This window comes from Carassius auratus, unplaced genomic scaffold (genome assembly GCF_003368295.1).
Source record: "Carassius auratus strain Wakin unplaced genomic scaffold, ASM336829v1 scaf_tig00043601, whole genome shotgun sequence".
NCBI lineage: Eukaryota > Metazoa > Chordata > Actinopteri > Cypriniformes > Cyprinidae > Carassius > Carassius auratus.
In genome coordinates this window covers 1-72,089 of record NW_020526784.1, presented here as the reverse complement: position 1 = coordinate 72,089, position 72,089 = coordinate 1, and the positions used below count along the sequence as shown (strand labels likewise).

Here is a 72,089-nt window from a genome sequence, read left to right as displayed (position 1 = left end):
TGCTTTGGAAAAAAGTCTGTAAAGTGACTAAATGTAAATGTAAAAATAAATGTAAATGCTTTATGAGCTAACCAAGATAATAACAACATTGCATTATAAAGTATATACATTTTATTGCATTTAAACGGAGAATGTATATTTAAAAGAGGATATACATTTCAGATTTAATTTTTCTTTTCTCCTTTTTTTTATTTTACGCTATAAATGCAGGTTCCAGAGCAGCAGAAGTCATCACACAATTCAGTGATTATCAGTTTTCTGATGAGGGTGAGAGTGTGACACTCTCTTGTAGCTACACTGGTTCTGTTCGAGGTCTTCACTGGTATCGTGAATATGCAGGTTCACCACCAAAGTTCCTCATTATGGATTATAATGGGGCAGTTATTAAAGCTGATCCTCCAGTTGCTGGAGTCTCAATCCATCACAGAAAAGACAACAGTAGTGTGGATCTGAAGATCTCCTCTGCTGCTGTCACTGACTCCGCTCTGTACTACTGTGCTCTGGAGCCCACAGTGAAAGGAAATCCACTGCATGCTGTACAAAAAGCTGTTTAAATAAAACTGAAAATGAGAGGTGGGGATGACCGTTTATGTTTTTAATCACACATATATTTCTTATGAAGTTCTTATATTAGTAGATATATATATAGTAGATCTTTAAGAAACTGTCATACTGTGAAAATGTTCTGAGGTTGATTATCACTTTTATGAGGACATGAAACGTTTTATGCATAACATAAGGGAGCTCAACAATTAAATGATTGTAATCAGAAGTAAATCTCAATAAATGTGACTCAAAATCATTTTAGATGGTACATTTTAAAGCACACAGTAAACTGGACAAAAACATGCTGTTCTGAGCTCCATCAGAAGGGGGCAACATTATCTCACAAGCTGTTTTATTCACACTAAATAAGCACCTGACCTCTATAAGAAACAGCTGAAAGCACAGAACATGTTTCATATTTCATTAACCCACACATACATTATTCACACACAACAGAAGTTCACTCAGTCTCAGTGCTTTCATTCAACCATCAGCTGCTCTCATATTTTTATTCATTTTATAAAACCACATTCAGCATAGTTGAGTTAATAATGATTATATAATGAATCAATTTAATAAGTACTAGAAATTAAAAATCTTATCTTTATAGTGGACATCAGTTAAGATGGAGGAGAGGCAGATGATACTCATAATGATCATCACAGTTTCAGGTAAATATACTTTTAATCACAATTACTTATATTTTGTGAATCAAATAATTTTATCTTATATCATTTTGAATGAAAAAAAAAAAAAATACATCAGGGTTTTAAAGTATGATTCACTGTATTTCAGGCATTTGTGCTGATAGAATTGGACCAAGAGAAGGAGACACTAATATAATCAGAGAAGAAGGAGAGTCTGTGACACTGAGCTGCACATATGAAACAACCAGCGATAATATTTGGCTCTACTGGTACAGACAATATCCAAACAGAGAACCAGAATATATACTGTATAAAGGCGCTCGATCATGGAGCAGTTATAAGGATATACCAGATGGGTTTCAGTCAACTACATCCCAGACATCCACTGAACTTACTATTGTAAAAGCAGCTCTGTCAGATTCTGCTCTTTATTACTGTGCACTTCGAGTAGCCCAGTGATACAAAATACCAGAGAAGCTTTACAAAAACTCACATGAAATAAATGCTTTGAAGAGTCTTTAATCAATCAGTATCAAAACACATCATGTTTTTATAAACCACAAACAGTGAATGTGGTAACAGCTGTGAATTTGGGAAGTTAAAAAGGTTGCATAAGGGCATGTGAATATAATATAGCATGCATCACATGGTTTCACATTATCACTTCTCAGTTAAATCCTTGCAAAACAACAACAAAACTTATTTACATTCATGATTATGAATTGTGTTCTTCAGTTGTCAGTTTTATGAATGTCATTACTAATCCGAACGATAAAAAGGAAGCAAATCATAAAAGTTTAATAAAACCATTACATCACAAACACATTCAGGATCAGAGATCAGAGATCTATGATCAGAGAGAGATGATCTGATTCATAAATTCAGGACCGCAGCTTTAAGAGAAGGTACTCTCTGGAGACACCCTCAGCTAGAAAATGAATGAATGTTTAGTTCAGTAACACTCTATCATGCTGATGAACCTGAAAACCATCATCCTGAAAATGATGCTTTGTTGTATGCCTTTGCTCTGGTCTCTTTCATTCTCATATTTCTCTTCATCTGGTTCATTTGTAAGTCTAGAGAGAATAAAAATGTTGATAATTTCATCTGCAGCTGTCAGTTTGGAAATTTCCCCACACCAGTTGAAACTTATATGTTACGGACAGAAGGGGACATTACAAGTCTTTTATATGGTTACTCCTCCTCAGCAAGAAATTTATGGGGACAGGGAGATCAACAGAACCCAAGAACATATCGTTAAGATTATTTTTTGATAATTATATCTTTGTGGCTGAAGAAATTTTTAATCACTACCTTGGTTTCCAATACAACCTCAATGAGCATTCAAGTGGCTCAAGTTACTGTACAGTTTGTTTTGTGGATATTAACATTAATATGATCTTTCTTTTTAAGGTAAAGCAAAATTATTCAGATTTTATGGATATTTTATATGAGTCTAGGAAGCAGGCAAACATTTTGTTAGCCAGTTTAGTGCAAAAACAAATAAGGGTAATTTAGAATAAATATTATATGATTTAATGTGTATGTAGACCAATGTCGGTGTTTAAAGTTGTACCAGTAGAGGACGACATGTTAAAATGTACATAACACATTGACTGCTGTAGTAATTGTTAGGTGCCTTGTGTTATCCTCTGAATGGTTACAGCTGTATTTATTTGATGGTTAAGAAGTTATTTTGTTTTTATTGCAGAATTCTAAAAGATCAAATTTTATTTCACATTTTATTTTGTTTAATTAGTAGTCAGTAGACTAAATTCAAGTTGATGAATTTCAAATGAATAGTCATAGTATGGTGCTGAAGTTTGCTATAAAAGATTCAAAAGGATCACTGTGTTTTAATGGGAGGTCAGCTTCTGGAGGTGCTTTCTGGAGACATCATCTGCTAGACAGTGTTTTCTGTCTAAAATAACATGCGGCAGAGGAACTAATCCACTGCAAAATGGTGCTCAGCTTTTTACTTTTCTTCTGCACTCTTGCATGTAATAATTTTATGTTTGCATTCTTATATTATTATATTTTTTCATAGTTTCCATTCTATTTAATTGTATTTTCATTTGTTTATTTCTTGGTATCCTGTGCTGTTTTATTTCATGACAATGGAGTTAATAGGTGTCAGTTTTAGGAATGTCATCACACCAGTCTAAACAGGTGTTTTCGACGGAGGGGGGAAATATAACTCTGTCCTGTATCTACTCCTCAGCGATTAGTCTGCAGTGTATCTCCAATTTCATGGTTCAGCTCCTGAATTTCTTTTGATAATACTACATAGGACAGAGACAGTTTCACAGAAGTCTCACATTGTAGAACTAGATCCTCGATTGTCTGGAAAACGGAATGAAAAGAGTGTGGACCTAGCAATCTCTTCTGCTAAAGTGACAGACTCTGCTCTGTACTGAGCCCACTGTGACAGCAAAACAAACTACACTGTACTAAACCTGACTTGTGTTAATCATCCAGTGGGTAAATTATTAATCATCCAGCATATTTTTACAGATATGTGTGTGTTAGCTTAAAAATAATAAATACATAAATTAATAAATAAAGAAATAGTATCTTGCTAAAGAAAAACATTTATCATGCATTGATTTACCATTTAAAGTAGTTTCTGTCAAATTCTATGTGATAATACATTTTGTTTATCTTTTATAAATAATTCACAGACAAAAAATAAATAAATAAATAAATAAAAGTAAAAGTTACTCAAACATATTTTCAGTTCAAGAAAGCACATTATTTTAAAAAAGACACATGCTGTTCTGAGCTCCAACAGAAGGGGGCAACATAATCTCACAAGTTATGCTTCACAAGCATTTCACTGATGATCACCAGTGATGATTTAAAAGTACTATCAACATGTAATTTCAAACACTGAACGTAGCGAATGTCGACTAATTAAATTAATTACATTTTTAAAGTAATACCCTGCTGGAAGTCTATATTTTCACTTGCTCTGTGTAATTTTGGTCAAGCAAATTCATTAGACTTTCAGGTAAATATACAATATTTTATTCACAACTACAGTAACTTGCAATCTACTTTAATTCTGTATTAATCATGATATATTTAATATTATGCATTTATGCATGATTCAAAACACATCACATTATTGTAAACCACAAACAGGGAGTGATGTAACAGCTGTCAATTTAGTGGATAAAAAAGTCATATAGCATGTGAATATAATTTAGCATGTAATGCATATTCTCTTCATATTAGCTTGTTATTATCTCTTCTCAGATTAGGTTGTGTTTATAAGTATCATGAAAAATGATAGAAATTCACTTTTGAGCAAAATAGTCAGAATATTGGCACAAATGCGTTTTCAAAACAAATAATTAAAAAGAAATGAGCACATAATTAAACAGCTACTGTATGCATGCTCATTTCATATTTTCTTTGGTGCTACAGATTTAATGTCAGGACAGAAGGAGGAGTTTAGCACAGACTCTATACAGCTGAGTAGATCTGAACATCACACAACACTGTGTGGAGCAGCTGCTCTGTTTTTAGCTTGTTCTTATACTAGATCAGTGAGTGAACATGTTGATCTATATTGTTATACTGCTGTCATCAACCAAAGGTATTATATTGTAAAAGTAAAAGCAATTTATTCAAATGGAAATGTTTGAAAATACATTTAAGACTACTTTCATCTGCAGGTTGCGGAGCCTCAGAAGTCATTACTCCAAAAAGAAACAGAGAATTTGCTCTTGAGGGTGACATTAATGTGACACTCTCCTGTAACTACAGCGGTTCTGCTTTTGGTGTTCACTGGTATCGTCAATATACAGGTTCAACACCACAGTTCCTCATACTGGAATATTCAGGGGTAACAACTCCAGCTAATCCACCCGTTCCAGGAATAACCATCAATCACAGAAAAACTGAACGCCATGTGGATCTGATCATCTCCTCTGCTGCTGTCACTGACTCCGCTCTGTACTACTGTGCTCTGGAGTCCACAGTGAAAGGAAATCCACTGCATGCTGTACAAAAAGCTGTTTAAATAAGACTGAAAGTGAGATGCTTATGTTTATGTTTTTTAAAAAATCACACAGATATGTCTTATAAAGTTCTTATATTTGTAGATCCTTAAGAAACTGTCAAACTGTGAAAATGTTCTGTGGTTGAAAGTGGAAGATTGTCACTTTTATGAGGACATAAATCATTTATAAATAACATGTTTAAGCACAACCATCAAATGACTGTGCATATAAACAAATGTCAATAAAAATAACTCAAACATATTTACCATTTTAAAGCACAGAGTAAAGCAAGGTAAAACATGCTGTTCTGATCTCCAACAGAGGGGGGCAACATTATCTCACAAGCTGTTTTATTCACACCAAACAAGCACCTGATGTCTATAAGAAACAGCTGAAAGCACAGAACATGTTTCATATTTCATTAACCCACACACACATTATTCACACACAACAGAAGTTCACTCAGTCTCAGTGCTTTCATTCAACCATCAGCTTCTCTCATATTTTCATTCATTTTATAAAACCACATTCAGCAGAATTTAGAAACAATATATCGGTATGTTAATAATTATTATAAAACTAATCAGTTTAATAAGTATTAGAAATTAAAAATCTGATCTTTAAAGTGGACTTCAGTTAAGATGGAGGAGAGGAAGATGATACTCATAATGATCATCACAGTTTCAGGTAAATATACTTTTAATCACAATTACTTATATTTTATGAATCAAATAATTCAGTCAAATATAATGTACATTTATATTAAACAAAAAATTAAATAATGATATTTAAAAATATGATTCACTGAATTTCAGGCATTTATACTGATAGAATTGGACCAAGAGAAGCAGACACTAATATAATCAGAGATGAAGGAGAGTCTGTGACACTGAGCTGCACATATGAAACAACCAGCAATAATATTTGGCTCTACTGGTACAGACAATATCCAAACAGAGAACCAGAATATATACTGTTTAAAGGCGCTCGATCATTTAGCAGGGAGAATATACCAGATGGGTTTCAGTCGACTACATCCCAGACATCCACTGAACTTACTATTGTAAAAGCAGCTCTGTCAGATTCTGCTCTTTATTACTGTGCACTTGAAGTAGCCCAGTGATACAAAATACCAGAGAAGCTTTACAAAAACTCACATGAAATTAATGCTTTGAAGAGTCTTTAATCAATCAGTATCAAACCACATCATGTTTTTATAAACCACAAACAGCGAATGTGGTAACAGCTGTGGATTTAGAAGGTTAAAAAGGTTGCATAAGGACATGTGAGTACAATTCATCTTGGGTGCCACTCCACCTGTATCCACAGGATACCTATTTAAACAGGGTGTTGCTACTAGGGATCTGTTGAGACAGTTCCTTCAACAAGCTTATGCAGGAGCAAGCAGTAGCCCCTGTGTGACAGGCCAAGACTTAGTATGATGCTAGGCTCTCTGTAGTATCCCTTTAATTGAAAAATTGATTCCAGGCCTTGAGCTCTGGGCCCGGGAGTCTGGCCCTAACAGGTAAGCTTAGGTATGTAGCCTAGGCCTTTGGCCGCAAGGGAAAATGTCACAGACAGCTGTCTAAAGTCTCAGGGACAACTCCCATGGAAATGGTAAGGTTGGTACTTAGTGCTCGACATGGTTCTGGCCTGCACACCCAATTACAAATGAATAAATAATTGGCGGGTACGCTGAAACAGACTGGAAATAGAATTTGCAGGACAGTACATCTCCAGGAACATAGTTGAAGACCTCTGGGTTTGAGTTGATTTAGGCAGTAGTCACAGACTACTGAGAAGCCTTATTTTTTTTTTTACGTTCCAACAAGAAAGAAAACAATTTTTTGAGAGTGAAACAGTTTTGTGTGCCATTTTGAGTGAAATTATGCTTTATATTGAAAGAATGAGTGGGATATATAAATACATAAAGATTATAAATGCTCAATTAGTCCTTCAGCACACATATTCTACTCTTCAATAGGCTCCACCACTATACTCATCTGTCTATTTTAATATCTCATTAACATGGATGTTACACCCTTCATGACCACGTCCTTCTGAGGGGGGTGTAACACTAGAACAGTATGTTCTCTTATGAATTACAGAAGCTGGGCAGCTTTTAAATTGTGTGTTACACATGACACTAACCACACCCACAATATTAGTACACAATATACTGGATGTCACCACAGATTCATTTACACCATAAAACGATATTCAGGTACAGTTTTCTAATTATATCAGTAATAGAAATACAAAAAACATCTGGTGATTGGTGCTGAGGATAAATCAGACCATCGGTTTCAATCAAGTACATCCCAGTCATCCACTGTCCTCGTTATTGAGAAAGCAGTTCTGTCAGATTCAGCTCGCTATTACTGTGCTCTAAGAGTAGCAGCCCAGTGTTACAAAATTCCAGAGACGCTTTACAAAAACAAGCTTTGAACAGTCTTTAATCAAATCATCAAACCACAATTTATTATTTTTCTTGTAAACTGCAGCTCTGGAAATTAGAGTATGGCAACACCTGTGATTTTTGGAGATAATGAAAGGTTATACAGGGGGCATGTGAAACTATCACTTCGCATCTGTTTTTCTAAATAAGTAATTTAAAATGACTCATTCAGTATACAAATGTTTTTTATTTTTGAGCAAACAAACTAGAAAATAAATAAAAAATATAATTATTGTAAAGTAGTCATCCTTCCATGATCCTTTAAAGACCAAATAAACCTGCAGCTTTCATGTATATAATGGCAAGAGGGGGAGTTAAACAGGCACTGGCGTACAGATAAAGATAAGTAACAATCAAACTCTGTGTGAAGAAGCTTCTCTTTGTTTAGCCTGTTTCTGGCAATTTGTTGAGTGAACATGTTCATCTATATCTGATGTCATCACCACAAGGTATATTTTTTAAAAATACTGAAACATGTTCAACTGATTTGTGTATATTTTATAACATACTACCAATGCACTATACTTTATAATATTATATAATATATTATATAAAAGATTAATATATCAATTTTATGTTCATACAAGATGTGTGTATGTTTGTTTGTTACAGTTGATGATACAGTTGAACTCCAGCTAGTGAACTATTCCAGGAATAACCACCAATCACAGAAAAGAGCAAGTAATGCTGAAGATCACCTCTTCTGCTGTATCTGACTCTGTTCTGTACTACTGTGTTATGAGGTCCGCAGTGTCAGGAAACATAGTAACATAGAACAAAAAAACTTTCAACACAATTTCACTGCTATAGCCTGGCAAAAATAACACCATCTAGAAGTACTGTTGATGACCAGCTGAATGTCTGGGATATCCAATAATATTGCTGGGACTTGAAACATGAATTAGCATACTAAATGTCTTAATGAAAACGTAACATTACAGAAAGGTTTCGTTGATAAAAAATGTCATTAGCATGAAGAACAACCTGGACATGTGCGATTAGTGTGTGATGTCACTAACCACACCCACTTCTACATTAATTCAAACTGTAGAGTCAGTGAACCGTATCTTCTTCATTCACATTAAATACATGAATTCCCTAAAGTCCATCGTTACAGTGTCTCTAATTACAGCAAACATTATTTGTATTAAAACAAAATAAATTACTTGAAATATTAACATGGACAGATGTTGACTGCTGATTCTCATGACAGGTTATATTTTAAGTGCCATTTATAGGTTTGAATCTTGTTTTTTTTTTTTTTTATAATACTTCTTTATCAAAAGTGACAGTAAAGACATTTATAATATAACTATAGACTTCTATGTCAAATAACTGCTGTTTCTTGAGCGCCAAATCAGCGTATTACTGTAGAATAATTTCTGAAGCATCATGAAGCCTGGGGCTTTCATTGTAATTTTGATCATTCTATTATACTGTAATTCTAAAGCAAAATAAACTTTTGTAGGTGTATTTGCTGACGGCATTGTGCCAAAAGAAGTGGGTACAAATAAAACCAGGAGAGATATACAGTGTCCTCCTTAAGTATTGGAACAATAAAGACAAAATTGCTTTCTCTGCTGTGGAATCAAGACATTTGCAAATATGATTAAAAGATGAATATGGGACAAAACTACAGAATGTCACATTTTATTATTAGGACTTTCGACACTACATGTTTTACCAAATAAAAAGGACAGCACTTTTAGAGTTCATCCCATTATTTGATGTGAGCAAGTAATGGAACAGTTGAATTTAAGGCAGATATAAAAGATTAAAAGCTAATATTTAGTTGCAGATCCCTTGCATGCTATTAGAGCAGTGAGTCTGCAATCCATAGACATCACCAGACTCTTGCTCTTATGTTGTGAAATGCTTTTCTGCAGCCTTTAATGCATCCAGTTACAACTGTTGCTTGTTTTGGGGAGTTTCTGTCTTTAGTTTCCTCTTCAGCTGGTGAAATGGCAGGCTGGAGGATTTAGATCTGGAGATTGATTTGGGCAAACTAAAACTTTACATTTCCTTGCCCTGATAAAGTCCTTGACTGAACTGGCAGGGTGTTTTGGGTCATTGTCCTGATCCAATATGAAGTGCTTTCTAATGAATTTGGTGGTATTTTCTTGAATATGGGTAGCAACGCTGATTTTGTGCCCTTCCAAATTCATTCTGCTACTGCCATCATACATTAAGTCATCATTAAAATGAAGAAGTCCTGTTCTAAAGACAGCCATGTATGCCCATGCCATGACACCAGCTCCACAAAGCTTTACAGATGAGGTTGTATGCTTACTGTAGGATCATTTGCAGTTCCCTTTTTTTTCTCCACAGTTTTGCTTTCCAATTACTTAGATAAAGGTTAATCTTTGTCTCATCAGTCCATTAACTCAGTTCCAAAACTCTACTGGCTCACATTTGTGAAGAATCTTGCCTTTCTATTTTTGGTGCTGAACAGAGGTTTGCATCTTGCTGTGTAGCTTCTATAATTCTGTGTCAAATTCTGCTTTGGACTGTAGATTGACAGAGCATCACCCCAGCTTTCTGGAGGTTGATGGTGATTTTACAGATATGTATTTTAGGGTTCATTTTCACAGTTTTTTATAATTTGTCTGTCATCAACTACTGTTGTTTTTCTCAGCCAATCAGGTTTTTATTGGTTGCTATTGTGAAAAACAAGTTTATGATTTCAAAAGTAGTCTGACTGATTCATAGCTGGTGAATTTTGCTCTTTCAAGAGACAAAATGTTATTGTAACTAATAGATTAAATAATATATCTTACAGTATTGTTTTAGCTTGAGGTATAGAGCATTGATCAATCAAACTAAACCAAACATGAAAAAAATCATTCCACGTGTGTTTCTGGTTTTGTGATGAATAATTCTGATATTTATAAATATTTTTCTTTAAGAGGCGGGGCATAACATAGGCCTGTAGGACACAGAGTCATTCAGTGAACGGCAGCACAGATGACTGAGGCGAGCAGCAGCCTGTTCATCATGTTCACATGTGTGCTTATACTGCTGTCTTTAACTCAAGGTAAAATCGTTATACTCATTACATTACAACATTCTCATTTTAAATATGCTCAACAATCCTTATATATATATATATATATATATATATATATATATATATATATATATATATATATATATTTTTTTTTTTTTTTTTTTTTTTTTTTTTTTTTTGTTGTTGTTGTTGTTGGTTTGTTTTGTTGTAGTAAACAGAGCTAAAGATGTCATCACCCCATACCGTGATGCAGCATTTGCCACTGAGACTGAGAGTGTGAAACTCTCTTGTAACTACACTGGTTCTGTTGAGAGTCTTCACTGGTATCTGCAACATGCAGGTTCACCACCACAGTTCCTCATTCTGGAGTACTATGGAACAACTACTCGTGTGAATCCTGGAATATCCATCAGTCACAGAAAAGAAGAGAACAATGTGGATCTGATCATCTCCTCTGCTGCTGTATCAGACTCTGCTCTCTACTACTGTGCCCTGCAGCCCACAGTCACAGGAAACACTCTAAACACCATACAAGAACCTGAAACACTATTAAATTGTAAACAGTGTTGACTCCAGGGGCGCTGCCAGGAATTTTGGGCCCCATGACAAAAAATCAAACAGGGCCCCCTCTGCACAGCTGTTGTCACCACATCTCTAGGACCTAACTGTCCTACCAAAAGCTTTATATAACTCTAATCAAAGACTTGCATCTGTCTTGCTGCTTGTAGTTCAATAGTAGTACTAGCACAATATTATGTCTCTCCACCAGGCATATGAAGGCATATATTCAGAATATTTAATTGTGCTCTGAAACTGCAATTTCTTTCTGAATTACTCTGAGCTTTGTATACAAAATACAGATCCATTCATCATTGTTAAAAATTAAATTATTTTACAAGATTAATTGCTAGTGTTGGAAAATAACACTATTCTGATGCAAACTATTATGAATTTCATAATCTTCTTGAAACGTATGTAATATAGTGTACAATTGGGAAAATTCTCAAAGGTTTTCATAAATTCCTATCCACCGAGCAGTATAGTTGGAGCAATTTTGCACATTTAACTTTTTGAATGCACTAGTTCTGAGATACATGTATATGTTCATTATCTGCCACTAGGGGGTGAAGTTACAGCAAAAACAATACATGCAGTGAATTATTTAAATTCAGAATTCTAATGGTATTTTCTTAAAACAGAGGGCAAAATAATCAAAGATATCAAACAGAGAGAGTGAGTAACTCTGAGCTTTATATAATAGCTCAAGTACAAAAGAGCAAAATAAAATCCTATTAACTGACAGTTTGTAGTGGAAAGATAGAAAGTGGTCTAAATATCTGAAACCACACCCACATTTATAGACTATTAGCTGCACAAATGACTCCCCATTACATTGAAGCATTTACTTTCAACTTCAAATCATTAAGCATATATTAACACGCCTAATTTATTATAAATACATTTCTTAACATGGAGAGATGTGTTCTACTGCTTCTTATAACAGTACCAGGTAAAGTGCATTTCATTAGACTTGAACAGACTGAGGATTCAAATTTTTAATTGTGTACATATTAATTTAATTGATATTATTAATTGAATCTGATATTCTATATTTCATAGCATAATAAATGTTATAATTCATAGCACTGTTACTTTATCAACAGAGAGAACAGGAGTTAAATTAAACTTTTAATAAAGAATAATTCATTCTCTTGCAGGTATATTTGCTGATAACATTCAACCAAAGGACAAGGACAATATAATCAGTAAAGAAGGAGAGTCTGTGACACTGAGCTGCACATATGATGCAAGCAGTAACAATATTATGCTTTACTGGTACAGACAGTATCCCAAAACAGAACCTCAGTATTTACTGTGGAAAGGTGCTCGATCATGGAGCAACAGTGAGGATATACCAGACCGCCGGTTTCAGTCAATTACTTCTGAATCATCCACTGAACTCACTATTGCCAGAGTAACTCTGTCAGATTCAGCTCTCTATTATTGTGCTCTAAGAGTTGGAGCCCAGTGATACAAAATGCCTGAGAGGCTTTACAAAAACTCACACCCAAACTAATTGCTTTGAACTGTATTTGATCAACTGAAAATCAAACCACAAAGTCTTTGAATAACAGAATATGGTAACACCTGCCAAAACTTAACTGAGATAAATGAAATTAAGGATATAAGTTTACTTCATGAATTATTACCACCCTTCATGCTGTGATCATCAGTGTTCATGCTGATGGTTTATAAATTAAAAACAGCTCATTCATTTGACTTTACCAGACAATTAATATTTTACCTCAACGGTCCAAACGGTGTTGTTTGAAGAAGGAGAAAATTGTATATGTACATATACATGAATCTCATTACATCCATATATTTACCTTTCAATTGAAACTCATTAAGCATTTATTTATTGGCTTATTTTATTAGCAAATTTTTCACCAAGGAAAGATGTGTTATACTTGTTATTCTAATAACAATTTCAGGTAAAGTGCATTTCAAATATCAGCAATAGACTCAAATATATGGTGGAATCAAAGTGTTGATCATGTACATATTCAATTCATTGATTATAAATTATAATTATGACATCATATATTGTTTTTCATGTTGTTAATTCATTGCACAGTATATGTAACAACAGAAAGGAGAGGGGTTTCATTAAACTTTTCTAGCTGGAAAACATGCAACATCTTACTTAAGTACACTGTCCTGCAGATAAACTAAAACTTCATTCTTGAAAATGATGATTTTTATTTTGTTTTAATTTGTTCTCTAACAAAAGTATATTCTATCACAAACTGTCAGGATTTTATAATTTTTGTTTGCTGTTCTATTATTTCATATGAATATTTATTTCTTTAAATATTGATTTAATTTTGAATATTGCGATCTGCAGGTGTCAGTTTTTGGAATGTCATCACACCAGTCTAAACTGAGGTGTTTGGGACAGAGGAAACAGGAATAATACTGTACAAATACACATCATATCCCTGGTAAGTACAATGAACATTTGAGAAATTACACTACTTTGTAAAATAACAAGTGCAAGCAGATCCATTAGGCATCCGTCCATCATAATATTTGTTCATTTCTGTGTTTTACAAGAAGGTTATGTCAAAAGGCGGAGCTTAACACAGGCTTGTGAAACAGATTAGTTCAGTGATAGTCAGGATCACAGATCACTGATGCAAGCAGCAACTACCATCATGTTCACTTGTGCACTTATACTGCTCACTTGAACTCAATGTAAAATCGTACATGCATCATTACATAACAATATCTAATTTTAAGCATGCTTAAATAAGTTTTGAATGATTGAGGCCACACTTGCTGCTAAAACTGTATTAGTGTAGGAAGAGTCTTATTCAAAATGAAGTATAGTGCTTTTTTTATTAAACTTATAAACTGACTGACCAAATGGTTGTTGCACAGATTTGCATTTAAAGTTCAAGTGGATCTGTTTTCCCATAAGCTTTACCTCATGTATTACCTGAAACAGTACTTCTCAGCTGTGTGTTCATGTTCACTCCAGTCCTGTAGCTCAGTCTATGTTTTTTTATGCTGATTTAAGTATAATTTTAAATGATTTAAATGATAGTTTGCTTGAGACATTATCTGTTTGACAAGGAAATAATTAAAATTCTGGTTGAAGAACAGCTTGTGCTGAACTAGAACATATTTCTGGTTAAAATCAACATGTTGCTCTGCTTAACTGGTTTGTTCTGCTCTCTTACATGCATTGCATTTATTTGTCTTTTCTATTACTTTGTCTAGTTGAGATGAATAAGTGTGGAGTCTAAATAAACCACACCCACAATGGTTTCACAATAGGCCACTACTATCATACATTTACCTTTAAACTTCAGTTCATATAGCAAGCTACGCAGTAAACCTTCCCAACATGGAGAGATGGTTTCTACTGATTCTCATAACAGCACCAGGTATAAAACATTTAATCTGAGCAGATTCAAATATTTTTATATTAAAATGTTTGGCCATTTTTATTGGTACTCTACTACAAAAACAAAGTCACATTTGTTGAAGAAATTCTTTGCTAGTGTAATTTTTATTTATACATGTGATGCTTTTTTGGATGTGTAGAGAAGCCAGCTGACCTGTTCAATCTGTCCAATTCTCCTGCAGGTATTTTATCTGACAGTATTCAACCGAAGGAAACTACTATTTACAGAACTGAAGAAGAGGGTGTAACGCTGGGCTGTTCATATGATACCAGCAGCAGTTATGTCTATCTCTACTGGTACAGAAAGTATCCTAACAGAGAACCAGAATATTTACTGTATAAAGGTGCCCGATCATATAGCAATGAGAATATACCAGATAGGTTTCAGTCGATTACATCCCAAACATCCACTGAAATCACTATTAAGAGTGTAACTCTGTCAGATTCAGCTCTCTATTATTGTGCTCTACGAGTAGCAGCCCAGTGATACAAAATGCCTAAGAAGCTTTACAAAAACTCACATGTAGTTTTTGCTTTAAAAAAATAAAGATCAAATAAGAATTAAACCATAGTTATATCTTGTACAAACCACAATGCTCCTTTCATTACACCTGCTGGAAGAAAAGAACTGTGCTAAGGAGGAAACTGTAAAAGAAGATTACATTTGCGATAATTGTTTTTGTCATGCCATAATAAACCTTTCCACAAGAGAGCATCTGAAAATAAAGTTTTCCATGCTAAAATCACTATGAAAACTATGTTTTTTTTTTTTTTTTTTTGAAGGAATAGTTTAAACAAGAATGAAAATTTGCTGAAAATTTACTTGACTAATGCTATCCAGATGATTTTGGATTAGCATTAGTTATGCTAACCAGATGAGTTTGTTTCTTCACTGGAACAGATTTGGTGAAACTGTGCATTACATCGTTTGCTCACCAGTGGATCTGCATTGAATTGCTGCCATCAGAATGAGAGTCCAAACAGCTGATAAAACCATCACAATAATACACAAGTCATTTTGTCCTGTTTGTCAATTAATGTCATATGAGGCTAAAAGCTGTGTGTTTGTAATAAACCATTTAAATGCTGTGTAATTAATCTAAATTAATCTTTAATGACATGAGGGTGACTACATTTTCAGCAAATTTAAAATTTTAGGTGGACTATTACATTAATCCTTTCATAAGCAGTTATACGCTTATGGATACTGCATGGATTTTTGCTCTTGCATGTGGCACTCTTGTGAATGACATCCTCCAGTCCAAAATGAGATGTTCCGTCCAGAAATTATTAAAATATTAAAGACTCCCTTGAGGGATGTCATAAGCTTTAACTCATGTATTAGTCTACCTGAAACAAACATTAATTTAAACAGCTTAACAACTGTAACAGTATTTCTCATCTGTGTATTATTCATGTTCACTCCAGTCAATACTGTAGCTCAGTTTATGGTTTTTAATGCTGTTTTAAGTGTAACTTTAAGGGTTGGAGATTGTTTGAGACATCATCTGTTTGAAAAGGAAAGAATGCACATTTTTGTTGAAGAACAGATTGTGCTGAATTAAAACTTAATTTTGGTGATAATCAACATGTTGCTCTGCTTAACTGGCTTGTTTTGTTCTGTTATATTTAAGTATTCCATTTACTTGTCTTTTCTATTGCTTTGTCTACTTGACATTATTAAGTGTGGAGCTTTTACATAATTGTTGTTTTTTTTGTCCACGTAGAAGAACTTTCTGATTTTTTACTTCCATAATGCTAATGGTGCTTTTCCTTACACATATAAAGATGGCAGGGTAACCAAAGATAAATGCACAAAGAGACAGCAACTCTGAGCTCTATATAACAGATCACGAGCAAACGATCTAGAGGAAATTAAACTAACTGACAGTTTCTCAGTTTCTAATGTAAAACAACAGGAAATATCAGAAACCACACCCACATTTACAGACATTATAGCTGCACAAATGACTCTCCATTCATACATTTACCTTTCAACTTATAACCATTCATGCATATTTACAGACCTAGTTTATTGGTAAATTTCTCACAATGGAGAGATGTGTTCTACTAATTCTTATAACAGTATCAGGTAAAGTGCAATTTAAATATTAGCACTACACTAAAATAGATATAAACATATTTAATTCTTAGATGTTGAACTAAAATGCTTGAAATCACATGTGATAAAGGAGTTTTATAAAATATAATTAATTATTTTGCAGGTGTGTTTGCTGACAGCATTGAACCAAAAGACAAGGATAATATAAACAGTAAAGAAGGAGAGTCTGTGACACTGAGCTGCACATATGATACAAGCGGCACTTATGCTATGCTTTTCTGGTACAGACAGTATCCAAACAGAGAACCTCAATATTTACTGCGTAAAGGTGCTCGATCATGGAGCTACAGTGAGGATATACCAGACCGCCGGTTTCAGTCAATTACTTCTGTATCATCCACTGAATTTACTATGGACAGTGTAACTCTGTCAGATTCAGCTCTCTATTATTGTGCTCTAAGAGTTGGAGCCCAGTGATACAAAATACCCGAGAGGCTTTACAAAAACTCACAAACAAAATAAATGCTTTGAATCATATCTGATAAAGTGAAAAGCAAACCACAGTTATACTTTACATGAGCCACAAAACCTGTGAATAAAAGGTTATGGTAACACCTGCTTTAACTTAACAGATAAATAAAAATTAAGCATGAAAAGTTTCATTCAACAATTATTACTCTGAAAAAGTGACTGCTTTGTTCATGCTAATGATTCAATAACTCATTTATTTACCGTATTTTCCGGAGTATAAGTTGCACTTTTTTTCATAGTTTGGCTGGTCCTGCGACTTTTAGTCAGGTGCGACTTATTTATCAAAATGAATTTGACATGAACCAAGAGAAATGAACTAAGACAAATGAACCAAGAGAAAACATTACCGTCTCCAGCCACCAGAGGGCACTCTAATGCTGCTCAGTGCTCCTGTAGTCTACCACTGAAAACAGAGCGCCCTCTCGCAGCTGTAGACGGTAATGTTTTCTCTTGGTTTTTGGTTCTAAATAAATGCGACTTATAGTCCAGTGCGACTTATATATGTTTTTTTCCTCATCATGACGTATTTTTGGACTGATGTGATTTATACTCAGGTGTGACTTATAGTCCGAAAAATACGGTAGTTGATTCTGTCTGTCAGTGTGAGTCAGATTATTTGAATATGAAGACTATCTTTAGGGGGAGGTGCATTAGCAGGAGACCTGCTGTGCTACAGTAGAGAGTGAATCAATGTTACATCAATAAAGGTCTGTCCTGCAGATGTCCTGTCCTGTTTTTCAGTCTGTTCACTAACATGTAAAAATATTTTATGCCAAAGTGTCAGATTTAATTTTCTTGCTTGCTGTTCTGCTGTGGCATGTGAAATTTTCATTTAAATGATTTCAACTTGAATTCTGTCTTCCTATTTGCAGGTGTCAGTTTTGGGAAGGTCACCACACCAGTCCAAACTGAAGTGTTTTGGACAGAAGGACACAATAAAACTCCTTTAACTGCTCCTCAGCAGTTATTGCCCATATCCCGGTTCAGCTCCTGAATACTTTTTAGTCATTTTTCATGCTAAAAACAAATAACAAAAGTCTGAAATTGCAGATCAAGATCCTTGATTCTCTGGAAAACTTAAAAAAAAGAAAGAAAAAAAAACTGTGCAAAAGCACATCATACCTCTGTTAGGTAATTGAAAATGAGAGAAAAATTACATTACTTTGAAAGATAACAAGTGCAAGCAGATTTAGGCATCAATCCATCATATATGTAAACACATATCTGTGTTTTTAAGAGGGTTATGTCAAAAGGTGGAGCTAAACACAGGTTGTGAAACAGATTAGTTCAGTGATAGTCAGCATCACAGATCACTGATGCAAGCAGGAACTACCATCATGTTCACTTGTGTGCTTTTACTCCTGACTTTTACTCAAGGTAAAATCTTACAAGTATCATTATATCAACATATCTCATTTTAAACATGCTTAAATAAGCTGTTGTTGTAGGTAACAGAGCTAAAGATGTCAAAACAGACAAACTTAGAGTGGTTGCAATCATCCACTAATATCTTATAAATATTATAAACCCATATTATAAATGCCTCATATATAATCAATATGGATATCAATCAAAATAAAATTTGTCACTAGACTGCAAATATAATACAAACTGCATTTTCAAATATTAAATATAATAGTCTCTTGTTTGTTTAGCTTTAAACTATCTTTATAGTAACATAATGAACACAATGAACATAAAAACAACTAATGTAGGAAGAGACTTATTCATCAAGAAATATAGTTATTGTTAAGATACTGATACACTGACTGAAGGCACAATCTTATCATCTTATCATCAATCTTATCATCTCTTTTAATAAGACAAAACAGAGAAGGTGGTCTAAATAAACCACACCCACACTGAAGCTATAAAATAGACTACTGCATACAGTACAAACACCATATATTTACATTTTAACTTCAGTTTACAAAGACAGTTAGTAAACCTTCCCAACATGGAGAGATGCTTTCTACTGATTCTTATAATCTGGGCAAACTCAGTGTATATTAAACTCAGTGTATATTAAAATGTTTTAAGCCATGCTTATATTTTTTACTCTATTATTACTATCTTGTTTAAAACCACAAACACAATAGTGTAACACCTGTTGGAAAAAAAAAAGAGTTGTGCTAAAGAGGAAACTGTAAAAGAAGTTTACAATTTCAAAAACTGATGTTGTCATTTCATGGAAAACCCTCCAACAAAAGAGCCTCTGAAAATAAAGTTTTCCATGTTAAATTTACTATTTGCCATAGTGTGAATAAGCGTATCTTACAATTAAAATGAGTTTCATACTTTTAAAAGAATAGTTTACTCAAAAATGATAAACTGCTGAAAATGTGCTCACCCTTACGCTATCCATTATGAGTTTGTTTCTTCATTGGAACAGATTTGGTGAAATTTAGCATTACATTGTTTTCTCACCTGTGGATCTCCAGTGAATGGGTGCCATCAGAATGAGAGTCCAAACAGCTGATAAAAAATCACGATAATCCACAAGTAATCCATGCAACTCCAGTTTATCAATGTCATATAAGGCCAAAAGCTGTGCATTTCTAATAGCCAGATTTATCATTAAAATGTTCAAATTAAAATGTTCAAACTTCAAACTGTTGCTTCAATCTAAAATATGACTGCAGTAAAAAAAATAAATCTTGTCTGAATCAGGAGAGAAATATGGACACTTGTTAGCACTGTTTACAAGCAAAAACAGTCCAAAACATTGAATATAATGTATTATGGACTCATATTTTGTCCGGAAGTGTTATTTCACCTGAAAATGAAAATTATGTCATTAATGACTCACCCTCATGTCATTCCAAACCCGTAAGACCTCCGTCCATCATCTGAACACAGTTTAAGATTTTAGATTTATTCCGAGAGGTTTCTGTTCCTCCATTTAAAACGTATGTACGGTATACTGTCCATGTCCAGAAGGGTAATAAAAACATTAATCAAAGTAGTCCATGTGACATCAGAGGGTCCGTTAGAATTTGTTAAAGCATTGAAAATACATTTTGGTCCAAAAATAACAAAAACTATGACTTTATTCAGCGTTGTCTTCTCTTCCGGGTCTGTGAGCGTGTTCACTGCCGTGTAGTGATGTCCGGTTCACAAACGAATCATTAGATTTAACTTGAACCAGTTCACCAAATCGAACTGAATCCTTTGAAATGGTTTGCGTCTCCAATACGCATTATTCCACAAATAACTTAAGCTGTTAACTTTTTAATGTGACTGACACTCCCTCTGAGTTCAAACAAACCAATATCCCGGAGTAATGCATGCACTCAAACAGTACACTAACTGAACTGCTGTGAAGAGAGAACTCAAGATGAACCAGATAACAAACGAACGATTGACGACTCATTGAAATTGACATGATGTGTAGCCAGGTACGGTGTCCCATACTCTGAATACATTCACTCCATTCATACATTCATTCACACCCCCCTAATTCCTGCTGGTACTGAGAATACAACCTGCGTGTGAACCATTAGGCCACAACTGCTCTTTTGGTACTAAAGTAAAACATCTGACCTGTGTATTCTTATTTAAAATACTGTAGGCTTCAAATGGGGATTCATCAATTATGGATTGCAGCTTTATGGGGAGTTAATCTGAGACCTCTTCCTTAACTTGACAAAGAATGAAAGATTAGTAGACAGTTGGTGCTAAATACTTCATTGTGCAAAATGATTACTCCCTATTTCCATGCTTTGCTTTGTTGTCTTGAGTGTATTCCAGATTGAATATACTGACTAATAATAATTGTTATTATTATTATTATTATTTAATATACCAACGAAAGTGTTATGTTTCAGTACATTGTAACATGAAAACTGCATGAATTTTGACTCTTGCTGTTGTCAGTTTATATTACATTTACATTACATTATTCATTTAGCTCACGCTTTTATCCAAATTGCTATATATGTTAGAGGTCGCGCACCTCTGGAACAACTATAGGGGTTAAGGGTCTTGCTCAGGGACACATTGGTATCTTACAGTGTATTCGAACCTGGGTCACACCAAAGGCATGTGTCTTATCCACTACGCCATCAACATCCCCAGTTTTCCAAATGTCATCAATCCAGTCAAAAATTAAATGTTCAATCCTGAAGGAGCAAATATAACTCTGTCTTGTACATTCTCTTCAGCATATACTCTACAGTGGTAAATGCCAATATCCTTCTAAATATCCTTTAGTCATTGTATAATCTACCGGGAAAGTTTCCCAAAGGTCAGAAATTGTGGCTCGAGATCCTCGACTCTTGTGCCCACAGTGACCAGAAAATAAACAACACTGTACAAAGAGTAAGACAGATCACACACTGCATCACTGTCAAGCACTTAATTTAACATTCAGTTTATAGTTTTAAGAGGAGGAGTTTGCTTGAGACATCATCTGTTGACAAGGAAAGAACAGAAAGTTTAGTTGAAGAACATCTCGTGCTGAACTAAAACTTCATTCTGGTTATGATCAACATGTTGCTCTGCTTAACTGGTTTGATTTGTTCTCTTATATGTAAGTATTCCATTTATTTGTCTTTTTTTATAATTTTGCTGAGATTAATAAATGTAGAATTTGTGTTAGTTCATTTTTAAGTATGTTACATTTCTATAAATTGACTATTTGACTTTTGATTTTGAAGGTGGCAGTTCTGCGAATGTTATCACACCAGTTCAGACTGAGGTTTTTAAGAAAGAGAGAGAAAATGTTACTCTGTCCTGTAGCTACTCCTCAGCATCTACACTGCATTGGTATCGCCAATATCCCGGATCAGCTCCTGAATTTCTTTTGATAATACTACACGCTACAGGAAAAGTTTTACAAAAGTCAGAAATTGTGGATAGAGATCCTCGCTTCTCTGGGAAAGTGAATGAAGAGAAAACCCATGTGATTCTGGAGATCTCCTCTGCTAAACTGACAGATGCTGCTCTGTATTACTGTGCTCTGACGCCCACAGTGACAGGAAACACAACACCACCGTATGAAAACCCTCCTAACAGTGATACTATAGGTGAATGTACTGTACCATACATGTCATGTCTTCTGAATATATGAAATTATATATATACACACTGTATATATAAGCCAAAAACAAAAACTTGAAAAAATATTAAAGATTTGCATTGACACCATGATACATGTCATCTATTTAGAAAATGTAATTGTGCTCTGATTAGGAATTACTCTCAGTTTTGCATTCATAATACTGATGTACAATACTGATCATAAAATGTATTGTTTATATTGCATTCATGATTGTTTGCATGAAATGTTTGGACAAGTTCACTTTAAAATTGCTGGTGATGGAAAATCACTTTATGCATGTTTTTCATTTATAGTCTTCACAAAAGTAATTTAAGTCAGTAGTGTTAACCTGGGAAAATATTTCTGCAATTTCTGCAACAAAACTTATCTTAAAATGTATCATAATTCATTGTTTAATTGGACCTTTTTTGCAAAATGATGGTCTCTTAATGCATCAGTTTTATGATAAATGTACTGTATTTGTTTGTCATCTGCCACTAGGGGGTGATGTTACAACAAAAAAATCGTAAAAATTATTTTTCGTAAGGGTGTGTCAGTTTGGGGAATGTCATCACACCAGTCCAAACTGAGGTGTTTGCGACAGAGGGGCACAATATACTCTAACTCTTTCCTGTAGCTACTACTCTGCAGTGGTATCACCAATATCCCGGTTCACCTCCTGAATACCTTTTAGTCATATTCCATGATACAGGGAAAGTTTCACAAAAGTCTGAAATTGTAGATTTAGATTTTCTGTAAAACTGAACAAAAAGAAAACCCATGTGGATCTGGACAGACTCTTCTCTGTACTAATGTGCCCTAGAGCCCACTGTGACAGAAAACTAAATAAAACTGCAAAAAACATTTCAGAAATGATATTACTTTGTCAAATAGAAAGTGCAAGCAGATTTAGGCATCAATCCATCATATATGCTAATGTCTGTGTTTTTAAGAGGGTCATGTCAAAAGGTGGAGCTAAACACAGGTTGTGAAACAGATTAGTTCAGTGATAGTCAGCATCACAGATCACTGATGCAAGCAGGAACTACCATCATGTTCACTTGTGTGCTTTTACTCCTGACTTTTACTCAAGGTAAAATCTTACAAGTATCATTATATCAACATATCTCATTTTAAACATGCTTAAAATAAGCTGTTGTTGTAGGTAACAGAGCCAAAGATGTCATCACCCCATACAGTGATGCAGCATTTGCCACTGAGACTGAGAGTGTGAAACTCTCTTGTAACTACACTGGTTCTGTTGAGAGTCTTCACTGGTATCTGCAACATGCAGGTTCACCACCACAGTTCCTCATTCTGGATTACTATGGAACAACTACTCTTGTGAATCCTGGAATATCCATCAGTCACAGAAAAGAAGAGAATAGTGTGGATCTGATCATCTCCTCTGCTGCTGTATCAGACTCTGCTCTCTACTACTGTGCCCTGCAGCCCACAGTCACAGGAAACACTCTAAACACCATACAATAACCTGACTGGCTCTATAAATGAGATGTCAATAACAGCAAGTAGTATCCACACAGATGAATATTACATTCAAATTCATATTTAACTATGCATTTACCAGCTGGTTAGTATTTCTACTAGTTAATATTTCTTATGTACATATTTACTTAGTAAATTCTCATTTTGTTATGAAATCATTGATATAATATAACAATATAACTATTATATAACTATCTATACCATATCGATATCAATAAATAAATTCAAGTTTTATCTTCCTTTTATTTTTCAGATTCACAAAAGTATTATCCCTGTTAGACTTATGGATGTCAATGGGAGAATACATGTTTGTCACATCACCACTGGGGGGTGCTGTGTGCATTAAAATATTTTAGAAAGGACGAATTTAATGCCGCAAGCACAAACCTTACTATCAAATATTGAATATTTAAACTCTACCAAAACGGCTTTATTTAGTTTATCTTTAATGATCCTCATAGTAACATAATAAACATGATCACAGTCACATTTGCTGATGAAACTGAATCAGTAGAGGGAGATCATTATTGAACAAGAGGTAATATTTTTAAGTTTCATTCACTGAAGGCACAATCATCTCAGCTTTTAATAAGTGAAAACAAAGAAGGTGGTCTAAATAAGCCACACCCACAGTGTAACTTCACAACAAGATACTACAATCATTACAATTCAGTTTATAAAGCCTCGAGCATGAAGTTAGTAAATCTTGGAGAGATGGAGAGATGCTTTCTTCTGATTCTAATATCCACTACAGGTAAAACATGTAATCTGAGTAGATTTAGATATAATGTACATTAAAATGTTTTGGCCATGCACACATTTTTTTATTTTACTCTATTACTATAATGACATCACTTTTTTATTTTTGTAATTTTAATGTAAACATTTTATGACGTTTTGGACAAACCAGCTGACCTGGTATTAAATCTCTCCAATTCTCTTGCAGGTATTTTATCTGATAGCATTCAACCGAAAGACAAGGAAACTAATATTTACGCAACTGAAGAAGAGCGTGTAACACTGAGCTGCACTTATGACACAGGCAGCAATTATGTCTATCTCTACTGGTACAGACAGTATCCTAATGGGAAACCAGAATATATACTGTTTAAAGGTGCCCGGACTTGGAGCAGTCATGGAAATATACCAGACACTCGGTTTCAGTCGATTACATCCCACACATCCACTGAACTCAGTATTAAGAGTGTAACTCTGTCAGATTCAGCTCTCTATTATTGTGCTCTAAGAGTAGGAGCCCAGTGATACAAAATGCCTGAGAAGCTTTACAAAAACTCATATGTACTTAAAAAAATATCAAATAAAAATTAAACCACAATCATATTTTGTTTAAAACCACAGCACTTCACAAACACAATACTGTAACACCTGCTGGAGAAAAAAAAAAGTGCTTAGGTGGAAAGTATACAGGAAGATAATAATCCTTTGGTTTGTCATGCCATAATAAACCTTCCTTTTTAATGATGTCAGGAGAAGGTCTACACTGACTAAAAGTAACAGACCAAAATATAGAACAACAAATATTTCAACGTCTCTTTAATACATTCTGACTGCAACAAACTTCAGGTTATTAGTGGTACTATGCATGTTCATATCTATCATATCTAGGCCTCAAATGCTATTTTATCTATTCTAGACTGCAACTTTTAAGGAGAGGAGTTAACTTGAGATGTCCTCCTTTAGGTGCCAAAGAATGAATGATTTGTTGAACAACAGTTTGTGCTGAATACAGCATTGTGCGAAATGATGCTCTACTTGCCAGTTTTGCTTTGTTGCTGTGTGTATATTTTCAAATCTTGATCCCTTTTAACTACGATGAATTAAATAAAGTATAAATGTTTCATTAGGTAATTATTGGTATGAAAATGTAACTGTCAAAGTGCCCCTTTATTTGACCGATTTTTCCGGTCAGTTAGATGGTTTTTGTTTTGTTAGTTTTTTTTTTTTTTGACCAGACACGTTGATGTTTTGTTGTCTTGCATATAAGTATCTTATTTCAGCTCTGTTTTGTCTACTTATTTATATGTCTTCTTTGTCAAAATGTAGTCAAATGTTCATAATCTCATCTGCAGATTTCAGTTTTTCATCACAACGATCCAAACTGAGGTGTTTGGGACAGAGAGGGGCAATATAACTACTCATTACGTCATGATTAGTCTGCAGTGGTATCGCCAATATCTGGGTTCAGCTCCTGAATACCTTTTAGTCATATTTCATGCTATGGGAAAGTTTCACAAAACTCCATAACTGTAGAATTAAATCCTTGATTCTGACTCGATTCAGACTCTGCCCTAAACTCTGCCCTGATGCCCACTGTGACATGAAAACAGTACACACCATACAAAAACCTGACTGACTCTTACAATAAGATGTTGCCAAAAACAACAGGATCCATACAAATGAATATGTCAGTTAGATAAACTGAATTAGCTGTTACTCAAGTTATTTTGGTTTTATTATTCATTATTTTATCTTTTACTTAATAAGGTATGACACAGAAGGAGGTCAAAATAAGCCACACCCACACTGCAGTTTCACAACAAGATACTACGATCATACATTTACCTTTACTTCTTTCCACAAAGCAAGTTAGTAAACCTTCCCAACATGGAGAGATGCTTTCTTCTTATTCTAATATCCACTCCAGGTATAAGACATGTAATCTGAGCAGACTCAAATGTAATGTACAAATGTTTTGGCAATGCAATTTTCGCTATTTTTGTTACTTTATTGCAATAAAATCATCACATTTGTTGGAGAAACTGTTTTTATGAATGTAATTTTCCTTATAAATGTGATGAAGTTTCGGACAAGCCAGCTGACCTGGTATTAAATCTCTCCAATTCTCTTGCAGGTATTTTATCTGACAGCATTCAACCGAAAGACATGGAAACTAATATTTACACATCTGAAGAAGAGCGTGTAACACTGAGCTGCACTTATGATACAAGCAGCAATTATGTCTATCTCTACTGGTACAGACAGTATCCTAATGGGAAACCAGAATATATATTGTTTAAAGGTGCCCGGACTTGGAGCAGTGACGAAAATATACCAGACACTCGGTTTCAGTCCATTACATCCCAAACATCCACTGAACTCATTATTAAGAGTGTAACTCTGTCAGATTCAGCTCTTTATTACTGTGCTCTAAGAGTAACAGCCCAGTGTTACAAAGTGCCTGAGAGGCTTTACAAAAACTCACTCAGAAAACTTGCTTTGAACAGTGAGTTATCAAATGAATATCAGACCACATTTGTGTCTTCACAAACCACAAAGTCAAATTGAAGGATATGGTAAAACCTGCAGCAAATAAATAAACAGCTGCATGTAGCCTACAGTAAACAACATCTGATGTAAATGGGGTAATTTTAGTGATTAATAATTAGTCAGCCCTCTGTATTATCAGTAGTATTATCTCTTTAGCATGGATTATTAGTATGAGATTATTATTACGTAATTTATATTTTAGTCACAATATTGCCAGTTGTTTTTGCTCTTTTGTTCTGCCAACTCAAATAGTTCCAAATGAAGCCACAAAAGAATCACGGCTTCTGCAGCGACACACAGTTAAGGGTGCGTGTTTTTGAACAGTTCAACTCTGAATGATTCGGTCATAAAAACAGACTCACTTATAAAAACATTATTTTGGTTAATTCCTGAATTAATCTGAGCTTTTGCATGGATTAATTTAAAGGATGTATGATTCAATAAAGACATGTTTCATTCCTGAATGAATCAGCATTTTAAATTAATCAGTTAATGACTCACTCAAAGAAAGTCCAGTCACCTGTCGCCACCTGTTGGTTCTGTTTTTGGATATTAGTACTGCATCAATACTGCATTGTAATGAGGTACTTCATGATGGGATGAGCCAATCAGACACTGTAATGCCCTTTGCATTTATAAGGAGCAGTGCAAAAAGTTCGGGGTACAATAACTGTGCAAACTAAAAATGACTAGATCACTTTTCATCTGTCACACATTTCTGACAGGTACATTTTAACCCTGTTTTGTCAGCTAATTTGTCTAGTCGAAATGTAGTCAAATGTTCATAATCTCATCTGCAGGTGTCAGTTTTGGGAATATCATCACACCAGTCCAAACTGCGGTGTTTGGGACAGAGGGGCACATTATAACTCTGTCCTGTAGCTACTCCTCAGCGATTAATCTGCAGTGGTATCTCCAATATCCTGGTTCTGCTCCTGAATACCTTTTAGTCATATTCCATGCTACAGGGAAAGTTTCACAAAAGTCTAAAATTGTAGATCTAGATTCTGGATTCTCTGGAAAACTTCAAGAAAACCTGTGTGGATCTGGAGATCTCTTCTGCTAAAGTGACAGAGTCTGCTCTGTAATACTGTGCCCTGGGCCCACTGTGACAGAAACTAAATTAAAGCTGCAAAAAACATTTGAGAAATGACATGATTTTGGCAAATAACAAGTGCAAGCTGATATACAGTAGGTATCAATCCATTATAATAAATGTTAATTTATGTGCTTTATAAGAGGGTTACTGTATTTTTACAGGTGGAGCTTAACACCGGCCTGAGAAACAGATTAGTTCAGTGATAGTCATTTATAGTCATTTATTTTTCAGATTCACAAATGTATTGTCCCTGTTATACTAATGGATGTCAATGGGAGAATAAATGTTCGTTACATCACCACTGGGGGTGCTGTGTACATTCAAATATTTGTATTTTTAAGATTTGCATACACTGAAGATACAATCATCTCAGCTTTTAATAAGAAAAAACTAAGAAGGTTGTATAAATAAGCCACACCCACACTGTAACTTCACAACAAGATACTACAATCATAGAATTACCTTAAAACTTCAGTTTATAAAGCCTAGGGCATGAAGTTAGAAAATCTTGGAGAGATGGAGAGATGCTTTCTTATGATTCTAATATCCACTACAGGTATAACACGTGTAATCTGAGTAGACTTAGATATAATGTACATTAAGATGATTTTGGCCATACAAACATATTTTATGTTACTCTAGTACTATAACGTCATCACATTTATTAAGGAAACTATTTTTATTATTGTAGTTTTAATTTAGAAATTAAATTACATTTTGTACAAACCAGCTGACCTGTTATTAAATCTCTCCAATTTTCTTGCAGGTATTTTATCTGACAGCATTCAACCGAAAGACAAGGAAACTAATATTTACAGAACAGAAGAAGAGCTTGTAACACTGAGCTGCACTTATGATACAGGCAGCAATTATGTCTATCTCTACTGGTACAGACAGTATCCTAACAGAGAACCAGATTTTATACTGTGGAAAGGTGCTCGATCGCAGAGCATATATAGTTATACACCAGACCGTCGGTTTCAGTCGATTACATCCCAAACATCCACTGAACTCAGTATTACGAGTGTAACTCTGTCAGATTCAGCTCTCTATTATTGTGCTCTAAGAGTAGCAGCCCAGTGATACAAAATGTCTGAGAAGCTTTACAAAAACCCATGTAGTTTTTGCCTTAAAAAAATAAATTAACATTTAACCACAATCATATCTTGTGTAAAGCCACAACACTTCTTTCACAATATGATATTTGTAACACCTGCCGGAAGAAAAGGAAATGTGTGCTTAGGGAGAAAATGGAAGATGATAATTCATTGTTTTTGTCATGACATAATACATCTTCCTACAAAAGAAGCTATAAAGATCTAGTTTTCCATAATTTTTTTTTAAAACTACACTGACTAAAATTAAGAGACCAAAATACAGAACATCAAATGTTTCCATGACTGTAATCTCAGGTTATTAGTACTTCAGTAAAACTCCTGACCTGTGTGTTCATATCTGTCATATCTAGGCTTCAAACGCTAATTCATCTTATAGTCTGCAGATTTGAAGGGGAGGAGTAAATCTGAGACTTCCTCCTGTACCTGACAAGGAATGAATGCTAGTTGAACAACAGTTTGTGCTGAATACTGCATTGTGCAAAAAGACACTCTGCTATTGCTAATATTAAGTCACTAATATTGCTAAGTTCCTCAATATCTTTTAGTCATTCTATATTCTTCTGGGAAATTGTCGATCATGATCCTCGATTCTCTGGCAAACTGAATGACAAGAAAACCCATGTGTCTGATCATATCCTCTGCTGCAGTATCAGACACTGACTCATAATATACAAATATTATGGGGAAAAGATGATGAGTTAATGGACTTACAAGACTGTAGGATAGATAACAATGTTTTCTTGTAATCCTATTTTATATTATGCAGTTTATGTAACATTTATTCAAGATAAACTTCATTTGAAGGACTATCGCACGTAATGTTGGTTGGTAAATATTATAATTTAATAATGACATATTTTATATAATAAATAACATAATTTCTTCATTTAGACTTTAATTATTAGACTACAGTGTTTCCCATACATTGAGTGCAGGTGTTTTTACATCACTGTATTTCTGAAGGAAACCGACTGTCTTCCGAAAAATGAATGAATGTCATTTTCATTTAATCTTGCACGTAATGTCAGATAAAGCAGTACTGGAGAAACCTCAATCTCTACCACTCAAACAGCGACTCCTGCTGGCACAGAATGAGTTTGCATAAATATATATGCCCCCTGTGAAACACTGGACTATGGTATAAATATATACTATATAACAGTTTCACTACAATTCAAGTTATAATGCTAGAATTAAATAACAATAAAAAATAATACATATGCACTTATCACATCCTGAATTTTTTGTTGTTAATCTACACTCTACCAGAAAGATTTCACAAAGGTCAGAAATTGTGGATCGAGATTGTCAATTATCTGGGAAAGGGAATGAAGAGAAAACCCCTGTGATTCTGGAGATCTCCTCTGCTAAACTGAAAGATGCTGCTCTTTACTACTGTATATATATATATATATATATATATATATATATATATATATATATATATATATATTCAATCAGTAAATAAATAATGAATATAATTTTATCTGAATCATAGAAGAAAACTGAATAATATTTCTGAATAATATAAACTACTGAATGTTTTACGTTTGACAAGATGTATAGCTTTGATGTACAAAAATAAAGATGAATAAAATTATGCCCAGCTTATGTACATTACTTTTATGATATTAGTTCACCACCTGCTTGGAAGTCTTAGAAACTGTTAACCTTTGAAAAATGTGCTATATTTGGGACCTACAGAACAAGTCTCAGCACAGTGCAGATGTTGTTTGACAAGCAGTCAAGAGCAATTATACTTCCTGTTTTTGTATCCACCCCCTAATATTTAAAGATCAAGCTCAAACAAAGCACATTAAGATGTATCTGATGTGATCATGGAAAGACTCCAAATGCTCAGCCAACAAACCAGAAAACATCTACTGCTGTATTTACTTACAGCATCAGGTACAATCCTCAAGTCTAGTATGATTATTCAGGTATTTAAATATATACATCTTAATAGTGAAACTGTGTCTTATTAAAAAAAAAAAAAAATTACCTTGCGCTGCTAACGCAATGCTCTACCATGAGCCACAGGAACAATACAGATGTTGTGTGACAAGCAGTCAAGAGAAATTATACTTCCTGTTTTTGTATCCACCCCCTAATATTTAAAGATCAACCTCTCATAGAATCTGCAAATTAAGACGTATCTGATGTGATCATGGAAAGACTCCAAATGCTCAGCCAACAAATCAGAAAACATCTACTGCTGTATTTACTTACGGCATCAGGTACAATCCACAAGTCTAGTATGATTATTCAGGTATTTAAATATATACATCTTAATAGTGAAACTGTATCTTATGAAAAAAAAAATCCTTTCAGGTGTTATCTGTCAAGATTGGATTCGACCAAGTGACCAGAGGACCAGTGTTTCCAGTACAGAAGGAGATCCTGTAACACTGGTGTGTTCATATGACACAAGCAGCAGCTATGTTCTCCTTTATTGGTACAGACAGTTTTCTAAAACACAGCCAGAATATATACTGCTTAAAGGTGGACGATCAGAGACATATGAGAACATACCAGACCCTGATCGATTTGGATCAACTACTTCCCAGAAATCCACTTCACTGACCATTAAGAGTGTAACTCTGTCAGATTCAGCTCTTTATTACTGTGCTCTAAGAGTAACAGCCCAGTGTTACAAAGTGCCTGAGAGGCTTTACAAAAACTCACTCAGAAAACTTGCTTTGAACAGTGAGTTATCAAATGAATATCAGACCACCTTTGTGTCTTCATAAACCACAAAGTCAAATTGAAGGATAAGGTAACACCTGCAGCAAATAAATAAACAGCTGCATGTAGCCTACAGTTAACAACATCTGATGTAAATGATAATATTAGTGAATAAATAAGCCCTATATATGATCAGCAAAGCTCTTTAGCATCTATTATTAGCAAGACATTAATATTTAGTAACTTACATTTTAGTCATAATATTGCCAGTTGTTTTTGCTCTTTTGTTCTGCCATAGCAAATAGTTCCAAATGAAGCCACAAAAGAATCAGTGCACCTCCCAGCAACAAACAGTTAGGGGAGTTTGTGTTTTTGAACAATTCAATTGAGTGAATGATTCAGTCATAAAAACAGACTCGCTTATAAAACATCCATTTTGTTAATTCCTGAATAAATCTGAGCTTTTGAATGGATTAATCTAAAGAATGAATGATTTAGACAAGTTTCATTCCTAAATTAATCAGCATTTTAAACTAATCAGTTGAATTAAAAATGTAATGACTCACTCAAAGAAAGTCTGTGGTATCGTCAATATCATGTTTCAGCTCCCGAAACCCCTATAATCTTATTCCATGCTATAGGGAAAGTTTCACAAAAGTCTGAAATTTTTAGTACTAGATCCTCGATTCTCTGTGAAACTGAATGAAAAGAAAACCCATGTGGATCTGCTAGTGACAGACTCTGCACTGAACAACTGTTCCCTGGAGCCCAATGTGACAGGAAAACACTACACACCAAACAAAAACCTGACTGACTCTTAAAAGTTTGATTATGCCGAAAAAACAAAACAAAAAAACAGGATCCATAAATATTAATATGTCCGTTAGATCAACTGAATTAATGGATGAAGAAACTTCCTGAACTTTTACTCAAGTAATTTTGGTTTAATAATTCATTTTAAGATATTTGTACATTGAAAGCACAATAATTTTAGCTTTTAATAAGGAATGACACAGAAGGAGGTCTAAATAAACCACACCCACACTGCAGTTTCATAACAAGATACTATGATCATATATTTACCTTTACTTCATTTCATAAAACAAGTTAGTAAACCTTCCCAACATGGAGATATGCTTTCTTGTTATTCGAATATCCACTCCAGGTATAAGACATGTAATCTGAGCAGACTCAAATGAATGTTTTGACAATGCAACCTTTTTTTTTATTTAATGATACTCTATTACAGTAGCATCTTCACATTAGTTGAAGAAACCGTTTTTATTATTATAATTTTTGGACAAGCCAGCTGACCTGATATTAAATCTCTCCAATTCTCTTTCAGGTATCTTATCTGACAGCATTCAACCGAAAGACAAGGAAACTAATATTTACAGAACAGAAGAAGAGCTTGTAACACTGAGCTGCACTTATGATACAGGCAGCAATAATGTCGATCTCTACTGGTACAGACAGTATCTTAACAGAGAACCAGAATTTATACTGTAGAAGGGTGCTCGATCACGGAGCAGTTATGAATATATACCAGACACTCAGTTTCAGATGACTACATCACAAACATCCAGTGAACTCAGTATTACGAGTGTAACTTTGTCAGATTCAGGTCTCTATTATTGTGCACTAGTAGCAGCCCAGTGATACAAAATGCCTGAGAAGCTTTACAAAAACTCACATGCAGTTTTTGCCTGAAAAAAAAAAAAAAAATCAAATAAAAAAACAATCATATCTTGTGTAAAGCCACAACACTTCTTTCACAATATGATATTTGTAACACCTGCTGGAAGAAAATGAAATGTGTGCTTAGGGGGAAAACATACAGGAAGATGATAATTCATTGTTTTTGTCATTCCATAATAAATATTCCTACAAAACAACCTCTAAAAATCTAGTTTTCCATGAAGAAAAAAAAAACTTTTTCAAGTCAGCACATAGGTCAACAGCGACCAAATGTAAAAGACCAAAATACAGAACATCAAATGTTTCCATGACTGTAATTTCATGTTATTAGTGGTACATCAGTAAAACTCCTGACCTGCGTGCTCATATCTAGGCTTCAAATGTTATTTTATCTATTATTGTCTGCAGATTTGAATGGGAGGAGTAAATCTGAGACCTCCTCCTGTAGCTGACTAGGAAAGAATGATAGTTGAACAACAGTTTGTGCTGAATAAATCATTGTGCAAAAAGACGCTCTGGTTACAAGTTTTGCTTTGTTGTCTTGTGTACAGTAGGTGGACAACCAGAATGGGTAATACCACCACGTGTAGCACCGCGTGTACCACTGTGGCGTTAACTGCAAGTCAGTCGCGTGTTAAAATAATTAGCAAAACTACCGCCAAGTGGCACAAAGAGATGGACTGCGAACTGAATATAATTGTAAAATTTTGGTTTGTAAACGGAGATGAAAGGAGGAAGTAAAACAACAATACAATTATAGTATAACATTGTAACATCCTTAAAAACTATTAGAAAATTTACAGTGAGTTAATTTCAAAACGTGGGTTAGTCTTAGGCTACAGTCTACACATAAAAAAATAAAAGACCTTTACACAAAGGCTCTTTCTGCATGCTATTGTTATTAATCAGCCACTACATATATATATATATTTTTATATATGTACACAGATTAAAAGGTAAATATTTTCATTTTGGTTCTTTTTATGTAAAAAAAGTATGATTTTTTTCTGTCAGTACTGAAACATGCGTGAACTACAAGGCCTATTTTACTTATTGAATAATAGTTAAGCTTCAAATGGGAAACATAACACATTTATATAATACATCTTAATAGCTGTAAGGGAAAAGGTAAATTTAGCTCAAAGGGAATCATTTAAGATTTTAAAGGGAATTTGAACATAATCACTGTTTCCCGGCTGATCACTGACACGGCCAGTGATTTGTTGAACGAGCCGTTTAACATCAAATCTGCAATGGATATTAATATCCAAAGTATGGTGAAAACACCATCAGTTAGCACAGAAACAATATCGACAGTTTAAGACATTAACTTGTAAGCAGAAAACAAAAGATACTATTTCAATATGAATAAGGCTTTATTAGATAAATCTAAGACATATAAACTAATCTAACACATAAGCACACACACTCACACATTCACACAAGGAAGATAGAAAGTTAGGGAAGAATGAGATTAAGAGAATGAAAATGTGAAATCCCAAGTTTACAGCAATACGTGTAATTGTATAGACATGAACAGCCATCAATCAGTTAATTAACCCTCGCATTGAAATCCTCAATGGGGTTCAAATTATATTAGATACACCAGAACAGATGTGAGACTGGAGGTTTGTTACTTGCATTGCCTGTGTAAAGGGGTTCCCTTTGTTGTCTTTGGAAAGGTTGCTGATTGGCTGGAAGTTCAGTAGTCGTTAAAGGGACGTCTTGGGAAGCCCGTGGTTGGGCGCTGGCTGACGATGCGGCGTTATGGGCTGGGTGAAGTTGAACGGACACTCGAGGTCAGACTCTGGAGACACAGTGCTACAAGACTTAACTCAGAACATGAAACTCTCAACGGAAAAGAAAAGAAACTAAAGTAAAAGAATAGAAGTAAAGTTTGACGAGACTAGGTGGTGTTTCTTCTCATTGTGGCTAAGCAGCAGCAGGCGTGTAGGCCGAAACACTCTGGAACCGCGCTTAAAGAATGCAAACATAACATCTTGTAGTTATTCCTCACCATTAAGTCTCCTTTGGTATCGACAGCCTAATACATCAACTCTTCAGTTCCCTATACTCATCCTACAAAGCTCTGAAAAAAGTAATACAGACTTCAGATGAGCATCTGTCAGGAAAACTGAACGTGGACAAAAATCATGTGAATTTGGAAATCCCCTTTTCTCAGAGTTAAAGACTCTGCAGACCATGGTAACAGGAAGTGAAATCTTAATGTACAAAAAGCCGACAGCTTGAGATCTCATGGGGTTTATCATGAGTTAGGAGGAGCTTCAAGCAGCTCTAAAGATCCTAAGTGCCATCATAGATGCACTATTTCAGCACGATGCTGCTCACCACAGTTATCCTGCTCTGTGCTGTTGGGAGTGAGTATAACTTAACATTACATAAAAGTCAAGTATATGTTTTATTTCTATTATGTTGTCTTAATAACATACAATATTTGACTATAATTACACTGTAAAACTTCCAAAATGACTTCCTAAATGTCTTAATTAAAACAAAATTTGTTATTGTTTAGAGTCTATCATTACTTATCTTTATCATAATTTTCAGGTGGAAGTTTTGAGAGTCCCATTTCATCAGACCAAACTGAGGTTATTCACGAGGAGGGTGCAAGTATAACTTTGTCCTGTAGTTACTCAACTGCAGTTAGTTTATATTGGTACCGCCAATATCCCAGATCAGCTCCTGAATATCTTTTATCAGTTTTTCAAACCTCTGGACGGGTCCAGAGCGCAGAGAATCTGGATTCTCGGTTTTCAGCAGGACTGAATGACAAGAAAAACCGTGTGGATCTGATCGTCTCCTCTGTCAAAGTGACAGATTCTGATCTGTACTACTGTGCTCTGCAGCCCACAGTGACAGGAAACCTTTACACACTGTACAAAAACCTGCCTAGAAAAAAAACATGTTCTCCTGGACGCATACCTTGTAAACTTCTTTCAACAAGTTAAGATACTGTAACACATAAACAGTGTAAGCCCTAATAAGAAAAATATGTAATTATAAAAGAAGTCAAATATCATTATCTATCTTTTTACTAGAATGAATCTGCCATCTAGCGGTTCTTTAGGCTCAGTACACTGGATTACTGGTGAAATATTTATAGTGAAAATTTAATATAGCACTATTATTTACTCAAAAAGTAGTGTTTGTGTGTGTGTGTGTGTGTGTGTGTGTGTGTGTGTGTGTGTGTGTGTCTTTTTAAATAATAGACTGGTAATATAAGTTTTCTTTCGTCTGTAATTTTTGCATGTATATTTAAAAATAATACATCTAAATTTGTTCTGCAATATCAAAAAATAATTTCCCTAAACAAAAAAAACATTAAACTGAAAATTCAAATCAAAACATTGCCATAGATTAAAACTCTCTCTTCTTTCTTAGAATTTTGAAATTAACCATAACCTAAAAGAACAGAAGCCAGTGACACAATACAAACCTGGAATCTATCGCATTTAATGATGATGTTTTGATTTATTATAGACACCACTTAAACTATAAAATGTCTCAAGCTGGTAAACCTACAGTGGATTTTGTAAGTCACTGAGCTGCATTGATTTACATAACATTTACTTTAGACTATTGGAGATCACAAGAACACCAGTTTATGAGTTTGTAACAGCCCCTTGAAGTCTATAGCATCTGTGACAACTGCCAGAGACATCACTGCCTTGTGATTGGGTGTTGAAAACACTGGCAGGGAGCTTCAGTTGTCTGAACGGAGGCTGTTAGGATAGTTCTGCAAAGCTCAGTGAGGATACCATCATTTTAAACAATGACCTTCTGCTTGCTACTAGTTTTAATGCCATTCATTGATAAGATTTCAGTTGATAGATGTATTTGATTAATTTCCTTTCTTTACACATTCACAGTGTGTATCTGATGATAACCTTATGCAAACGTTTAGATGCTTTTCAACTTTAGCAAAGTTACTGAACAGAACTGAATCAACATTGAAATGACTCAAGCTGACTAGTGACAGTTTCTTCTGGAGAGTTGCTTACAGTTGAAACAGAAGTCATTTCATAACTGATTCATTTTTTAACACTGTTATTGTGATTTTTATTTCTGTTAAGCCGCTTCAAACAATCTGTATTGTACTGTATATTGAGCTATCCAAATAAATGTTACTTGATTTGACTTGCTAATTTAACATTCTTCTCAGGTGCCAGTATACAAGACAGCATTACCCCAACATCTCCTGCAATCCATGCAATGGTCAATGAAAAAATTATGATCTCTTGTAAATACCATTACACTCTGTCAATGAATAATCTACAGTGGTATCGACATTATCTCAACTCTGCGCCAGAATTCCTGGTTCTAATCATGGAGTCAGGACAAAATCAAACGGCTACACCTCCTCACTCTCGTCTGACAGCTTCAGTCAATAAAGAAAACAAGGCTGTGAATCTGGAAATCTTTCCTGCAGATGTGAAGGATTCTGCAGTGTATTACTGCACACTGCAGCCCACAGCGGGAGGAAATGCATGTACACCATACAAAAACCTTCTCAGAGCTAAACGGAGAAGAAAATGGTTTAAATCAACCTGAGATCAAAGAGTCTGGACAAATGCCACAAGGGGGCAGCACTTTTTTACCACACTTGACAACATCAGAAGCATGCAGGGATGTTGACGTGTTACAAGTGGTACTAGACTAACAAATAGTAACACCTTAAGATTGTGAATAGAGGCATACAGTAGCTGATCAGTAAATTCAGGATGAGAAGATCAGTGGTATTAATTCTCGTAGCTGCGTCAGGTAGGCTATTTTTTTTTATTGATAAAAAAATGTTTTAATGAATGCATAATTTCTCAATTTAAAAAAAAGATTTTATATTTATGTAAGTCCTCACCTACCACTTTTTACTTCCTTTCCAGTTGCTCTTGGTGATCGCATTGTCCCAGATAAAGCTGTTGTTATCAGTGAAGAAACTCAACGGGTGACATTGAGTTGCTCGTATGAAACAAGCAGTGAATATGTTGATCTTTATTGGTACAGACAGTATCCTAAAAGTGAACCACAGTACATACTGTGGAAAAGTGCACGACAGAGAAGTGGGAGTGATACACCAGATCCTCATTTTGAATCTTCTACAAGCAGAACATCCACTGAACTGATTATTAAAGCAGCTACTCTGAACGATTCAGCTCTCTATTACTGTGCTCTTTGGAAAGACCCAGTGATACAAAGTTTGTGAGAAGCTTTACAAAAACACACATGCTTTGAACTCAAAATCATCAAAGTATTAGCCAAACCAAAATGTATTATCTGCCAAAACCATTACTGTATGTGGGAACACCTGCAACTGATACAGCAGACAAAACCAAGAGATTTATAAATTTAATGAAGCAGCAATGTGTAGTGCACTGTGAGGACAGAAGTGTTGAAATGCAGAACATATACAGGGTTATGAGAAAAGGAGTTTCTCGCATGGCTCAGTCATAGAATGCGCAGATGTGAAGGCGCCTGCAGTTAGACTAGAGGCAGCCCTGACAGTGGCTGAAGAAGGGTGGAAGAAATGATGTTGGAATGAAAGGATGTCTTTGAGTGGGGGGGGGGGGGTGTTTGAGGATGAGAGGATATAGGAGGGGGAGGAGGCAGGGGAAGATAGGGAGAGAGTACGATTGAGAGGTAAAGAGAGGGTAGAATAGGCTGAAAGAAGGTTGGAAGAAGGGATTTTGGGATGAAAGGATGTTTGTGAGTGGGGTGTGTTGCAAGATGCAGGGAGGGAGGGAAAATATAATTTGAGCTTGAAGGGAGACCAGCTGGTCTGCATGAGCAAATACTAGAAGAATACCCAAGACGTGTCACTCCTTTAGTTTTGAATGGCTTGAGGGACAGTAAATGGGCATCTGGAACTTAGAAGTAGCTATAGAGAATTATTAGAAAACATGGAGCCGTATTGCTGATTGTTTGTTTATTTACTTATTAAGCCATACCAGCATATGTGGCTATATTTCATGGAAAAAATCAGTTAATACGTAAAATCAATCCGTGCACAAGTCTGTAATACATACGAGTCAAGGGGGAAACAAGTTAGAATGTTCAATTTAACCAGCCTTCGTATCTTTGGCTGTGAGCCGTATTTGCTGTAATCAGCTGAGAGGAAGGGTTATGGATGTTGGGATGAAAGGATGTTTGTGGGTGGAGTTTTATGAGCAAACTGTGAGCATAGAGAAGAGAGATCAGGTTGAGCCAATGCAGGTGGAATCACGCCTTGCCTGCCAATAGGGGGCGCTGCGGTTTGATACTGTGGAGAATTCTCTTGACATCACATGTGAAGGAGAGAGACTCCCTTGGAATTTCCGGAAGTGCTGAGGGGTCAAAGTTTGTCATGACATAAGTTTTATTGATACTGAATATGGATGAAATAACTGTTTGTTATCTGCACGAATGAATTGGATACCTTGGATTTAAGTGAGTGTTGAAGGCTACCCGTGGTTCAGTTGTCCTCGTCTCTGGATTCTAAAAAAAACGTGCAATGAGAGCGCCAAGGAAGCGTGAGAGAAGCGGATCGCGAGAATTCAGTTTCTGCGTCCACCACGCAAACGATGATGGCGATCTCGGTCCACGAATCCCACTGACGGAAAGCGAGGAGACCGATCTCTTTAGAGTAATAATATTAACATGCCCCATTAGTATGCCTAGATGTCCTGTCAGTGGGATGGTGGTCCTGTTTTCAAGAGAGGAAACTCACTGAGTGGTTAAGGTAGGAGTAGAGTGAGTTATATTCCTGCAATCAGTTTCACCAGGGATGAATTGCTGGGCATTAGGCATAACACATTTTCTCCTTCTGCTCTCCCGGACAAATTAGGATTTCTCACACTCTGCTGCTGTGTGTTTCACGGAAACGGCTAAATGACACCATTCCAGATAGCACGCTCCATCTGCCAGGCTTTTAGCTGTACAGAGCAGACCAAGACACAGAATCAACAGGGAAATCGTGTGGCGGCAAGATATGCTTTTACATCGACGGAAGGTGGAGTACAGATGTAACAGTGTTAAATAAGATGTGCTGTTCAGATCTAGAAACACTATCCATTAACTGCAGTGCAAGCCTTTCTATTCGCCAAGGGAAGCCCTAGCAGAAAAAAAGACAATCATATTGATTATGGATCCATTCATTATGTATGCAACTTGTAATGACCTACAGAACAAGTCTCCGCACAGTGCAGATGTTGTGTGACAAGCAGTCAAGAGCAATTATACTTCCTGTTTTTGTATCCTCCCCCTAATATTTAAAGATCAACCTCTCAAGAAACAAAGCACATTAAGATGTATCTGATGTGATCATGGAAAGACTCCAAATGCTCAGTCAACAAATCAGAAAATATCTTCTGCTGTTTTTACTTACGGCATCAGGTACATTCCACAAGCCTAATACATTTGTATGATTATTCAGGTATTCAAATATATACATCTTAATTTTGAAACTGTATCGTATTAAAAACTTTTCTTTCCAGGTGTTATCTGTCAAGATTGGATTCGACCAAGTGACCAGAGGACCAGTGTTTCCAGTACAGAAGGAGATCCTGTAACACTGGTGTGTTCATATGACACAAGCAGCAGCTATGTTCTCCTTTATTGGTACAGACAGTTTTCTAACACACAGCCAGAAAATATACTGCTTAAAGGTGGACGATCACAGACATATGAGAACATACCAGACCCTGATCGATTTGGATCAACTACATCCCAGAAATCCACTTCACTGACCATTAAAAGTGTAACTCTGTCAGATTCAGCTCTTTATTACTGTGCTCTAAGAGTAACAGCCCAGTGTTACAAAGTGCCTGAGAGGCTTTACAAAAACTCACTCAGAAAACTTGCTTTGAACAGTGAGTTATCAAATGAATATCAGACCGTCTTGATAAACCACAAAGTCAAATTGAAGGATATGGTAACACCTGTAGCAAATAAATAAACAGCTGCATGTAGCCTACAGTAAACAACATCTGATCTAAATGAGGTCATTTTAGTGATTAAATAATTAGTAAGCCCTCTGTATTATCAGCAAAGCTCTGCATGGATCAGAGAAATGGTTTCAAAGCATACAGTAGATCCTCGCTATGACTCCGCAACTTCAAAGGCATCTACTTTTTTGGTTAATTAAAAATCTAAAACTGGAGGACACTGCTCCCTACTACTGTGTGCTAGAAGAACACTACGGAAAAAAAAAAAACCTCATGTTCAAAACTGTGTTGTTTGAAACCACAAAATACTTATTTCCCTGCAATTAATAATATTTACACCTGCAAATAAAGAATCCAAATATACTAATATGCGATTGGCGAGCTACATTATTGTACACATTCCATACTAAGGAAAGAGTCTGAGCTTCCAGAGGAGACATCAGTTTTCACATGTCATGTTATATTATTTTGCTCTGCCTAGGCTCGATCACAATGTTGCTGTACATAATTATTTGGATGTTAACCCTTGCAGGTATATTTTTCTTTAACAATTGTTTGTGACTGTATTAATGAAAACCGTTTTCTTTATATCTCATTATATTCTTCAATATATTCCCTTATTATTTACTTTTAATATTTAACTCATGCAGAAGCCATTACTCCAGAATATAAAGAAGTGCATGTATTTGAGACCGAGAACGTAACACCATCTTGTAGTTATTCCTCGGCATTAAGTCTCCTTTGGTATCGACAGCCTAATACATCAACTCTTCAGTTCCCTATACTCATCCTACAAAGCTCTGAAAAAAGTAATACAGACTTCAGATGAGCATCTGTCAGGAAAACTGAACGTGGACAAAAATCATGTGAATTTGATAAATCCCCTTTTCCAGAGTTAAAGACAGCTGACAGCTTGAGATCTCATGGGGTTTATCATGAGTTAGGAGGAGCTTCAAGCAGCTCTAAAGATCATAAGTGCCATCATAGATGCACTATTTCAGCATGATGCTGCTCACCACAGTTATCCTGCTCTGTGCTGTTGGGAGTGAGTATAACTTAATATTAAATAAAAGTCAAGTATATTTTTATTTGTATTATGTTGTCTTAATAATATACAATATTTGACTATAATTACACCGTAAACTTCCAAAATGACTTCCTAAATGGCTTAAAACAAAATGTGTTATTGTTTAGAGTCTATCATTACTTATCTTTATAATAATTTCCAGGTGGAAGGTTTGAGAGTCCCATTTCATCAGACCAAACTGAGGTTTTTCATGAGGAGGGTGCAAGTATAACTTTGTCCTGTAGTTACTCAACTGCAGTTAGTTTATATTGGTACCGCCAATATCCCAGATCAGCTCCTGAATATCTTTTATCAGTTTTTCAAACCTCTGGACGGGTCCAGAGCGCAGAGAATCTGGATTCTCGGTTTTCAGCAGGACTGAATGACAAGAAAAACCGTGTGGATCTGATCGTCTCCTCTGTCAAAGTGACAGATTCTGCTCTGTACTACTGTGCTCTGGAGCCCACAGTGACAGGAAACCTTTACACACTGTACAAAAACCTGCCTAGAAAAAAAAACATGTTCTCCTGGACGCATACCTTGTAAACTTCTTTCAACAAGTTAAGATACTGTAACACCTAAACAGTGTAAGCCATAATAAGAAAAATATGTAATTATAAAAGAAGTCAAATATCATGATCTATCTTTTTACTAGAATGAATCTGCCATCTAGTGGTCCTTTAGGCTCAGTACACTGGATTACTGGTGAAATATTTATAGTGAAAATTTAATATAGCATTATTATTTACTCAAAAAGTAGTGTTTGTGTGTGTGTTTTACTTTTTAAATAATAGACTGGGAATATAAGTTTTCTTTTGTCTGTAATTTTATATATGTATATGTATATTTAAAAATAATACCTCTAAAAATGTTCTGCATAATCATAATTCATTTCCCTAAAAAAAAATTTAACATTAAACTGAAAATTAAAATTGAAACATTGCCATAGATTAAAACTCTCTCTTCTTTCTTAGAATTTTGAAATGAACCATAACCTAAAAGAACAGAAGCCAGTGACGCAATACAAACCTGGAATCTATCACATTTAATTGTGATGTTTTGTTTTGCTATATATACAGCACTTAAACTATAAAATGTACATACAGTGGATTTTTAAGTCAGTGAGCTGCATTGATTTACATAACATTTACTTTAGACTATTGGAGATCACAAGAACACCAGTTTATGAGTTTGTAACAGCCCCTTGAAGTCTATAGCATCTGTGACAACTGCCAGAGACATCACTGCATTGTGATTGGGTGTTGAAAACACTGGCAGGGAGCTTTAGTTGTCTGAACGGAGGCTGTTAGGATAGTTCTGCAAAGCTCAGTGAGGATACCATCATTTTAAACAATGACCTTCTGCTTGCTACTAGTTGTAATGGCATTAATTGGTAAGATTTCAGTCGATAGATGTATTTGATGAATTTCCTTTCTTTACACATTCACATTGTGTATCTGATGATAACCTTATGCTAACGTTTAGATGCTTTTCAACTTTAGCAAAGTTACTGAACAGAACTGAATCAACATTGAACTGACTCAAGCTGACTAGTGACAGTTTCTTCTGGAGAATTGCTTACAGTTGAAACAGAAGTCATTTCATGACTGATTCATTTTTAAACACTGTTATTGTGATTTTTGTTTCTGTTAAGCCGCTTCAAACAATCTGTATTGTACTGTATATTGAGCTATAAAAATAAATGTTACTTGATTTGACTTGCTAATGTAACATTCTTCTCAGGTGCCAGTATACAAGACAGCATTACCCCAACATCTCCTGCAATCCATGCAATGGTCAATGAAAAAATTACGATCTCTTGTAAATACCATTACAATCTGTCAATGAATAATCTACAGTGGTATCGACATTCTCTCAACTCTGCGCCGGAATTCCTGGTTCTAATCATGGAGTCAGGACAAAATCTGAGTCTGGACAAACGCCACAAGGGGGCAGCACTTTTTTACCACACTCAACAACATCAGAAGCATGCAGCGATGTTGACGTGTTACAAGTGGTACTAGACTGCTCAGAAACAAATAGCAACACCTTAAGATTGTGAACAGAGGCATAGCTGATCAGTAAATTCAGGATGAGAAGATCAGTGGTATTTATTCTCGTAGCTGCGTCAGGTAGGCTATTTTTTTAAATTGATTAAAAAAATAAAATAAATGAATGCATAATTTCTCAATTTAAAAAAACAGATTTTATATTTATGTAAGTCCTCACCTACCACTTTTTCCTTCCTTTCCAGTTGCTCTTGGTGATCGCATTGTCCCAGATCAAGCTGTTGTTATCAGAGATGAAACCGACCGGGTCACATTGAGTTGCTCGTATGAAACAAGCAGTGAATATGTTGATCTTTATTGGTACAGACAGTATCCTAAAAGTGAGCCACAGTACATACTGTGGAAAAGTGCACGACAAAGTAGTGGGAGTGATATACCAGATCCTCATTTTGAATCTTCTACAAGCAGAACATCCACTGAACTGATTATTAAAGCAGCTACTCTGAACGATTCAGCTCTCTATTACTGTGCTCTTTGGAAAGACCCAGTGATACAAAGTTTCTGAGAAGCTTTACAAAAACACACATGCTTTGAACTCAAAATCATCAAAGTATCAGCCAAACCAAAATGTATTATCTGCCAAAACCATTACTGTATGTGGGAACACCTGCAACTGATAAAGCAGCCAAAACCAAAAGATTCATAAATTTAATGAAGCAGCATTGTGTAGTGCACTGTGAGGACAGAAGTGTTGAAATGCAGAACATATACAGATATATGTATAATATCTGGATTATTAACCCCAATTTATGTCAGGTTCTTGATAGGAGTGCGGAGGTGCTTTGCAAGGGTTGGTGTCGTAAGGTTATGAGAAAAGGAGTTTCTCGCATGGCTCAGTCATAGAATGCGCAGATGTGAAGGCGCCTGCAGTTAGACTAGAGGCAGCCCTGACAGTGGCTGAAGAAGGGTGGAAGAAATGATGTTGGGATGAAAGGATGTCTTTGAGTGGGGGGGGGGAGGTGTTTGAGGATGAGAGGATATAGGAGGGGGTGGAGGCAGGGGAAGATAGGGAGAGAGTACGATTGAGAGGTAAAGAGAGGGTAGAATAGGCTGAAAGAAGGGAGGAAGAAGGGATTTGGGGATGAAAGGATGTTTGTGAGTGGGGTGTGTTGCAAGATGCAGGGAGGGAGGGAGGTAGAGAATGAAAAGAAGACTTGAAAATATAATTTGAGGTTGAAGGGAGACCAGCTGGTCTGCATGAGCAAATACTAGATGAATACCCAAGACGTGTCACTCCTTTAGTTTTGAATGGCTTGAGGGACAGTAAATGGGCATCTGGAATTTAGAAGTAGCTATAGAGAATTATCAGAAAACATGCTGATTGTTTGTTTATTTACTTATTAAGCCATACCAGCATATGGGGCTATATTTCATGGCAAAAATCAGTTAATACGTAAAATCAATCCGTGCACAAGTGTGTTATTCGAGTCAAGGGGGAAACAAGTTAGAATGTTCAATTTAACCAGCCTTCGTATCTTTGGCTGTGAGCCGTATTTGCTGTATTCAGCTGAGAGGAAGGGTATAGGAGTGGATGTTGGGATGAAAGGATGTTTGTGGGTGGAGTTTTATGGGCAAACTGTGAGCATAGAGAAGAGAGATCAGGTTGAGCCAATGCAGGTGGAATCACGCCTTGCCTGCCAATAGGGGGCGCTGCGGTTTGATGCTGTGGAGAATTCTCTTGACGTCACGTGTGACGGAGAGAGACTCCCTTGGAATTTCCGGAAGTGCTCAGGGGTCAAAGTTTGTCATGACATAAGTTTTATTGATACTGAATATGGATGAAATAACTGTTTGTTATCTGCACGAATGAATTGGATACCTTTGATTTAAGTGAGTGTTGAAGGCGACCCGTGGTTCAGTTGTCCTCGGCTCTGGATTCTAAAAAACGTGCAATGAGAGCGCCAAGGAAGCGTGAGAGAAGCGGGTTGCGAGAATTAAGTTTCTGCGTCCACCACGCAAACGATGATGGCAATCTCGGTCCGCGAATCCCACTGATGGAGAGCAAGGAGACCGATCTCTTTACAGTAAAAATATTAACATGCCCCATTAGTATGCCTAGATGTCCTGTCAGTGGGATGGTGGTCCTGTTTTCAAGAGAGGAAACTCGCTGTGTGGTTAAGGTAGGAGTAGAGTGTCTAACATTGATACATCATCTTTTCATATCTTGACTATGCTGGTGCCGATACAGGATGGCTGCCTCCGTGACATGCGCTGCAGTTGTTAGTGTTGTCCTGTCTTTAGCTCTATTCCTGCAATCAGTTTCACCAGGGACGAATTGCTGGGCATTCAGCACAACACATCTTCTCCTTCTGCTATTCCAGACAAATTAGGATTTCTCACACTCTGCTGCTCTGTGTTTCACGGAAACGGCTAAATGACACCATTCCAGACAGCACGCTCCATCTGCCAGGCTTTCAGCTGTTCAGAGCAGACCAAGACACAGAATCAACAGGGAAATCGTGTGGCGGCAAGACATGCTTTTACATCGACGAAAGGTGGAGTACAGATGTAACAGTGTTAAATAAGATGTGCTGTTCAGATCTAGAAACACTATCCATTAACTGCAATCCTTTCTTTTCACCACGGGAAGCCCTAGCAGAAAAAAAAAGACAATCATATTGATTATAGATCCATTCATTATGTATGCAACTTGCAATGACGGTGGAAATTTTTTATTTTTCTTAATGATAAATTTACATTATTGTTTTTCATCTCAGGAGAATGTTAACAGTGGTGTAACCAGTGATCTGCCTTGCCTATCAATCCTCCAAGTGGCAAAAGTGTTAAACATAATAACATACCATTACAATGTCACAGTTATTAGTATTTGTTTATTACATAACTATTAAAACTGTAGTTTCTAAAATGTAAGTGTGGATATTTACATATTCACATTACACTGGTAACCAAAAAAACATATTAAAGTTACATATACAGTACCTGCACTTACATAATATTTAATTTACAATAATATTTAGTCTGTACAAATAAAACCAAATTAATCATCAAGTATTTTGTCTAAGGTCAGATCATCTTTCTGTGGAAGACTGAAAGGTGGACCATGAAGAGGAGGAACTCATCGAAGGGCTGCAGAGAATGACACTGTCAAAATAAATGTTAAATAATTATGATACATACATGTAACGTGTGCATAAAAAGTGAAAATAAATATAACATTTTCTTTCTCTGTCACAAACAATACAATAACAACATTTACCTTTGAATTGCTTGTTATTCCAACTTCTCTACTTCTCTACTTCCACTAACCATGTGTAATGCAGGTTCAAGATCTCTCCAGTTCTACAGTACATCTCAAATCTAGATTGGATGTTTTCATGTTTTTAGAAAATACACACCAAGCAATGTAAAAAGTTTGTTCGACTACACTGAACCTGAAGGATACTTTAAAAACTTTAAATACAAGTGAAAAACTTTTTTTTTTTTTTAGCTGGGACTTTAGCTTATTCTCTCTCATGTAATTCTAAACTGTTCTGAATATCTTCTGTGAGGTCTATCTAGATAGCTGACTGACGGTAACATTATTTACAACATTTTTGTGTGCCAATGAAGAAAGCAAGCCATATGGGTTTACAATGACATAATGTTGAGTATATGATAGCAGCTTTATTTTTATTTTTGGGTGAATCATCTATTAACACATATTGCCTTGATCCACAGAAGAGGTATTTAAACAAACAGGCAACCACACCAATAAAAAAAATAATGACAATTAAAAAACACACAATATGTTATATTGTAATAAGGGTTTAAACCTAGTGTAGATTTGCATGCTTTTGTCATTCTTAAAAAAAGGCACCTGCATACTGTAGTATCAGAAGTGATGTTAAAATCCTTACATCTAACGTTACTACTCTGAATCCACTTATTTCAAGTTTCTTAATCCAGGGGAGAAGTGTGAAAAACCTTTGAGGAGCCTCACAGGACAAAACAGGACACAGCAATAGTTGTTTAAACAACTCACGGATGTTTACGGAACTCTTCATTAAATAATTATATTACTGTGGTATACTTCATTTGTTGTATTATAGCAAAATGTATAAATATTATTTCTTAATCTTAGTTTATTAATACTTAGTTTCACTTACACTATGGCAGAATACCATAGACATTAAAAGAAATGGACACAGCGACCCCATTGGAACTCAATTGAGACAAGTGAAGCCCATTTTTAGCGTTTTTTAGCACTTTCGTTTCTGACGCGCAGACTCAAACGAAGCTTGACGACGTCAGCAACCTTTCTGACAGATGTAAATCTTCTAAGTGGCTGTGCGTGCAAACTGCCATCGTTAATCTTGCAGAGACGGCGAGCTTGAGCGGGGAGTTCTTTGTTGTGAGTGAGCAGGAGTAAGTATTCAGATTAATTATTTCGTATAGTATTTTAAAATGTAACGCCAGTACGCCATATTAAGTTAATTGCCTGCGAGCTTCTCCTCCTGTCTGTACGGTAATGAGACAGAGTCGAGTGGTTATGACGCAATCGTTAGCCTGTTTTTTTACAAAAACTGTTTATACAGGGCCATAATGTAACATAGAAGGTAATGGAGCCCTTTATACATTGTTGTGTATCTTTAGAAATAAATATTGGACAAACGGAGTCTTTAAATGCCTCAGATGTAAAGTTATTCGCTGTCAAAGTGACGCCAAAATGAATGGGAGTCAATGGGAATGCTAACGCAAGTGAAGTTCTGCTAAAAGATGGCAGCCCCCACCCGACTTCAACTTCCGGTCGAGTTCCTTGCCCCCTGCAGAATACAGACCAGAATCTTTTATGCGCCTGAGATTTCACAGGAAATACGTAGAGTCTATCTCCTGTTTCTGCAGACCAACTGCCCCCTAGTGGTCGGGAGCATTTTGTTGTGTTGTGGCTTAATGTCTTTGTGTTGTGAGAATTTTGTTGTGTTGTGAGAATTTTGTTGTGTTGTGGCTTAATGTCTTTGTGTTGTGAGCTTATGTTTGCTTTTTAATGTCGTTTTGTTGTGCACTTCTTGCGTCACTGTACGCAACTGCTTCCAGCATCACAACAGCAGAAGCACAGTAGAATGAAATCGTCACCTAATAAAGAAAGACACATAACAAACCTTCTGGCCACTAGGGGGCAGCCGTAATAAGTAGCCTACAAGTCATTGCTTGAGAAACGAAATAAAATGTCATGCATATGAAACAGCAATAATAGATGCTATTTACAATAAAGCTTTGGGGAGGAGTTTGCTTGACACATCTTTTGTATGACAAGGAAAGAAGAGAAAGTTTAGTTGAACAAATGCGTAACATCATCCTACTCATCATCAACATGTTGCTCTGCTTAACTGGTTTTATTCGTTCTCTTTTACCTATTCCATTTATTTATTATTTTTTATTTGTTGTTCATTATTTTCTATTATTTTGTCTAGTTGAAAATAATAAGTATGGAGTTTGTGTTAGTATACATTTATGAACAATACATTTCCATAAATTTTGACGTTCAATTTTGAAGGTGGCATTTGCGAATGTCATCACATCAGTTCAGACTGAGGTTTATAAGAAAGAGAGAAAATGTTACTCTGTCCTGTACTCCTCAGCGTCTACACTGCAGTGGCTTCACCAATATCCCGGATCAGCTCCTGAATTTCTTATGCTTATTCTACTCTCTACTGGAATGGTTTCACAAAGGTCACAAATTGTGGATAGAGATCCTCGATTATCTGGGAAAGTGAATGAAGAGAAAACCCATGTGATTCTGGAGATCTCCCTTGCTAAACTGACAGATTCTGCCCTGTATTACTGTGCTCTCAAGCCTAGAGTGACAGGAAACACAAAAACACTGTATAAAAACCCTCATAACTGTGATACTGTAGTTTGTTGTACCACACACTGCACATCTTCATTAAATGTTTGTTAAAAAAAATGAAAAATAATTATTTTAAATACATATATATATAAGGGCTGTAGTACTCGAGTCCGGTCTTGGACTCGAGACATTTTTCTGTCGTCTCGGACTTGTCTCGGACTCGTTGAATTTGCACTTGGACTTGTCTCGGACTTGGCCATTGGACTCGCCAAGTCTTCTAGTTGGTCTCGACCGAGTCCAGCAAAAAAAAAAAAAAATTCTCCTTCAAAACAAAACCACATTTGCATGATGTCGCGACTGAAAACGTGTGGAAAACGCTAGGAGCACCGCTCTCCTTATTTCCAAAGCACTCTGTAATCTGCGCTCGCGCTCCAGTGGCGTCTGCTGTTGCTGGGCAACCATGACCCGCTCTCCATGATGACGAAGAAGTTTCAGCAAAGAATAAATGGAATTCCAGCACTTAAAATCACTTGCAGTAGCTCTGCTAATAGATTCATTTAAAAAATGGCTATCCTTGTACAACTATGATCATCTGTTTCTCCATCTTGCCTTAGCTTTCAGTATTGTTCCGGGAAAGGATGTGCATGACCAGCGGTGCATTTACTGCGACCTGAAAAGTTTAGATGTTTCTAATTTAATTTCTACCTGTTAGATTGTGTTTTATTTACGTCTACACCTAGATAGCCTTTTTATCAATAAAAGCGTATTAATGTATAGCCTTATGCAACAATTACATATGTAAATTTTAAAAATTTTATAATTATGACATTACATATTTACATTTTCATGTAACAGCCAGTATTTGTATCTGTAACAATCACAAAATTTTTCCTATCTGCATTCGGATACAACATCGTACAGTTACTTGATAAGACTGTTATGACTTTTTATATATTTTTTCGTAGTTATCACTGAACAAGTATGTCGTGTTAAACTGAAATAATTATTAAATTCTAAAATAATATTTATCATGCAAGCAGAGAGATGTCATGACAAACGTGTCATAGTGATCATTTGAACACGACTGAATCGATTCAATGCACACATTCTCATTACGCAGAACACTTTAAGCGAGTCTTAATGTTAATGAACTTCACTAAACAGATGTGTGTGTTCCGCGCAAACCAGCAAAAGGTAAAGATGCAAACATGTAGGACAAGTAGACAATGTATCCGTATCGAAGCTCATTATTAGCCTGCTCTTGAGAGAGAACTGGTTTGGTTTTTGAGAGACTGAGACGCGCAGCGCGGCCGTTTGATTGGCGAGCGCGCTGTGCTTATTCCATTCATTCGTATCATATGGTAGCCTAAGCTTTCAATATTTGCCTTTTAAATATATACAAATAATATAACGTGTAGCTATGATGTATTATTATAGGTAAAATTACTCTTGCAACGCTCTGATTTCTGAGAGATGCACAGAGAGAGGCACAAAATTTTTATTTTGAAAATGTGTGTGTGTTTTAAAAAAGCACATGCAGTAATTATTTTTTAAATGTAGAAGTACTGTATTTAGTAAACAAAACAATGGGGTGTTTGATTTGCGCTCTTTTCACTCATAAAGTTTACATTCATTCACTTCTGGCGCTGATGCCCTGGCTCACCTGTTATCTAGCAAACACCAGACTGTGTCAGGTTTAGCCGAGTATTTAGGCAAAATTATTCCTTGTGCGTTATTCGTTTTTTAAGCCATTATCCGTGCCATTCCGAATAAGGTATTCGGCTTCAGGCACAACCCTAATTATCACATTAGGCCTACATATTTTATTTTTACATGCAACATAGATAAGGTCATATAGTAACAGCTCCACGCAATATTGTAATTCTAAAATTCACGTCGTACTTGCAAACACTTTGTATGCATTATGGTTAATGCATGCTGGAGTAGTCGATTGTTTCCGACAGAGCTCGACTAGTCTATGCAAGCACTCGTACGGTATGACAAAAATTTCGTTGTATTTATGTGCGCCTGTCCAGTAGAGCCAAACGTATCCATTCTAGCCTTGCTGCGCGCATTTGTCATATCCCGAGCTTTGCGTGTGTCTGTGCACTGTGCCAATTAGGCATAGTCATATACATTTTTGACCACAGATATAATGTCAACAAAAAATAAAGTACATAAAAATTATTTGACCTTACAGTTCCAAACTTTGTTTGTTTATCCAAGTTTAGCTCCCAGGGTCGGACTGGGGGTAAAACCAATACTCATTACCAGGGCCCCAAAGGAAGAGAGGGCCCTTGAAAAGTATGAATCTGAAATATATATTTTTTACCTGGATATTTTCATGGGTGGGGGCCATGGGGGCCCGTCAGGACTGCCTATGCATAGGGCCCGGGATCTTGTTTAACGCCCCTGTTAGCTTTAACCTTAATTATACACACTTGAACCTAATCAAGCTCTTACTAGATACACTAATCTTCCAGGTGTTTTAAGGCCAGTTGGAGCTAAACTTTTCAGGACATTGGCCATCCAGGATGTAGTTTGGAGACCCCTGTCCTACAGAGTTGTTACTTTGCACATGCTTTTTGATCATTACAAATAATAATGTAAAATGATTTTCTTGGAATAGGAGATATGCTTTCTCTCGCATCACAAACATTATCAGTAGTTAAGTATGTGGTCTTGAAGAGGACCCTTTTTTCTTTCATTTGGACTCGGTCTTGGACTCGAAACTTTTGGACTTGGACTTGACTTGGACTCGAACCTCTTTGGACTCGGTCTTGACTCGGTCTCGACTAGTCCTGGACTTGGACTTGACTTGGACTCGACAAAGCCGGACTTGACTACAGCTCTAATATATATATATATATATATATATATATATATATATATATATACACAAATAAATAATGAATATAATTTTATCTGAATCATAGAAGAAATCTGAATCATATATCCCAAAAACTACTGAATGTTTTAGCAATAGTTTCATACAGTCCCTAGATGTATGGCTTTAATGTACAAAAGTAAAGATGCATAAATTTATGCTCAGCTTAAGTCCATTACTTGTATGATATTAGTTCACCACCTGCTGGAAGTCTTAAACTGTTAACCTTTGAAAATTTTTGGGACTTATAGGTTAGGTTAGGGTTAGGTTGGGTTATAGGTCTAACCCTGTATACAGTACAGTACAAGTCTCAGCGCAGTGCAGATGTTGTGTGACAAGCAGTCAATAGCAACTGTACTTCCTGTTTTTGTATCCACTATTTAAAGATCAACCTCTCAAGAAACAAAGCAAATTAAGACATATCTGATGTGATCATGGAAATACTCCAAACAACCCGTCAACAAATCAGAAAATATCTTCTGCTGTTTTTACTTACAGCATCAGGTACAATCCACAAGTCTAATACATTTGTATGATTATTCCGATCTTTGTGAATTGTGAAATTGTATCTTATTAAAAACTTTTCCTTCCAGGTGTTATCTGTCAAGATTGGATTCGACCAAGTGACCAGAGGACCAGTGTTTCCAGTACAGAAGGAGATCCTGTAACACTGGTGTGTTCATATGACACAAGCAGCAGCTATGTTATCCTTTATTGGTACAGACAGTTTTCTAAAACACAGCCAGAATTTGTGCTGGCAGTGGGTGGACGATCATCGACATATGAGAACATACCAGACCCTGATAAATTTGGATCAACTACATCCCAGAAATCCACTTCACTGACCATTAAGAGTGTAACTCTGTCAGATTCAGCTCTTTATTACTGTGCTCTAAGAGTAACAGCCCAGTGATACAAAGTGCCTGAGAGGCTTTACAAAAACTCACTCAGAAAACTTGCTTTGAACAGTGAGTTATCAAATGAATATCAGACCACATTTGTGTCTTCATAAACCACAAAGTCAAACTGAAGGATATGGTAAAACCTGCAGCAAATAAATTAACAGCTGCATGTAGCCTACAGTAAACAACATCTGATGTAAATGGGGTAATTTTAGTGATTAAATAATTAGTAAGCCCTCTGTATTATCAGCAACGCTCTGCATGGATTATTAGCATAACATTAATATTATGTAACTTACATTTTTGTCACAATATTGCCTGTTGTTTTTGCTATTTTGCTCTGCCAAGTGCCAACTCAAATATTTCCAAATTAAGCCACAAAAGAACCACTGCATCTCCCAGCAACACACAGTTAGGGAAGTTTTTGAATGATTCAATAAAGAAAATTTTCATTCCTGAATGAATCAGCATTTTAAATTAATCAGTTGAATTAATAATCGAATGACACACTCAAAGAAATCAATACAGCATTTTGATGAGGTACTTCATGATGGGATGAGCCAATCAGACACTAACTGTAACACCCTTTGCATTTATAAGGAGATTTGTGTATAATCACTGTGGACATTGAAAATTACCAAACCACACTTTTCATCTGTCTCACATTTCTGGCAGGTACAAACACACTATTACTTTAGCATCAATCAAACAGTTAAGCATTTGTTTGCTTAAACATACATTGATATTTTTACAGAAATCACTTTCTGTGCTCAGATTGCACCAAAGAGAAAATCTGTCATCAGTACAGAGGGGGAATCTTTGTTTGTACGAATCAAGCAGCTCTCATGTTTTGCTCTTCTGTGGTTGGCTGATCACAGGGACTGGCACCTGAGTTTTTGTTACTCAAAGGTGCACGATCAGAGAAATGGTTTCAAAGCATACAGTAGATCAGGCACGTGCACAGATAGGGCTCAACCTGTGCAGAACACATGCCCTTTTTGCCATTACACTCCGAAGTGCCCTTTTTTTTGGTGGTGTTTTTTTTATTTTATTTTTTATCAATGCTATTGGTCACCCTTTACGTCTGTCTGTCTTTTTACAAATATTTCACAAATGAAAGTTCTTAAAACGAGCTTGTGTAAATCTTATTCGATCCTCAAGCTGTCAGTAAGCTCATAACTCCGCCCCCTCTATATTAATTGAATCAACTGAAGTTCCACAGCAGCCGCACAGTAGACAACAGCTGAGCTGAACAAAGTTTTGCGAAGGGTATATAAATATCTTGTTGTTATGTCTATAAAGGCTCATATATTTATTTGAGGTCTGACTGACTCACTGCCTGAGACATGTGGGACGTCACTTGAGAGAGAGGGCTAGCATTTGCCATCCAATACATAGCAAACACTTAAATAGCCTGTGCATACAGTAGCATTTCATCTTTTATAAAATGCGACTTTGGCCAAATGCATTTTACCACAGGAAAAACTGAGCGCTCCGTCTATATAGCTACAAAAACTAGTTTGTAACCTGTAGATGCAGGTGCCGTCGCCGTTTTAATGACGGACAAAAAAAATCAAATTTGCACACATTCGCTGGTCAAAAACTATATATTGATAAGTAATACAACAACATATAATTTGTTTTTACCTTCGGAAAATCATAACAGGTGCGCCCCCGCGCTGTTTCGTAGGCCTACTGGAACTTAAGGCTGGTTCACACGGCAGGATAATTAGGCCGATTTTAGCCCCGATTCACCCCTTCCGACAATCTTAGGATGCTCCGATTATCGTAAAATAATCTGATCAAATATTCCTGCCGTGTGTGGTGTGTTAAAACTGCTCTCCTCTGCTCGGAAGAATGTCGGGACCGCTCCGATCTCAAATCGGGGATATCCAACATGTTGGATTTATTTGGCCCGATTTCTTCTCGTGTGTGGTGTCCCCCCTGTGGACTGTGGCGTATAGCCAATCAGAAAGCAAGGTGAAGAGGCGGTGAGAAAGTCCCGGGAAACAAAATCAAAACAGCCGGCGTATATAATATAACAAATATAACAAATACAAATAAAGTCGATGGGCATAACTACATCCACAACTGCAGTCCACCAGAGTACATGGAAACGAATATATGAACGTTTATTTCAACGGTTATTAATCTGTGTAGTACGTAACAACATTTCTATGAGAGAAAACAACAACTTATCTCCATATTATGATATAGCAAGTATAGTCCATGCTCGCGTTGTTTCCACCTCTTTGACCATCGCCTTTTCTTGTTTTTCTTATGTTTTTTTTTTCGTAAAAAAAAAGCACAAACTATGGCCACTGCATCCTCTTCGTCCGCCATGATTGTTTACTCTAAAGGCACGTTTGATCTTGAGAGATTTTGCGAGATTTCCCGTCTGACCTGGGAATGCTCGGGAGTTAAATCGGTTCGTGTGTGATGTGTTGATATTGCCGTTTGGCTGCACACCACACACTGAACGACCAAAACTGTTAGACCCGTGATTTTTTATCGCCGTGTGTGGGGTCTCTCAGGTTTGGAAAATCGGCCGACAATTTTAAAATCATCCCGTGTGAACCAAGACTTACACAATGCGACGAGTGATCCTCATCACCTAGATAACATATATTTCTAAGAAATTTCTTCTTTGATTTATGATTGCTGATACACTTAATTTTTTAACATTTAGGGTAATCATGTTATGGTATACTCTCCGCTCGGCCTCACATGTATAAAATGTAGTAAAACATGGTTTTACTACGGTAATGTAGTAGTAACTAAGATTTTTATTTACAGAAGATCACTGTGAAATCTTTATATTTTATCATGCAGAATATAATTCATGATTCATTCCAAGGCTTCATTTATTTGATCCAAAATACAGCAAAAACAATAATATTGTGTAATATTTTTACAATTTTAAATAACTGTTTTCTATTTGAATATATTTTAAAATTTAATTTATTTTTGTGATCAAAGCTGAATTTTCAGCATCATTACTCTTCAGTGTCACGTGATCCTTCAGAAATGCTTTTCACTGCAACTGTACTTTTCACACTATTTTTATTAATTTTTTATTAACATTGCTGGCTTATTTTAGGTAAAGTGTAGTGAATAAGAGACCTTCAAGAGACCAACATCCCTGGGGTGTATTCCAGAAAGCAGGGTTAACTTACCGTGAACTAAACCCTGAACTCTCGGTTGATTAACCCCAAACCTTGCTTACTCGAGGTATGTGGTTCCAAAAACGCTACCGGGAGTAAGTTCATTCAACTCAGAGTATGTTCCTGGTTAAGACTCAAGACATTCTCAACAGAGTGACGAATCGACGAGTCACTATAGAAACGGACGCTAAGAAAAAGCGCGCCAAGCTGTTTCTTTCTTCTTCTTTTGTTCATTAGTTGTTTACATTCTTAGTGCATATCGCCAACTGATTTATGGATGTGCAATCATTTTTATTTTTATTTCCATTTAATCTTTAATCCTTGAGAATGTAAATTATATTGTTTGTTTTATGCTAATTATACATTAAGTCATATCAGATATGTATTTTGATTTAGAATTTAGACATTATAGAAAATACCACTCAATGTGTGAGATATTACATGTAATAAATAAAATATATAAATATATATAAGTTAAACATGACCTTGTCATTGTGTTTTATAATTTATGCATACGTCTTAATACATAATTTATAGATAACTCTTATATATCCCAATAAAAGAAATAATCATATTAGAATAATATATTACCTTATTTATTACTTATATTAGCGCTTCCTCATTAACATATCATATCATATATATATTTATATATATATATATATATATATATATATATATATATATAAAATAGGCTATATTACATATTGTAATATTATATAATGTTCTGTCATGCCCACTGAAGGCTCGCTGAAGTGATCTAACCCTGGAACATAACCTGCTCTGGAGCAGGTTAAGTTTAGAGAGTGAGTTGCTATGACTACTAACATACCCTGAAAGTTACCTCCGTTTTTGGAACCGAAATTTGAGGTTATCCGCTTACTTACTCTTAAACATACCCGGGTATGTCACATAACCTGCTTTCTGGAATACCCCCCTGGTCCACCACAGTTTCAAATTTTTGCCAGGTAGGCGGATACATGTTGTTATGTTATAGTAACGGTATGGCTATAGTTTCTTATAATTTGGAATTGAGTTGGACATAATTACTTAAATTATATTTCAAAAAAGTTTGTCAAAAATACTTGACTCATTGGTCACCTTCCCTTCTTCTCAATGTCATTCATTATCATGTTAACCAAATAATACAAATTAGCTTATAAAACCAAACAGAATAGCTAAAAAAGAGAATATATATAATTTTTTTTTCATAAAAAAAGTGAATAAAGTTCAATAAAAAAAGATTTTGGTTTCTGTTTGGTTTTATAAGCTAATTTGTATTATTTTGTTAACATGTTTATGTATGAGACAAGTATTTTTTTTCTCTATAAATGCAATTTAAAAAAAGAGGGAGTACACAAGAGCTGTTGTAATTAGGTTTAAAGAAGCCCTTAAAACCATGTTTATCTATATTATCTATTTAATAATCTAATATTATTATTATGGTTGTTATCAATCATGAATAAATCTAAAGCTTTTGAGACTATTATTTTGTGTTAATTGAATTTGTCATGAAGATGTGACCATTTCTTCCTTTTATGCAGGCTTACTAAATAATCTTGATATAAAAAAGTTTCAGCACATGCCCCTCAAAAGGTCTGTGCACGGCCCTGCAGTAGATCCTCGCTATGACTCTGCAACTTCAAAGACATCTACTTTTTAGTTAATTAAAAATCTAAAACTGGAGGACACTGCTCCCTACTACTGTGTGCTAGAAGAACACTACGATAAAATGTATTAATTGGCTGAAAAAAAAAAAACTGTTCAAAACTGTGTTGTTAGAAACCACAAAATACTTATTTCCCTGCAATTAATAATATTTACACCTGCAAATGAAGAATACAAATATACTAATATGCAATTGGCGAGCTACATTATTGTACATATTCCATACTAAGGAAAGAGTCTGAGCTTCCAGAGGAGACATCAGTTTTCACATGTCGGGCCCTATCTTGCACCCAGCGCAATTGACTTTGTACACCGACGCATGTGTCATTCCTATTTTGCACCCGCGCAAAGCGCGCTTTTCCCTCCACAGAAGCACGTCGCTAAACTAGTGAATGCACTTGCGCTCCCTGGGCGGTTCAGCGCAAAAAAGGAGGCGTGTTCCGGCGCAAACAATCCCTGGTGCTATTTTGCTGTTCCATTAATCAATTGCGCCACTGACCAGAAAAAACCTAGTCTAAAGTCAGTGGCGCGTTGCGCGTTGTTCATTATGCTATTTTAAGGGCGCATGCTTGACCATAATGTATAGCGTGCACAACGCGCATACACTTTGCTCATGTAATCTACACAGATGCAAAAGTTATTTTTGCAAATCATAAATTGTTACATTAAAAAAATATTAACACATGAGATGACGGAAATCATTGTGAAATCTTGCTTACAAATTATTCAGGCTAATTGTAGTAATTAAGGATCAGACCTGTTTGAGGTCATATATGTATATAAGGACATCTGACAAATTTGTTTGTCCGTCAAGAACCAGGAAAAAAAAAAATCGATGAAACAATTGTGGCTATTTCCTCCCACGCCTGTTTAACCGACGCTATTTTGGGTGGGTTTCTCCCATCCCCATACAACACAACTTCTCTGTCTTTCACTGCTCTTACAAGAACATCAGTCTCCTGGGCTGTGAACCGCTCCTGGCGTGCGCCTGGTAAATACGCCATAATAATAGCAATGCATAATGGAACTTGCGCACCTGCTTTTAAAGGGAATGTTGGATGACGCTCTGATTGGTTTATTTCACGTTACGCCCAAACCACACCTATGAATAATGAAGCTACTTCAGACCAACCCATTTTAGATTTGCGCCGGGCGCAAGAGCCATTTATCCCACCGGGAAAATAGCAACAGCGCCGAGACCCGCCCACAAACTTACTTGCGCTTCGCGCTTTGACACTTGCGTTTCAGATCGTTAAAATAGGGCCCGTCATGTTATATTCTTTTGCTCTGCCTAGGCTCACAATGTCACTGTACATAGTTATTTGGATGTTAACCCTTGCAGGTATATTTTTCTTTAACAATTGTTTGTGACTGTATTACTGAAAAGTTTTCTTTATATCTCATTATATACTTCAATATATTCTCTTATTATTTACTTTTAATATTTAACTCATGCAGAAGCCATTACTCCAGAATATAAAGAAGTGCATGTATTTGAGACCGAGAACGTAACACCATCTTGTAGTTATTCCTCGGCATTAAGTCTCCTTTGGTATCGACAGCCTAATACATCAACTCTTCAGTTCCCTATACTCATCCTACAAAGCTCTGAAAAAAGTAATACAGACTTCAGATGAGCATCTGTCAGGAAAACTGAACGTGGACAAAAATCATGTGAATTTGGAAATCCCCTTTTCCAGAGTTAAAGACTGTGCAGACCATGGTAACAGGAAGTGAAATCTTAATGTACAAAAAGCTGACAGCTTGAGATCTCATGGGGTTTATCATGAGTTAGGAGGAGCTTCAAGCAGCTCTAGAGATCATAAGTGCCATCATAGATGCACTATTTCAGCACGATGCTGCTCACCACAGTTATCCTGCTCTGTGCTGTTGGGAGTGAGTATAACTTAACATTACATAAAAGTCAAGTATATGTTTTATTTGTATTATGTTGTCTTAATAATATACAATATTTGACTATAATTACACCGTAAACTTCCAAAATGACTTCCTAAATGGCTTAATTAAAACAAAATGTGTTATTGTTTAGAGCCTATCATTACTTATCTTTATCATAATTTCCAGGTGGAAGTTTTGAGAGTCCCATTTCATCAGACCAAACTGAGGTTATTCACGAGGAGGGTGCAAGTATAACTTTGTCCTGTAGTTACTCAACTGCAGTTAGTTTATATTGGTACCGCCAATATCCCAGATCAGCTCCTGAATATCTTTTATCAGTTTTTCAAACCTCTGGACGGGTCCAGAGCGCAGAGAATCTGGATTCTCGGTTTTCAGCAGGACTGAATGACAAGAAAAACCGTGTGGATCTGATCGTCTCCTCTGTCAAAGTGACAGATTCTGCTCTGTACTACTGTGCTCTGCAGCCCACAGTGACAGGAAACCTTTACACACTGTACAAAAACTTGCCTAGAAATAGCAAGTGTGTGTGTGTGTGTGTGTGTGTGTTTCCTTTTAAATAATAAACTGGGAATATAAGTTTTCTTTTGTCTGTAATTTTTGCATGTATATGTATATTTAAAAATAATAAATCTAAAATTGTTCTGCATTCTCATAATTAATTTCCCTAAAAAAAAAATGTAACATTAAACTGAAAATTCAAATTGAAACATTGCCATAGATTAAAACTCTCTCTTCTTTCTTACCATTTTATAATGAACCAAAACATAAAAGAACAGAAGCCGGTGACACAATACAAACCTGGAATCTATCACATTTAATTGTAATGTTTTGTTTTGCTATATAAACAGCAATTAAAATATAAATGTTTTCAAGCTGGTAAACATTACATACAGTGGATTTTTAAGTCAGTGAGCTGCATTGATTTACATAACATTTACTTTAGACCATTGGAGATCACAAGAACACCAGTTTATGAGTTTGTAACAGCCCCTTGAAGTCTATAGCATCTGTGACAACTGCCAGAGACATCACTGCATTGTGATTGGGTGTTGAAAACACTGGCAGGGAGCTTCAGTTGTCTGAACGGAGGCTGTTAGGATAGTTCTGCAAAGCTCAGTGAGGATACCATCATTTTAAACAATGACCTTCTGCTTGCTACTAGTTTTAATGGCATTAATTGGTAAGATTTCAGTTGATAGATGTATTTGATGAATTTCCTTTCGTTACACATTCACAGTGTGTATCTGATGATAACATTATGCTAACGTTTAGATGCTTTTCAACTTTAGCAAAGTTACTGAACAGAACTGAATCAACATTGAACTGACTCAAGCTGACTAGTGACAGTTGTCTTCTGGAGAGTTGCTTATAGTTGAAACAGAAGTCATTTCATAACTGATTCATTTCCGAACACTGTTATTGTGCTTTTTATTTCTGTTAAGCTGCTTCAAACAATCTGTATTGTACTGTATATTGAGCTATACAAATAAATGTTACTTGATTTGACTTGCTAATTTAACATTCTTCTCAGGTGCCAGTATACAAGACAGCATTACCCCAACATCTCCTGAAATCCATGCAATGGTCAATGAAAAAATTACGATCTCTTGTAAATACCATTACACTCTGTCAATGAATAATCTACAGTGGTATCGACATTCTCTCAACTCTGCACCAGAATTCCTGATTCTAATCATGGAATCAGGACAAAATAAAACGGCTACACCTCCTCACCCTCGGCTGACAGCTTCAGTCAATAAAGAAAACAAGACTGTGAATCTGGAAATCTTTCCTGCAGATGTGAAGGATTCTGCAGCATATCACTGTGCACTGCAGCCCACAGTGGAAGGAAATGCATGTACACCAAACAAAAACCTTCTAAAGCCTTAATAAACCAAGCTAAATGGAGAAGAAAATGGTTTAAATCAACCTGAGACCAAAGGGTCTGGACAAATGCCACAAGGGGGCAGAACTTTTTTACCTCACTCAACAACATCAGAAGCATGCAGCGATGTTGACGTGTTACAAGTGGTACTAGACTGCTCAGAAACAAATAGCAACACCTTAAGATTGTGAACAGAGGCATAGCTGATCAGTAAATTCAGGATGAGGAGATCAGTGGTATTAATTCTCGTAGCTGCGTCAGGTAAGCTATTTTTGTAAATTGATACTAATTTAAAATGTAAAAAACTGACATTATATTTATTTAAGTCTTCACATACCACTTTTTACTTCCTTTCCAGTTGCTCTTGGTGATCGCATTGTCCCAGATCAAGCTGTTATTATCAGAGATGAAAGCGACCGGGTCACATTGAGTTGTTCGTATGAAACAAGCAGTGAATATGTTTATCTTTATTGGTACAGACAGTATCCTAAAAGTGAGCCACAGTACATACTGTGGAAAGGTGCACGATCAAGAAATGATCAGGGTAGTACACCAGATCCTCATTTTGAATCTTCTACAAGCAGAACATCCACTGAACTGATTATTAAAGCAGCTACTCTGAAAGATTCAGCTCTCTATTACTGTGCTCTTCGGAAAAAAAACCCAGTGATACAAAGTATCTGAGAAGCTTTACAAAAACACACATGCTTTGAACTCAAAATCATCAAAGTATTAGCCAAACCAAAATGTATTATCTGCCAAAACCATTACTGTATGTGGGAACACCTGCAACTGATACAGCAGCCAAAACCAAGAGATTCATAAATTTAATAAAGCAGCATTGTGTAGTGCACTGTGAGGACAGAAGTGTTGAAATGCAGATAATTTACATAAACTGATATATGTATAATATTTGGATTATTAACTCCAATTTTCCTAAAAAAAAACAATTTAATTACTTAGAAAGATACATCTACTGTACATGTATATATACACATGTATAGTAAATGTATATATATATTACAAAAATCCAAACCATTAAAATTGTTAAAATAATTGTTATTAGCATTAGATATTAAAACCATACTTTAGAGTCTGTCACCAAGTTTAGTAACATTATGTGAATTTTATTCAGTTTTGGTGATGAATTTGGGTTTGGTTTTGATTGAATTTGAAGTCTGATTCTGTTGTATAATAAAATATAATATTCAACCTAAATTTATTATGCTTATATGTTCTGTAAATAATTTAGTGGCTTTTTTTTTTTTTTAACTGGACCCCCAATTCTAGACCTAAAGTGTGTGTTAGGGGTCAGTAAAAGGGGCTTTGGTGTTCTGATACACACGCCCTATTCGGACGGGACTAGTTTTATAGGGGGTCGTAAGAGAAATCTCCGTTTCACAGACGTACTTGGTAATTTTAATCCCGTCCGAATCTGCCACGTCTGTGTTTTTCTCACACAACCTCTGTGATAATTCCAGAGCAAATTACCTACCGTTTTTCAGCAAACTCAGTGATTCTCTGAGAAAACTAATCCCGTCCGAATGCCAATGTCTTTGATTGCCGGTGATATTTTATTTCACAACGCGTTTCCTTGTGTGTTTTGGCCAACGTGAATTACCGTAGATGCTCTTACCGCGCGGATGTTTGATATATTTGCTTAGCGGCAAATAAATAATAATAAAAAAATAATACAAATAATAAAATCAAGATCAAGATTGCGTAAACTGTTAATACTGTTAAATAAAATTTTAGGGGAAGTCGTGGCCTAATGGTTAGAGGGTTGGACTCCCAATCGAAGGGTTGTGGGTTCTAGTCTCGGGCCGGACGGAATTGTGGGTGGGGGGAGTGCATGTACAGTTCTCTCTTCACCTTCAATACCACGACTTAGGTGCCCCTTGAGCAAGGTATCGAACCCCCAACTGCTCCCCGGGCGCCGCAGCATAAATGGCTGCCCACTGCTCCGGGTGTGTGTGTGTGTGTGTGTGTGTGTGTGTGCATTTCGGATGGGTTAAATGCAGAGCACAAATTCTGAGTATGGGTCACCATACTTGGCTGAATGTCACTTCACTTCACTTCACTTCATACCGGCTATTGTAATATCAGCATCAGGTAAGATTACTCACGTTCATTTATGTACTCAGTTACATAATGTTTTAATTACATTTAATAAAAAAAAAAGAAAAAAGGAAAACAAGTTAAACTAAAGGAACCACACATTAATATGGTTTTGTTATACTAGCCATTTAGTATTTATTGTGTAATAATACTAAGGCAGTCATTCTGAATGAATTAAATGCACGCATACAGAGCGCTTATCTCTGTGACGCCCAGATGCACAAATCAGACCCTCCCACCTCTGTAATAAACACGGAGATACTAGTCCCGTCCGAATTGGTACATGAAAATCACAGACGTCAGGTGGTAAGAATCGAAACTCAAACGTAGTTTAGAAAACTAGTCCCGTCCGAATAGTGCTTAAGTCATCCTTAGGACTGTACAAGCTGAGCTGTTAGTCAGAACATCAGCCTGAACAATGCCACTTTGTTTATTTGGCTTACTATCTACTTTCGGAGGTGAGTAGCTCAATTTCTGTTTAAGCTCCTCCTGCCGATTTGGTTCTATTTGACTCTTTTACCGAGTTTCTACTGGCCAATGTATGTGCGCAGACACTTGTGATGGCTACAATTCTCCACAAGAGAGAGCTCTTTATCTAAATAAAAAAAAAAATCTACAAATGGTTAATAAGGGGAAGAGATTCAAGGCAATTCCTTCAGACATGCAGTGTATTACTGCACACTGCAGCCCACAGTGGGAGGAAATGCATGTACACCAAACATAAACCTTCTCAGAGCTAAACTGAGAAAAGAAAAATGGTTTAAATCAACCTGAGACCAAAGAGTCTGGACAAATGCCACAAGGGGGCAGCACTTTTCTACCACACCCAACAACATCAGAAGCAAGCAGGGATGTTGACGTGTTACAAGTGGTACAAGACTGCTCAGAAACAAATAGCAACACCTTAAGACTGTGAACAGAGGCATAGCTGATCAGTAAATTCAGGATGAGAAGATCAGTGGTATTTATTCTCGTAGCTGCGTCAGGTAGGCTATTTTTCAAAAATGATACTAATTTTTAAAATTAATGCATAATTTCTCAATTTAAAAAAAACAAGATTTTATATTTATGTAAGTCCTCACATACCACTTTTTACTTCCTTTCCAGTTGCTCTTGGTGATCGCATTGTCCCAGATCAAGCTGTTATTATCAGAGATGAAACCGACCGGGTCACATTGAGTTGCTCGTATGAAACAAGCAGTGAATATGTTGATCTTTATTGGTACAGACAGTATCCTAAAAGTGAGCCACAGTACATACTGTGGAAAGGTGCAAGATCAAGAGATGATCGGGGTAGTACACCAGATCCTCATTTTGAATCTTCTACAAGCAGAACATCCACTGAACTGATTATTAAAGCAGCTAATCTGAACGATTCAGCTCTCTATTACTGTGCTCTTTGGATAGACCCAGTGATACAAAGTTTCTGAGAAGCTTTACAAAAACACACATGCTTTGAACTCAAAATCATCAAAGTATTAGCCAAACCAAAATGTATTATCTGCCAAAACCATTAATGTATGTGGGAACACCTGCAACTGATACAGCAGCCAAAACCAAAAGATTCATAAATTTAATAAAGCAGCATTGTGTAGTGCACTGTGAGGACAGAAGTGTTGAAATGCAGAACATGTACATAAACTGATAGATGTAAAATATTTGGATTACTGACTACAATTAACCTAAAAAAATCAATTTAATTACTCAGAAAGATACATTTACTGTACATGTATATTTACACATGCATAGTAAATGTATATATAAGTACTTATATTACAAAAATCCAAACCGTTAAAATTGTTAAAATAATTGTTATTAGCATTAGATATTAAAACCATACTTTCTGTCACCAAGTTTATTAACATTGTGTATGTGAATTTTATTCAGTTTTGGTGATGAATTTGGGTTTTGATTCTTATGTAAAATAAAATATAATATTCAACCTAAATGTATTATGCTAATATGTTCTGTAAATAATTTAGTGGCTTTTTTAACTAGACCCCCAATTCTAGACCTAAAGTGTGTGTTAGGGGTCAGTAGAAGGGGCTTTGGTGTTCTGATACCATCTAAATCATCCTGAGGATGTGGTTTTAGAATAGATCAGCTACAAGCTCAGCTGTCAATCAGAACACCGGCCTGAACAATGCTACTTTGTTTATTTGGCTTACTAATTTCTGTTTAATTTTAATACCTAAATGAGATTATCTTCCCAGGACCTGTACAATAAACCCTACTGAGGGCAGGTTCACAGAGGTCAACCAAAATACAACACCATTACAACTCATTTCTCTTTTTCAGTAAGAGCAAACCCTGTTGTACTGTTCAGTTGTACAAAACCCTAAATCTGACATAACAAAGCACATTAAAGTACTAAAAAATATACTTTACCATTGAAACCCTGAATCCACTTGAATCCACATATGTTTCATATCTAGTCTGATTCACACAATAATTATACTGTTCAGGATATTATTATTATTATTAATGTATTTATTAATAAGTGTTGAAACTACTGTATGGCTGACCAATCAAATTAAATGAATAGCCATTATTTTATTAGATTAAAATGAGGTATAGAATAATTACTGAAGACCGTGTATTATTATTAAAGAGAGTAAAATTATGTTCTTAAAAATTTTTTTCACTGTTTATTTTTCTCCTTGTGAAAAGGGTGAGTAAAGGTTAATGGGTAAATAAATCTGACAATAAAATTCTTATACATAAGTAGAGATTAAATTTTTCTAAATATTACACATTTTGATATGATTCACATCATATCGAATACATACGAAATCATCACCTTGTAAAATTGGTAGGTTTTCCTGTGAGATCACGTTGGAGATTCTAATCATGTGATGTCAATTTCACACAGACCAGCAAACATTTTACAATTTTTGATGCATACAAATAATATCTAAGTCCTCACTGCAGTATAGTCACAAATGGCTTTAGTGTGTAGCTCTTTAGAACTACAGGTGAAGACTAATTTTTTGCTATATTGATGTTCTATGATTCTTGTTTGCTTATACAACACTGTAAAAAATCTAATGAGCTATTTACTTAAAAAAATATGGTAACAATATTAAACATAATATTTTTGAGTAGTTTTTCAGGCTTGATTTTTTTTTTATGGAATCTACCTGAATAAATCATGTGAAATCTCCTAAATTAATTAATCTATGACACAATAAATTTAACATAATTAGGGAAATGTGCTCATTTATTTTAAGTTTATTCTCAAAAGTCTGTGATTTTAAATGGGGTCTGTTTGTATTTTGTTATTTTATACATTTACAAGACTTTATACAGCCAATCAGCTCAAATAGGAAAATACTTGAAAAATACTGGAAAGTACTGCACTAGCACTAGCAAACGCTACTGCTCATTAAACAAGGTTAAATGCCTTAGAAGAGTAGTATCCATAACTACAAGCTCTACTCTTCTGCACAGTGGTAACGATTCCACTGTGCAATGGAAACTTCAATGTAAGAGAAACTCTTACAAATGTCAAACGTAACTGAACATTAAACATTAATAGATGCTTCCCTTCACTCAAAAACATAAAGTAGCATTTAATTTCAAAATTTACTCTCCATATCCAGCCATATGCAAAGCATGCTGGGAACTAACAATCACCTCTAAAATAAATTTGCAAAATTGAGCTAATTCACTTAAAATAAATAGGCAGCCTTCTTTCCTCAATTATTTTAGTTTAATCAGTTCCCCAATTCAAGCACCAAAACTGCTCAAGTCTCCTTAAAAAAATTAGGAAAATGCATCTCTTGGTTTTCTTAGTAAAAAGTCCTCATTATTTTCTATACAACACTGAATCACAATTTCTTTAATGAAATCTACACATTATTTTTAATTATCACCTTAATTTTTTTAATGAAAATTACAAGACCCATGATTCATTTTTTACAGTGAAATATTGTTATACAATATATTGAATGACTTTTAATTATATTAACAGTGGATATTGTTGTCTTCCCAATGGGTACAACACTGTGTCAAGAGGTGGAGCTCTAAGATTACTTTGACTTACATTAGTTTGACTTTTGCTTATTTTCTAATGTGGAATCATATCACCATTTCTGTGTCAGAGTGTCATCCAACATGTGCCTGCCTGTCTTTCTCATTTTGGTTCTTCATATAGGTGAGTTATGATTCATTTCTCAAAATCCATGACTTAAATTAATGAATAGATTGTGATCAGTTAAAATACTCTTATTGTCTTATTCAATGTCTTTTTCTTGTTTATTTCATTTAATTATTTTTGATTTCTGATAGGTAACATCCTGACAAACATGATAATGTCCTATGACTCTCAAAAACAAGTTTTTAGAAGGTAAAAATGTAATACTCACATGTAACTACAGTGGAGTACCTGATAATCTCCATTGGTACCGTCAGTATCCCAGATCTTCACTAAAGTTCCTCCTTCACATCTATGAAAGTGGGGTGATGAGTGACAACATACCACAGCGTTTAACTCCAAGAATTAATAAAAACACGAAACGAGTGGATCTGGAGATCTCTTCTGCTGCAGTATCAGACTCTGCTGTGTACTACTGCGCCCTGAGGCCCACAGTCACAGGAAACAAAGCTACGCTGTACGAAAACATGAGAAATGTATAACCAGTGAAGTGTTGATAATATATTTATTTTTCAGCTTCTTTTATATATCACAGTTTTAAAGGGTTAGTTCACCCAAAAAGGAAAATTATCTCTCAGTTCCTCCATTGAAAGTGTGTGTACGGTATACTGTCCATGTCCAGAAAGGTAATAAAATCATCTTCAAAGTAGTCCATGTGACATCAGAGGGTCCGTTAGAATTTGTCGAAGCATCGAAAACACATTTTGGTCCAAAAAAAAGCAAAAACTATGACTTTATTCAGCATTGTCTTCTCTTCCGGTTCTGTTGTGAGCGCATTCACTGCAGTGTAGTGATGTCCGGTTCGAGAACTAACAAATGGTGTTTATAAAAAGTAATCTACTTTTAATACCAAGCTTTGCCTGTAAAATATGAAGATTCGTTTCAAGCTGTTACTGATTTTAAATCTGAGTTTCTGTCTTGTGCTCCTCCTGCTGATTTGGTTCTATTTGACTCTTTTACCGAGTTTCTACTGGCCAATGTATGGGCACAGACACTTGTGATGGCTACAATTCTCCACAAGAGAGAGCTCTTCATCTAAATAAAAAAAAAAAAAAAATCTACAAATGGTAAATAAGGGGAGGAGATTCAAGGCAATTCCTTCAGACATGCAGAGGTTTCAAACATAGTTGCTCATCAGTTCCTTGTCAGTAATGCTATTCCTATTTTGTCTGTGGTTTATCTCCCTCTTTACAGGTAAGATAAATTCAATTAATCAAACAAACACAACTTAAGAAAAAACAATATAACATACTTCACTTCTGTAGTTCTGTTCATCTCCATTCATTATTCCCATCATTCTTCCTCTCTTTCTCTTAGGTGATGCCTCTAGTGAGGGAATAGCACCAGTCTCTCCTAATGAATTTGTCTCAGAAGGGAACACAATCACCCTGTCCTGCAATTACAATGGATCAGCTACTACAGATGCTCTCCATTGGTATCGTCAGTACCCGAGATCCAGACCAGACTTCCTGTTTCTAGTTAATGAAGCTGCATTTAAGCAACCAGCGGATCCTCCGATTCCTGGAATATCTGCTAGATTAAATGAGGAGAAAAATCGTGTGGATCTGGAGATCACTGGCACTGCATCAACTGATTCTGCTCTGTACTACTGTGCCCTGCAGCCCACAGTCACAGGAAACACACATGCACTGTACAAAAATCAGACACATTTAAATAGAAGCTGCAATGTCATTTAAGTGCTCACTGGATCATTATGCATTGATTTTGATCCAGCATTTGGGAGCAAAGGATTAAGAATGAGATTTTGAGTTTCATTTGTCTAATCATTGTCTCCTTATCAACTGACCTTATGTTCAAGAAAACAGAATACTAAAATACACAATCAGAATTTAAGGACATGCATCTAGTAAACCACTCTAACAGTTATCATCAGTATACAGTATACATTTTGACACATTTTAGTCCGAATTTTGTCAGCATATCTATTGCATTGCTATCATGTTGTTATGCTGCGCAATAATGCATTTTCTTATTTTTCTCATTACTGCATTTCAGAGTATAAATACAAAATATTAATAAATCATCCATTACTAAAGCATTAACTAAACTTTGATCTAATCACTTCAACTACTCAAGTTTGTTGTCAAGAAGTTGCCATTTTGATATGATGCCAAATTATATTAAACACTTATAAACACTTCATGCATAATAATATAGCATGTCCCATAATTGGATGTGTCATATTCCCAATTCCATACTTTCTGTGTTTCATTTTACATCAAAGATGATTTTCAGTTTTTTCTTTTTTGTTTGTTTGTTTGTTTGTTTGTTTCCCATAATGAGAGGTTTAGTTGCTAAATATTCTGTTGCAACAGAGGACACAAATGTAAATTCTTTATTGCAGCCACTTGGTAGCATTATTTCCAGTCGTATATCTCATAAAACAGAAGTCTTGCCGGACTAACAGATTAACAGTGAAAATGCATAGGATTCATCCTGTATAAATTCAAATGACTGCTATGAAATCAGCAAAATCTAAAGTCAAGTATACTGTCTGCATCAGTCCAACTACTTTTCCGTAAACAGCTATCGCATTAGTATTGCAAAGTAATAAGGAAAAAAACATAACAAAATGTACTGCAGATGATTTTATTTATTTATGTGTTTGTTTGTTTGTTTTACTTATTTATTATTTTTTCAGTGGCAAAAAAGAAATGACAGACAATTTCCTCAGATTTCACTTGTAGGAAATCCTTTGGTGGAGCTTAATGAGAATGGGTACAGCAGAAGTTAGACCTGTCCTCATCTTGTATATGATCTCCCACAGTCATAATGATTTTGTTTTTACCTTGATGTTTTGGCACTTCTAACAGGTATGTAAATTTGATATAATATATATATA

The 72,089-nt window shown here is 35.6% G+C and overlaps 1 long non-coding RNA gene and 13 gene segments (V, D, J or C); all 14 read left to right on the top strand.

The window, feature by feature from the left end:
- Positions 1-4,638: 4,638 nt before the first annotated feature.
- LOC113086611 (T cell receptor alpha variable 14/delta variable 4-like) lies at positions 4,639-5,220 on the top strand. The segment is given in 2 exon segments: positions 4,639-4,794; positions 4,874-5,220. Coding segments are annotated over 2 exon segments (387 nt in total).
- A 5,432-nt stretch (positions 5,221-10,652) lies between these two features.
- Positions 10,653-11,235, top strand: LOC113086610 (T cell receptor alpha variable 9-2-like). The segment is given in 2 exon segments: positions 10,653-10,692; positions 10,877-11,235. Coding segments are annotated over 2 exon segments (399 nt in total).
- Positions 11,236-12,135: 900 nt separating this feature from the next.
- LOC113086609 (T cell receptor alpha variable 18-like) lies at positions 12,136-12,697 on the top strand. The segment is given in 2 exon segments: positions 12,136-12,175; positions 12,384-12,697. Coding segments are annotated over 2 exon segments (354 nt in total).
- A 3,945-nt stretch (positions 12,698-16,642) lies between these two features.
- LOC113086622 (T cell receptor alpha variable 18-like) lies at positions 16,643-17,458 on the top strand. The segment is given in 2 exon segments: positions 16,643-16,730; positions 16,864-17,458. Coding segments are annotated over 2 exon segments (354 nt in total).
- A 5,848-nt stretch (positions 17,459-23,306) lies between these two features.
- Positions 23,307-23,763, top strand: LOC113086608 (T cell receptor alpha variable 9-2-like). The segment is given in 2 exon segments: positions 23,307-23,365; positions 23,438-23,763. Coding segments are annotated over 2 exon segments (366 nt in total).
- Positions 23,764-24,043: 280 nt separating this feature from the next.
- On the top strand, positions 24,044-25,167 carry LOC113086624 (T cell receptor alpha variable 26-2-like). The segment is given in 2 exon segments: positions 24,044-24,532; positions 24,725-25,167. Coding segments are annotated over 2 exon segments (381 nt in total).
- Positions 25,168-26,384: 1,217 nt separating this feature from the next.
- Positions 26,385-27,084, top strand: LOC113086607 (T cell receptor alpha variable 26-2-like). The segment is given in 2 exon segments: positions 26,385-26,443; positions 26,651-27,084. Coding segments are annotated over 2 exon segments (474 nt in total).
- Positions 27,085-31,436: 4,352 nt separating this feature from the next.
- LOC113086606 (T cell receptor alpha variable 26-1-like) lies at positions 31,437-32,033 on the top strand. The segment is given in 2 exon segments: positions 31,437-31,520; positions 31,615-32,033. Coding segments are annotated over 2 exon segments (489 nt in total).
- A 3,923-nt stretch (positions 32,034-35,956) lies between these two features.
- Positions 35,957-36,810, top strand: LOC113086620 (T cell receptor beta variable 5-1-like). The segment is given in 2 exon segments: positions 35,957-36,044; positions 36,235-36,810. Coding segments are annotated over 2 exon segments (459 nt in total).
- A 1,592-nt stretch (positions 36,811-38,402) lies between these two features.
- On the top strand, positions 38,403-45,253 carry LOC113086618 (T cell receptor alpha variable 14/delta variable 4-like). The segment is given in 2 exon segments: positions 38,403-38,448; positions 44,924-45,253. Coding segments are annotated over 2 exon segments (360 nt in total).
- Positions 39,872-40,721, top strand: LOC113086619 (uncharacterized). The gene is made up of 2 exons (XR_003284942.1): positions 39,872-40,399; positions 40,505-40,721. It is a non-coding gene; the product is annotated as an uncharacterized LOC113086619 (long non-coding RNA).
- Positions 45,254-53,842: 8,589 nt separating the features above from the next.
- LOC113086605 (T cell receptor alpha variable 26-1-like) lies at positions 53,843-54,326 on the top strand. The segment is given in 2 exon segments: positions 53,843-53,917; positions 54,007-54,326. Coding segments are annotated over 2 exon segments (390 nt in total).
- Positions 54,327-60,614: 6,288 nt separating this feature from the next.
- LOC113086604 (T-cell receptor alpha chain V region RL-5-like) lies at positions 60,615-69,708 on the top strand. The segment is given in 3 exon segments: positions 60,615-61,043; positions 61,233-61,587; positions 69,450-69,708. Coding segments are annotated over 3 exon segments (672 nt in total).
- Positions 69,709-70,202: 494 nt separating this feature from the next.
- LOC113086623 (T cell receptor alpha variable 14/delta variable 4-like) lies at positions 70,203-71,147 on the top strand. The segment is given in 2 exon segments: positions 70,203-70,420; positions 70,544-71,147. Coding segments are annotated over 2 exon segments (423 nt in total).
- The last annotated feature ends 942 nt before the right edge of the window (positions 71,148-72,089 follow it).